Raw genomic sequence first — 72,089 nt, forward strand, 5'->3', positions numbered from 1 at the left:
CGGGAGCACAACGCGTGTACTTTCTGTCCACTGTTTTAGCAATAACAACCGGAGATACGATGCAGATTATGAGACTGAATAGGAGAAACATTTTGGAAAGTTTCGACTTTCAAGTCAGAAATAAAACTAGGGTTGATTTCTCGGGACTGTATTCACGAGGTTAACAGGAAAATGTAATCTGCAGAATCTGAGGAGCTAGAGTTATCACTGCAAATGTGAATTTTACCAGAACCGGAAAAGTTGTAGCGTTATATAATCTAGCAGGGTGGCAAGACAAAGCCCAGCTAGTATGAACCAGAAATCTGACGATTTATCTTAGATATTCTAATATTTATCTTACACATTCTGTATGTTAATACCTGAATTCACCCGAGCGTGCTAATCATCATCCGGATTCAGCAGAGGTTCATTAACAACAATGCCGATAACATTGCCCAAGCGAGTGATTAGTGGACTTCTTACGATTATTATATCAATATGGTACAGAATATTGTCTCAGATGCTACGCTACTTGTAATGAACCTCGGAAATTCCCATAATTTCCAGTCATTCTGTGCTTGAATGATTTTGTGTTTAACTTGAAGATAGGTTCACGTTGACGTGCTGTAGTGCGACACGTACCCTAGTAGTAGTGCGACAGAGGATTTTCAAGGCCGACACTGTCGCACTACAATGCGCTACCTAAACTGGGAAATAATTCAGGATATTTTGTCGTACTAGAGTACGCTACCTGGATCGTAGTGCGACACGTACTGTAGTGCGACAGAGGGTGTTTTTGTCGGGCTTCGCACTAGAATACGTGTCGCACTACAGTACGATTACCGTTTCAGACGGTGGTCTATGGATCGTAAGGATGTATAATGAGCGGCAGAGTTTAACGATAATGAGCAGCGGACTCAGTGAGATTCGGATATGATATATGAGGATGACGATCGGAGAACGAGGGAGTCTTAGGCCAGCACAGTCGATAGGGTTGTTCCAGTACTCAGGGGCCAGTAGGCAGGTTTCGACAGGCTACGCCATGTTTTGATAAGCTTGCTACTGCTAGACGTAGTAATCCAGTAAGTTCTTTTCCTTAATTTGATGTGAGCATTTATTTAGCTGTCTTGCTTCTAATTTAAGAGTTCAGACGTGAATTGACAATAAAGTTGTTTTCAAGTTTCTATACCAGTTTCCTATGTGGCTATAGTAATACGTCATTTCTACATAGGTTCAACCAGACACGAGTACATCTTGCAGTTTTGTTGATAAGATTCCTCCTAAACTAGATTACAATTCCAAAGACCATCATGCGTGTTCGTTCTGGAGGTAAATTCATTTTCTATTAGTCTCAGCATTTTAGATCTAAGAATAATAAAAAGGCAGTTGAACATCGTAGTTCCTTATTCTCAATTAATATCCATGATTGTACAAAATTACGTTGTCGTTTTCCAGGTCACATATCCACGAGGATTCCTACTAATACCATGTTGTTACTTGCTATTGTCAATACCATTACCAGCTTGAACGGTCCAAGAAATATTGATTCTTCTTCGTCAGCCGAGGTAATTAGTTCAGTTACAACGTTTGCATAAAGTAGTAGATCTATTCCATTTTAATTGATTAATTGTTGTATTATAGAGTAAGACTAAGATTTGACATTTCCTTTTATATTAATATTTACCCCTTGGTGCGGGTAAATTGTTTTCTCTCTAATTTAATGCCAAAAGTACAGTGGATGTTGGCTTAATATAAATGTAAAATATGAGTATATACTCACTGGACTTACTTTAATGAATGACTCCTCAAGACTCACAGCTAGGACGTAGTAGACACATGGTAATGAGGTGAAATAATTAACTGTAAATTTACTTTATCTTAATTTGAACAAAGCAAAACACATTATTAGATAATTTGAGGTAAGGTTACTTTCAAATCTCAGCACTTTTACAAATCCAACTTACTAAAAGCGCTCACCAGTATTTCTTCAATGTCACCGTGTTATTGAAATTATTCTAGTAGTATTAGGCTCACCTGAAACTCACTAATCGTACTCACTATTTGAATTGTGAGAAAGACATCGCCATAAAAACAAATAAATTCATTATTGTATTGGGTTTGTTATAATCAACATATTAAAGTGGAGTTGTGGCCAGCACAAACAAATGAACATTCATTTTACCAGCTTAACAGTTAAAATTCTAAGAATTTGTGCTTCGGACAATTTAAACTATTCACCTGAAATCCTCATGCAATTTACGTTTCACGGCGCTTTTAAAATCTTGTAAGAGTTAATTAAAGAGCGCAACTTCAACAGGAAAAATGTAAGATCCAAGAATTTCAAAACAAGCTTCAAATCGATTTCGAGGTAAAATCATCATTTTGCAAATCATAGGTTAACGGGTGATCATATCACTGATACCCGTTCAATAGCAAATCAGGACAATATCTTGAACGTAAAACATCAATTTCAAAACATAAAACATTACCAATTAATCTCAAAAACAATAATTATTCGTCCCACAACTACACTTCATCTAAAATTAAGAGATGACATTAACACTAAATTTCCAGCCTATCTAGCTTGTCATTGTCCTTTCTTGTTATACATTGTACATTATACATCTCTCAGAGCATGTTATACATTGTACATTATACATCTCTCAGAGCATGTTATACATTGTACATTATACATCTCTCAGAGCATGTTATACATTGTACATTATACATCTCTCAAAGCATGTTATACATTGTACATTATACATCTCTCAGAGCATGTTAAATACATTCAAGTTAAAGGTCTGATCTCTACCCAATTTCTATCCATCTGCGCTGTCTCGTCTGATATAACTAATTTGTATTCTGTGGCCGATCATCCATGTTTCAGTTTAGTTTAGAGTCAGCAGAACTCTAGTTTAGGTCTAGGTATTCCAGATCGAGTGAATCTTCTAGCAGTTTGACAGTTGTTTCTTCTGTGATCTCCTTGTCTATCGTATTAAATAGACCATACTTAGCTAAACCTGTAAAACGAATTTGTTTAACCAATCAAAAATTTAAAACATTTGAGTTGAGACCGATAAAAAACAGTATAATTTGTCAAGGATTATGATAATGATGATATCTTTAAAGAGAAATGGAAAAATGAAACAGTTGAAAAAATTGAAAGAATTACCGGAATAGAAGGGTTGAAGGTCCCAGAAACTAGCAATATTAGGGTATGTTATGTAGGGCGCATTCCTTGTTCTCCTCAGCCTTTCTTCTTCTAACTCCATGACCTGAGAAGTTTTAGTTGGTTTGATCATAAAATTGAATTTGTACAAAATAAGTTAGTACCCGCGAAAGTGATTGAATAGGAGATAACATTTGAATCGAAAGTTTATATCAATCCCCAAAATATAGAATCCATAGAAGGGTTGAAAGTTCCCAATATGGAATTGAAGGGATGTCCGGATGTAGGTGGGTGACCGGGGCTGCTAAAAGATAGTCACGTACCATTTCATACTCCTCGCTGATCTCCCTTGACAAGGAAGCGAAGGTCTGGTCCACGAGGTCAGGCTGTTGGTCCAGTGGTCTGTCGCAAACAAACGACCAATGGTGAACCTAGGGAGCAGAGATGTGAGAAATGGTATGGCAGGAATATAACATATCGTCTGGAATGATGTGCACAATTTTACAACGTGCTCTTTGTTAAAACTGTGTCGTACAGGACGAGTCCTACAGCCAGTACATATAATGTACAGTTTCTTTAATTATTTAGGTGTGATATAAACCTGGAAGTCAGGGATCATGTGCGCTGGTAGGATAAGAGCCTGGTCCAACAGTTTACTGACTGACAGATACATAGCCAGGATCTTGGGAGAGAAGTCTAGACTATCTTGAGACTTCTTCTTCTTGAGCGTATCCCTAAACTCAACCAGATTCCCGTATAATTCTGAAATAAGGTTACATTTATTGATGTCCCTTCGGGTGAAGTTTAAGGAGAGAAAAAGGAAGCATTTTTAAGGCAAAATAGTCCCACGAAAACACCAATACAACAAAACCAAAGGCTTGAGAAATAAGCTCCTTACCATTGAGCATGATGGGCCAGAGTGGAGTGTAAGTTCCAGGGGACATCCTCAAAATAACGACTCTGAAACCGAGGAATACTTCCCTGATGACCTGAGGTGCTTGTCCGAGCTTCAGTGCCTCTACAAAGCACTCCTGTATCTTGGAGATGTACTTAGCGAACTGATTATACTCACAACAGAACATAGTGAAGGATAGCCTCCTCAACAGTCTCGCTTTCTGTGTGTAAAACACTTCGTTAGAGCTGAACAGACCTCCAGTAGCTGTTGTAACCCGGACCAGGAGATCCTGGAACAGCAAGTTATCATGTGCTATCAGGTGCTCCGTTATCACCTTCCATTGACACAGGGCTGTGGGCTCCATAACAAAGAAATCTGGGTCCATCAGAGCTTCAAACAACTCCTTAGACCAAGCCTTCCTACAATACTGATAGTCAGTGATAGAGGAGAGAAGAGCCGCGCTGGCTTTAGAGTTGGGCATGTTGTGGTACGCGTGGTTACGGATGTAAACAGAAATCTTGGAGATAAGAGGAGAGAGGATGGCTATAGCTTTATCCTTCTCCTCTGATCCGTACACCAGATCTATTATCTGGGAGAGGCACTCGTTGAGAACGTAGATTGCTTGCAGAGTGTACACGTTGTTGCCCTCGTAATTCTCCTCGTCGGAAGAGCTATCCTCTGAGTCTTCTTTCTTTACGCTAACTAACTCGTTATACTCGGGCAGCACCTCAGATTTCCTGCTGAACCATGAGTTATGTGATAGAGACTTGCTAGCTATCTCAGTCGTCAGCTCAATCAGCTTGACAGTGACCTCCTGTAGCTCTCTCCTCGACTTGGTGTCGTCTAGTTGAGGACAGTTAGTCAGGTAGAGCTGAGGAATCCCACTGCTAGCAGAGTGACGGGGGGTTGGTTAGTGATAGTACAGGCTTCTCTGAGCAGATTCAGAAGATGAGGCCACGCTTTCTGCATCGTCTGTTTCTTAAGGTGTCTGAAGTACTCGAAGGTGAGGTGGACCAGTTCTGTTTCGAACGAGAACCCGAACTGTTCCCGTGAGTCTCTAGGATGAGAAGCAGCGGTGTTAAGGAGCTTCTGTGAGTTCTTCAAGACCACATCATACGTACACACAGTAATGTCCATGATAAGATCAATAAGAGCCAGCTGCTTCTTGCTGGGAGCAGATACAAGGTGTCCAGGTCTCCCAAATATCAGGTTCCTACGATTCAGATGCCACACTTCACAAAGAGAGCTGAGCATTGAGGCAGGGTATTTCTTGAAGAGAGGAGACACAAAGTTGAGGACCAGATTCCTGACATCCAGAGGTTTACCCCAGGGGTATAAGTTCTCTACCCTCTCCGAGTCCACCATCTTCCAGTTGATCCAGACATCCAGAAGAGTATCAAAACATTTGGGGATGAACTGGAGCATGTTGTGTTTAGCATCGTTAACAAACTCATACTCGGTATCACTAGCACTACTCGCTGCTTCGTTACCCATGGAGAACAGCATGAGGAACCCAGATCTATTGGTCTCAGAGCTGGAAGACTGGACAATAGGAGCGTGGACCAGGATGAAGTGAACGACTGAGGTAAGGGACTCCAGTAGCAGCACTATCTGGTTAACTGGAACACACCCCACCACCGGGTTGGGAGTCTTGATGTTGTGGTACTCTTTACTGAGCTGTCTGGTGTTGTGTAGGATCTGCTGGACTGTTACTTCTGATAGTTTCTTTATTAGAGGGGACTTGTAGTCGAAACAGGAGAAGATGGTGTCCAACCATTTCTTGTGGATGAAGGTAACTCGTCGGGTGGTGAGAGCTACTAGCACGCAGTGTGCGAAGAGAGGTTGTCCTACCATTGGTAGGTTCTGGATATACTTGGGGTTGTTGGAGGTCTCTACTTCCGAGTCCACCAGGTTCACTTTGGCAATGTGGGTATCCTGGCAGTTCATGTAGTAGTTCACGTACTTGTAGTCAAACTCGTACTTAGAAAGTGGGCTAGCTAACTTTGAGGAGTCACCCCAACCTATAACATTCTCCAACCTCAGAATATTTTGAACCAGGACCAGTAGTTCAGACTGGAACACTTTAGTCCACTCCAGAATCTCCAGGTCCTCCTGAACGATATAAGCAGCTTCAGTGTGAGCTACAATAGACCTCTGTAAAACGTACAATACAGACTCTTGGAGATGGCACCTATCAAACAAAGTCTCACAAGCCACCTTCCTCAGATCTCCGGGGAGAGAAACACACTTCTGAACTAGAGTGGAGAGGAACTCCACCGCCACAAGTCTAACCTCCCTGTTGCTCTCACACACACACTGGTTGATCCGCTTGTGATCGTATCTCGCCCTGCAGTACCACAAACACACTGTCACTAATAATTCCAGGTAACTCTTGGAGATCTTTCGGAGTCTCTCAGCTACGGAGAGACGAGAGTCTAGTTTGGGGTCTTTCTCAGAGAGGGTGGTCATGAAGAAGGGATCTGCGTAGAGTTCGTCTCTGATGGACATGCGGTGTTTGTGGAATAGCTCGTACACTTCTTGGGAAAGGTATTTGCTTGTTGCGTTGAACTTTGCGTTGTGACAACTCCTGCGGTTACGATATTTAACGTGAATTTTAAGTGCATTTTAACATAACTTCCTTATGAATGGGCCATATTCTTGAACTCCGATAAGATTATGAACCGACCATTATACACAAATACGCTGATTAAGAAACTTTAATATGATAATCAAGATATTGTCATAAATGAATCACCTGATAAAAGGGGTGGGGTCAGCCTGCATCATGGACAGGATGATCTGCCAGAGATATTTGCTCCTGTTAGTATCGTACTCCTGGGAGTAGAACAGTTCGTTCTGACAATCTGTCCTCTTCTTCTCCTCCTTAAGCTTCAAACTCTCATTGTCTCCCGTCATCTCACTCTCTGCTGTACTGTACTCCGCTTCACTGTCCTCGGAGAACACTGACAGTTTAGTGCGAGTGTTGAGCGAGTGTGCGTCCTCTGTCTCACCATGCGAGTGCAGTGACAGAGTGTCTTCAGGCTCCGGAGGAGTGTAGGTCTCGGGTAAGGCGAGCTTGCGCGCGCTGGATGGGTGGAGCAGTTGGATGAGGAGGGGGTCTAGGATCCTGTTGAGATCTCCGTAGTGGAAACATTGGGAGATCCAGGCTTTAGCAAGCAGTCTGGACTGATAGTCAGATCCTCCAAGGCACTCCAACAAGACTAATGTGGTCCTGCAAAATAGAGGGTTCAGAGATTGTACACGTGCAGAATTTGGAGGGTATGTTCAGAGCTTTAACTCTTCTCGTTTTTACATGATGAGCAGTATTAATTTTTTTTCTCCAGATCAAGATGTTTTGTATAATGTAATCTTATTTGAATTAGGGTTACCAATAACCAAACTCCAAAGTCCAAAGTCGTGTAATGCGATTCGTGAAATAATCCTCTGTAATTTGCTATTATTTGCTATCCCTTATTATTTGCTATTAGACCACCTCCACGTGTGCACTCTGCAGGTGCACAGGTTGCAGAGATAACTAATATCTTTCTTTCACCGCACTACCAGTGTAGCAGATAACAGCTTTCATACTCAGCTCACTTGAGTAAGTTACTCTTTAATGGAAGGAAAGGTATTTCTTAATACATCAATATTAGAGTCATTGCGTTATATTTGACCGTAGTAGCATTGACCAACACCAATAATGTCAGAGAAAGATGGTAGCGATCATTCAATTCCAGAGTGGCGTTGTTTGTGAAACTAAGTGGCATTGTTTGTGAAACTATATTAGCGAACGGAATGCATGAATGGAAATGAAAACACGTACAATCGTTTTCTTTCAGACACGACGTGACCCCTCTAATATCGGAGCGAACGAAACGGTCGGCTGACATCATTCTTCTTTGTGTACCATCACCGGATAAAACAATGTTAGTACATTAGAGGACACACACCAAAAATTACTCCTTTATCAACAAAACGGTTGATTGATGGACTGAAATGGTAGATAAAATCTAATGGAGCTAGCAGCCATTGTTCAAACCACGGTGACCATTGTACTCGACCCGTCTGGGGGAATGCAATGGTCACGTGACCGATGTAAAACTTGTCACGTGATCAGCCTAGCACGGTTTAAAAGTCCGGGAGAGACGGCCAGGAATCAGTTTACTGCATCATGATCTCTCAAACTGTTACCTTGATCCTGCTGATGGTGGTGCTGGAGATTAACAGCATGGTTGTTCAATACGACGGAACGGATTTAGGTGAGTTACTGTTGTGGAACTATTTGGCGGGTTAGATTAATTAGTTAGTTCTACCAGATACCTAGATCAAAATCTAAACTTTCAAAGTGTTCCACTTTAGTTTGGGGTTAATTTGTGTCCTTTTCCTCGAGTCTGGAGGACCTATGAACATTTTGATTTTAATGAAAACGTTAGGACTCAGACTCATAATCATAAGGCTAGAATTAGTATGCAATGAGCGTTAACTTCCCCTGGAAGGAAGTTGCAAGAAGTTAAATGAGGAACTGAGATATTACGTTGCAGACCCTCATGAAACCCTCATGACCCAACACATTATCTCCTCAGTTGATGGAAGCGAATTAGTAGCGGTGAAGAAGAGACAAGCCTTCAGACTGGGAAACAGGAACCAGGCCAGCAGACTTAGAGTATTTGGGAGCGGCAGTGGCACGACCCGGTCTGAGGACAGGGGACGACTTCTCTTTGGACCCGCTAAAAAGGTGATGAAGAAGGAACGCGTTTAGCAGGCCACTAAGCGGGAGAGGAGGGTGACCTTCTCGATGACAGGACATTTAAGGGGCAGTTTTTTTTGATGTGAAGAGTATCAGCCTGACGTTTTTTGTGTTTCAAGCCATGAATTTGCTGTTTGAATTTGCATCGTAAAATCGAATACTTGTTTTATTGCTACTTAGAACTTTGGAGTAAGACTTCATCGTCAACACTATTCAAAGTTAATAAACAAATGTCTCTCAAACCTGCTAAGGTCCTTGCCGGACACTTGAAGTTTGCTCCACTCTTTGCAGTTATCAGCTAGACTTGCTGATATGTGCCAGAACACTGTGAACCGTCTCAGTCCCTCTAATCGGTTAGACTGAAGGGAGAGTCTGTTATTAGTCTGTGAGTCTGTTATTAGTCTGTGAGAGAGTCTGTTATTACAGAACAACAGCTCTATGTCCAGTTATGATTCATTATTGATAAGATGAATAGTAACTATAGCTGATCGGCCAAATAAAGGCAACTGATCTCAGACGTTTTTTGATATTCAGTTATCTCAAAAGGAGGTTCTTAATTTCTTTAAGCTCAGGTTTTTTGGCAAACATAAACGTTAGTATAGGGAAAAAATAGGAATCTGTGAAAGATGTGCTTACCACGAGATTGCTAGATAACATAGCACCGATAACATCTTCAGTTATATCAGGAGATGGAGCTAAATGGTGTAACTTCCACAGCAACTTCACCACTCTGTGATGTAGATTTGCGTAGTTTGCCGACAAATATCCCCACAAACTCCGCACTATATCTGTAAAGTACAAGGTTTTGGACTGAATGAAACGGAGTTGAGTTTCTGATAACGTTGGCATGAGAACCACAGCTACACTTCCCTCCAGAGTCTTCCTTCCTGCTCCTTGCTCTTCCGCTGAAAAAAGTGTGTATGAAGGAGACGGTAAGTTGGCTACCAGCCAAGAGTGAACAGAATTAGTTTTAACACGTGACATTGCGCCGTGTAATGGATGAGCTGGCACGTGACAGATAAGTATCTTAAATAAGAGGGAATGGTATTTGGCAAAAGTGTTAAAATTAAAGAAGTCATGTAACGACTGTTAATTCACTATTATAATACTGTACTGAGAATCTGCAACGTGGCCACTTAACAGCTGCAGTAGATTACACGATTGAATAGCTATAAAGCGGAGTGATATAATACATGATGTAATAGACATTTTCAGGTGTTTGCTTCTCATAATTCATGACTCATGAGAGTACCAGAGTTTGGGCCTGGGGCCAAGTGGCAAGTCAAGTGTTTAATATTAGGTTTACAATTCGAGAGTATAGTCTAGTACTAATGAAATCGAAAAGTGCGCGTTTTGAAATTGAGGTCATGGTAAATGTTGCGCCAAATCATGTTGCATCTCACGTTTGTCCCCGCGCGTTACGTTTACGAGCAGTACGGCTATATTTGGCACACTCGACGGATGACTGGCAGTTTTAGGTCAAGTTTCACGCAACATTAAACCGGATCTAGTATGTGTCACAGATATTTTCAAACACTTTGCTGTAATGACTGAGTGATAAAGTTACAACTGAACCAACCTATCGAAAGGGTGAGCCCGATTAGAACTGTTAATGTCTTGATAGACGCGAGAACTATTTCCTCCCAGTTTGTTATTTTGCAACACTCTAAAAGAGACAAAAGCCACCCTGGTAACGCTATCTTTTCATCTGAAATCATACATGGGATTATTTCAGTACTTTAATCTTTAGTTCAGTACTTTGATCATTAGTTTTCTTACGAAACTCAGAGACGTAATTCAATTTTCTACTTCTGGAAGTGACATCACACTTTCACTAGGAATTAAAATGCAAACAGAATGAGACGATTATCACGCTACCTATCTTCCCATTTATAGTTGAGTCAGTGAGAAGAAGCGGTTGTTTAAGTGTCTCATTATCCATGTTACAAAAGATAGGGAAACAAGCAAAGTCTAGGAGAAGAGCACAGGCAGGAAGAAACATGGTCACTATCTCCTCTACATCTGCTGAGTCACATGATGAATTGTAGACTGATAGCACGCGCGTTCTCACCAGTTCGTGCAGGAATGCTTGGTAACTGGGGGGAGCACGTGATCAGTGTACTATTATATGAGTATGTCAAACATCTCCGGTATTTGCATGTGTTCAATGTTGATTGTGATGGAAAAATACATAGATAGATAATAAAATGCTGTAAATATGTTGATATTGACAGACTTAATTTTTAATTTGTTGTTCACGAAACTTAGAGGACTTGATTACACAAAACATTAACACATTTTCATCAACAGCAAATAAATTCCTTACATAGAGATAGCCTCAGAAACGTAATCCTGACTTGGCAGCAGCCCTGCTACAGATGCTAACTTTACTTCGTCCTCGCTTTCCACGTCAAACATCACACTCATCTCATCCATTTGCAGTTCTTTTTGGGATTCTGATGCTGATTTCTTCTTCTTCTTCTTATTATCCCCTCCTCCTGCACCACTTTCCTCTTTTACTTCTCCTTCTTCAGGTTTATCTGCTGTAGGAATGTAGGCGTTACATTATTTTATGTGTATATTTACTCGTTCTTAATGCAAATGATTTCTGAGCATAACTGACTAGGAATCTAATCACTAATTCTTGGAAACAAACAAATTTGGAACAATGTAACAGCCCTGAAATTCCAAGAATTACGACCTGCTCGATTCCGGAACTACATACTTATAATCTATAACTATGTAGTTCTAGAAGCAAGTAAAACATGCTGTCAAGTCAACCCCACATAGCGATAGATATAATATGCAATATGAATTCTGATCGAAAATCTTGAAATCAAAACACCGATTTGTTTTAACCATATTAAACTCTAAAATAGAACAAACTTCTCTATATAAAACTAATAGCATTAGAAAACACACTCACTGTCAGGATTAGCATATATATTGTCCGTGCTAACAGTAGTTGGTTGTGCGCGAGACAGCAGATTAGAACTGGTCTCTATAGCGTGCGCCAGGGTCGCGCCGTTTAGCATGGCGACATGCGCGTGCAGATACTTGCAAATACTCTGCAGCACTTGGGGGAGGAAGGTAGCCTGTACTGACGCACTGTACTCCTGAGATCGTGTGTAACTGTTATATTATTAGTATAAATATTGTTATTATTAGTATTATTGTTATTATATTGTTATTATATTGTTATTATTAGTATTATTATTATGTAGTTATATTGCACATCTCCAGCATTTGTACACTATGCACCAGTTTATATTGTTCATTTAACATCTGCTGTCTGCGTGTAGACTGCACAGTGTACAATCTCATGAGTTGTACATTCCACTTCCTAAAATATGTACAATGTATAAAATATTTCCCCAGAAATGTACAGTGCTATACATCAAGTCACGTGATATCTAAGTTTTACAAATCGTACAGAGTATAATATTATAATATATCTTCTCAAATATCTAGTGAGATAGTGTATTGAGTTTCAGGTCTCCCATCCAAAGCATCATACTTCTTAAATACTTACATCATGATGATAATTTACAGTAACATAATACTGTAATAACACATTAACCACTTCACTATAACCATGACAATTTAATTTAATAAAACATTACCCGATTTTGGTGTGTAACATTCATTTAATCTATTTATAGCCAACATGATAAGATTTAATTCTATCGAACCATATTATCTCTATTGATTTAAATAAGTATTGACTGATCACTGTAGAGCTGTAGTCGGCCCCAATGTAAATCCCACATGAAATGTAGGTATAGCTGTGCAGGCGGATTGTGTTACATGTATATAACTTTTAACTTATGTGTGCAGTGTTAGTGACATGATAACTGATCCAGTCTACCACCTGGTATACTGTTCTACTGACTGTGAAGCTGGGACTATTGACTAGTGACTAGTGACTGTGACTGTGACTAGTGACTGTGACTGTGACTAGTGACTAGTGACTAGTGACTAGTGACTAGTGACTAGTGATTAGTGACTAGTGACTAGTGACTAGTGATTAGTGACTAGTGAATAGTGACTAGTGAATAGTGACTAGTGACTAAGATCACAGTCAGTAACCGTGTGAGGGTGTGTCCGAGTGGGGGTCCACTAATTGGCAGGCAAGTTGACCAATACATAGATTAGTTTAATTACAATAACAAAGTGATTAGTAAAAATGCTCTATTTTCGATTTTTTTTTAAATGTTCTATTTTTGATTTGAATAAAGTTATATACGTAATAATAAACAATAACAAACTCACAAAAGAGACGATCTCGAGCAAGAAGTCGGTGAGAGATAGGATCTCCTCAAAGTCAGGATCTGTACTGGGAACAAAGAGTTTGCTGTTCTCCTCCTTGTTATCCTCCTTGTTATCCTCCTTGTTATCCTCCTTGTTATCCTCCTTGTTATCCTCCTTGTTATCATCCTTACTACTCTCACTATTTTTACTAGTCAGCTGATCAGACAGCCAGTCCCACAGTAGCCCCGGCTCAAATGTACCCAACAGATGGTTAGCTGCTTTTATCAACTCTAAGATATATATCATGATATTTAGTGCTGTAGTACAAAGTGAACAACGGTATATTGGTAATTTTGTGCCCCAAGTGTGCCCAAGTGTACCTAGCTAGATTACCAACTGACCCAAGACAACAACAACATACCTAGAGGTATCACTTATACTCGGGATAAAGTTAAGCACCAATAAATTCACCTTTACCACTGTTTATAATCATCACTAACTAAATTGTCTGATAATACGGTCAACTGATAACGTACCTTTAGCAGTGACGGTGGTTAGTAGTTTGAGTTGGTTGATGTTAGAGGCAGTAACACTGATACCCTGAGATACACAGTTCTTATACAGGGCCCTGGTAATGTCTACTAGCAGGTCCTCTACTATTGCACTTCCTGAAAAGTTAGTGAGATAAGACGGGGTTAGTGGGTGAAGGGGTGGGGAGCGGGAAATGGAACAAAGCAAGGAGCTCTTATCAACCTTAACCCGGGTTAATTAAAGGGAACTAATTCAATTAGAGTAAACTAGTTGTGATTTAGGTATGAAGAAGTTGAGGTATGTTAAGTATGTTAGGTATGAAGAAGTGGAGACTGACCAAAGTCCTGTCTGTCCATGAGACTGTTGATGATCCTGTAGGGCTGCATAACTATACTCTTATCCTCGCTGTTAACATACAGCATGTCTCTCAGACATGTCATCATGTACGGTCTGCCGTATTGACTGAAGAGAGGAGGAGAGTGTTAGTGATAAGAGGAGGACAGTGTTAGTGATAAGAGGAGGACAGTGTTAGTGATAAGAGGAGGACAGTGTTAGTGATAAGAGGGGGACAGTGTTAGTGATAAGAGGGGGACAGTGTTAGTGATAAGAGGAGGACAGTGTTAGTGATAAGAGGGGGACAGTGTTAGTGATAAGAGGGGGACAGTGTTAGTGATAAGAGGAGGACAGTGTTAGTGATAAGAGGAGGACAGTGTTAGTGATAAGAGGAGGACAGTGTTAGTGATTAGAGGAGGACAGTGTTAGAGATAAGAGGAGGACAGTGTTAGTGATAAGAGGAGAACAGTGTTAGTGATAAGAGGAGGACAGTGTTAGTGATAAGAGGAGGACAGTGTTAGTGATAAGAGGAGGACAGTGTTAGTGATAAGAGGAGGACAGTGTTAGAGATAAGAGGAGAACAGTGTTAGTGACAAGAGGAGGACAATGTTAGTGATAAGAGGAGGACAGTGTTAGTGATAAGAGGAGGACAGTGTTAGAGATAAGAGGAGGACAGTGTTAGTGATAAGAGGAGGACAGTGTTAGTGATAAGAGGAGGACAGTGTTAGTGATAAGAGGAGGACAGTGTTAGTGATAAGAGGAGAACAGTGTTAGTGATAAGAGGGGGACAGTGTTAGTGATAAGAGGAGAACAGTGTTAGTGATAAGAGGAGAACAGTGTTAGTGATAAGAGGAGGACAGTGTTAGTGATAACAGGAGGACAGTGTTAGTGATAAGAGGAGGACAGTGTTAGTGATAAGAGGAGGACAGTGTTAGTGATAAGAGGAGGACAGTGTTAGTGATAAGAGGAGGACAGTGTTAGTGATAAGAAGAGAACAGTGTTAGTGATAAGAGGAGAACAGTGTTAGTGATAAGAGGAGGACAGTGTTAGTGATAAGAGGAGGACAGTGTTAGTGATAAGAGGAGAACAGTGTTAGTGATAAGAGGAGGACAGTGTTAGTGATAAGAGGAGAACAGTGTTAGTGATAAGAGGAGAACAGTGTTAGTGATAAGAGGAGGACAGTGTTAGTGATAAGAGGAGGACAGTGTTAGTGATAAGAGGAGGACAGTGTCATTGATAAGAGGAGGACAGTGTTAGCGATAAGAGGAGAACAGTGTTAGTGATAACAGGAGGACAGTGTTAGTGATAAGAGGAGGACAGTGTTAGTGATAAGAGGAGGACAGTGTTAGTGATAAGAGGAGGACAGTGTTAGTTATAAGAGGAGGACAGTGTTAGAGATAAGAGGAGGACAGTGTTAGTGATAAGAGGAGAACAGTGTTAGTGATAAGAGGAGGACAGTGTTAGTGATAAGAGGACAGTGTTAGTTATAAGAGGAGGACAGTGTTAGAGATAAGAGGAGGACAGTGTTAGTGATAAGAGGAGGACAGTGTTAGTGATAAGAGGAGGACAGTGTTAGAGATAAGAGGAGGACAGTGTTAGTGATAAGAGGAGAACAGTGTTAGTGATAAGAGGAGGACAGTGTTATTGATAAGAGGAGGACAGTGTTAGTGATAAGAGGAGGACAGTGTTAGTGATAACAGGAGGACAGTGTTAGTGATAAGAGGAGGACAGTGTTAGTGATAAGAAGATGACAGTGTTAGTGATAAGAGGAGGACAGTGTTAGTGATAAGAGGAGAACAGTGTTAGTGATAAGAGGAGGACGGTGTTAGTGATAAGAGGAGGACAGTGTTAGTGATAACAGGAGGACAGTGTTAGTGATAAGAGGAGGACAGTGTTAGTGATAAGAGGAGGACAGTGTTAGTGATAAGAGGAGGACAGTGTTAGTGATAAGAGGAGGACAGTGTTAGTGATAAGAGGGGGACAGTGTTAGTGATAAGAGGGGGACAGTGTTAGTGATAAGAGGAGGACAGTGTTAGTGATAAGAGGAGGACAGTGTTAGTGATAAGAGGAGAACAGTGTTAGTGATAAGAGGGGGACAGTGTTAGTGATAAGAGGAGAACAGTGTTAGTGATAAGAGGAGGACAGTGTTAGTGATAAGAGGAGGACAGTGTTAGTGATAAGAGGGGGACAGTGTTAGTGATAAGAGGGGGACAGTGTTAGTGATAAGAGGAGGACAGTGTTAGTGATAAGAGGACAGTGTTAGTTATAAGAGGAGGACAGTGTTAGAGATAAGAGGAGGACAGTGTTAGTGATAAGAGGAGGACAGTGTTAGTGATAAGAGGAGGACAGTGTTAGAGATAAGAGGAGGACAGTGTTAGTGATAAGAGGAGAACAGTGTTAGTGATAAGAGGAGGACAGTGTTATTGATAAGAGGAGGACAGTGTTAGTGATAAGAGGAGGACAGTGTTAGTGATAACAGGAGGACAGTGTTAGTGATAAGAGGAGGACAGTGTTAGTGATAAGAAGATGACAGTGTTAGTGATAAGAGGAGGACAGTGTTAGTGATAAGAGGAGAACAGTGTTAGTGATAAGAGGAGGACGGTGTTAGTGATAAGAGGAGGACAGTGTTAGTGATAACAGGAGGACAGTGTTAGTGATAAGAGGAGGACAGTGTTAGTGATAAGAGGAGGACAGTGTTAGTGATAAGAGGAGGACAGTGTTAGTGATAAGAGGAGAACAGTGTTAGTGATAAGAGGAGGACGGTGTTAGTGATAAGAGGAGGACAGTGTTAGTGATAACAGGAGGACAGTGTTAGTGATAACAGGAGGACAGTGTTAGTGATAAGAGGAGGACAGTGTTAGTGATAAGAGGAGGACAGTGTTAGTGATAAGAGGAGGACAGTGTTAGTGATAAGAGGAGGACAGTGTTAGTGATAAGAGGAGGACAGTGTTAGTGATAAGAGGAGGACGGTGTTAGTGATAAGAGGAGGACGGTGTTAGTGATAAGAGGAGGACGGTGTTAGTGATAAGAGGAGGACAGTGTTAGTGATAACAGGAGGACAGTGTTAGTGATAAGAGGAGGACAGTGTTAGTGATAAGAGGAGGACAGTGTTAGTGATAAGAGGAGAACAGTGTTAGTGATAAGAGGAGGACGGTGTTAGTGATAAGAGGAGGACAGTGTTAGTGATAACAGGAGGACAGTGTTAGTGATAAGAGGAGGACAGTGTTAGTGATAAGAGGAGGACAGTGTTAGTGATAAGAGGAGGACAGTGTTAGTGATAAGAGGGGGACAGTGTTAGTGATAAGAGGGGGACAGTGTTAGTGATAAGAGGAGGACAGTGTTAGTGATAAGAGGAGGACAGTGTTAGTGATAAGAGGAGGACAGTGTTAGTGATAAGAGGGGGACAGTGTTAGTGATAAGAGGAGAACAGTGTTAGTGATAAGAGGAGGACAGTGTTAGTGATAAGAGGAGGACAGTGTTAGTGATAAGAGGGGGACAGTGTTAGTGATAAGAGGGGGACAGTGTTAGTGATAAGAGGAGGACAGTGTTAGTGATAAGAGGAGGACAGTGTTAGTGATAAGAGGAGAACAGTGTTAGTGATAAGAGGAGGACAGTGTTAGTGATAAGAGGAGGACAGTGTTAGTGATAAGAGGAGGACAGTGTTAGTGATAAGAGGAGGACAGTGTTAGTGATAAGAGGAGGACAGTGTTAGTGATAAGAGGAGGACAGTGTTAGTGATAAGAGGAGGACAGTGTTAGTGATAAGAGGAGGACAGTGTTAGTGATAAGAGGAGGACAGTGTTAGTGATAAGAGGAGGACAGTGTTAGTGATAAGAGGAGGACAGTGTTAGTGATAAGAGGAGGACGGTGTTAGTGATAAGAGGAGAACAGTGTTAGTGATAAGAGGAGGACAGTGTTAGTGATAAGAGGAGGACAGTGTTAGTGATAAGAGGAGGACAGTGTTAGTGATAAGAGGAGAACAGTGTTAGTGATAAGAGGAGGACAGTGTTAGTGATAAGAGGAGGACAGTGTTAGTGATAAGAGGGGGACAGTGTTAGTGATAAGAGGGGGACAGTGTTAGTGATAAGAGGAGGACAGTGTTAGTGATAAGAGGAGGACAGTGTTAGTGATAAGAGGAGAACAGTGTTAGTGATAAGAGGAGGACAGTGTTAGTGATAAAAGGAGGACAGTGTTAGTGATAAGAGGAGGACAGTGTTAGTGATAAGAGGAGGACAGTGTTAGTGATAAGAGGAGGACAGTGTTAGTGATAAGAGGAGGACAGTGTTAGTGATAAGAGGAGGACAGTGTTAGTGATAAGAGGAGGACGGTGTTAGTGATAAGAGGAGAACAGTGTTAGTGATAAGAGGAGGACAGTGTTAGTGATAAGAGGAGGACAGTGTTAGTGATAAGAGGAGGACAGTGTTAGTGATAACAGGAGGATAGTGTTAGTGATAAGAGGAGGACAGTGTTAGTGATAAGAGGGGGACAGTGTTAGTGATAAGAGGAGGACAGTGTTAGTGATAAGAGGAGGACAGTGTTAGTGATAAGAGGAGAACAGTGTTAGTGATAAGAGGAGGACAGTGTTAGTGATAAAAGGAGGACAGTGTTAGTGATAAGAGGAGGACAGTGTTAGTGATAAGAGGAGGACAGTGTTAGTGATAAGAGGAGGACAGTGTTAGTGATAAGAGGAGGACAGTGTTAGTGATAAGAGGAGGACAGTGTTAGTGATAAGAGGAGGACGGTGTTAGTGATAAGAGGAGAACAGTGTTAGTGATAAGAGGAGGACAGTGTTAGTGATAAGAGGAGGACAGTGTTAGTGATAAGAGGAGGACAGTGTTAGTGATAACAGGAGGATAGTGTTAGTGATAAGAGGAGGACAGTGTTAGTGATAAGAGGAGGACAGTGTTAGTGATAAGAGGAGGACAGTGTTAGTGATAAGAGGAGGACAGTGTTAGTGATAAGAGGAGGACAGTGTTAGTGATAAGAGGAGGACAGTGTTAGTGATAAGAGGAGGACAGTGTTAGAGATAAGAGGAGGACAGTGTTAGTGATAAGAGGGGGACAGTGTTAGTGATAAGAGGAGAACAGTGTTAGTGATAAGAGGAGGACAGTGTTAGTGATAAGAGGAGGACAGTGTTAGTGATAAGAAGATGACAGTGTTAGTGATAAGAGGAGGACAGTGTTAGTGATAAGAGAAGGACAGTGTTAGTGATAAGAGGAGGACAGTGTTAGTGATAAGAGGAGGACAGTGTTAGTGATAAGAGGAGGACAGTGTTAGAGATAAGAGGAGAACAGTGTTAGTGATAAGAGGAGGACAGTGTTAGTGATAAGAGGAGGACAGTGTTAGAGATAAGAGGAGAACAGTGTTAGTGACAAGAGGAGGACAATGTTAGTGATAAGAGGAGGACAGTGTTAGTGATAAGAGGAGGACAGTGTTAGAGATAAGAGGAGGACAGTGTTAGTGATAAGAGGAGGACAGTGTTAGTGATAAGAGGAGGACAGTGTTAGTGATAAGAGGAGGACGGTGTTAGTGATAAGAGGAGAACAGTGTTAGTGATAAGAGGGGGACAGTGTTAGTGATAAGAGGAGGACGGTGTTAGTGATAAGAGGAGGACAGTGTTAGTGATAAGAGGAGGACAGTGTTAGTGATAAGAGGAGGACAGTGTTAGAGATAAGAGGAGGACAGTGTTAGTGATAAGAGGAGGACAGTGTTAGTGATAAGAGGAGGACAGTGTTAGTGATAAGAGGAGAACAGTGTTAGTGATAAGAGGAGAACAGTGTTAGTGATAAGAGGAGGACAGTGTTAGTGATAACAGGAGGACAGTGTTAGTGATAAGAGGAGGACAGTGTTAGTGATAAGAGGAGGACAGTGTTAGTGATAAGAGGAGGACAGTGTTAGTGATAAGAGGAGAACAGTGTTAGTGATAAGAGGAGGACAGTGTTAGTGATAAGAGGAGGACAGTGTTAGTGATAAGAGGAGAACAATGTTAGTGATAAGAGGAGGACAGTGTTAGTGATAAGAGGAGAACAGTGTTAGTGATAACAGGAGGACAGTGTTAGTGATAAGAGGAGGACAGTGTTAGTGATAAGAGGAGGACAGTGTTAGTGATAAGAGGAGGACAGTGTTAGTGATAAGAGGAGAACAGTGTTAGTGATAAGAGGAGGAGAGTGTTAGTGATATGAGGAGGACAGTGTTAGTGATAAGAGGAGAACAGTGTTAGTGATAAGAGGAGAACAGTGTTAGTGATAAGAGGAGGACAGTGTTTGTGATAAGAGGAGGACAGTGTTAGTGATAAGAGGAGAACAGTGTTAGTGATAAGAGGAGGACAGTGTTAGTGATAAGAGGAGAACAGTGTTAGTGATAAGAGGAGAACAGTGTTAGTGATAAGAGGAGGACAGTGTTAGTGATAAGAGGAGGACAGTGTTAGTGATAAGAGGAGGACAGTGTCATTGATAAGAGGAGGACAGTGTTAGCGATAAGAGGAGAACAGTGTTAGTGATAACAGGAGGACAGTGTTAGTGATAAGAGGAGGACAGTGTTAGTGATAAGAGGAGGACAGTGTTAGTGATAAGAGGAGGACAGTGTTAGTTATAAGAGGAGGACAGTGTTAGTGATAACAGGAGGACAGTGTTAGTGATAAGAGGAGGACAGTGTTAGTGATAAGAAGATGACAGTGTTAGTGATAAGAGGAGGACAGTGTTAGTGATAAGAGGAGAACAGTGTTAGTGATAAGAGGAGGAAGGTGTTAGTGATAAGAGGAGGACAGTGTTAGTGATAACAGGAGGACAGTGTTAGTGATAAGAGGAGGACAGTGTTAGTGATAAGAGGAGGACAGTGTTAGTGATAAGAGGAGGACAGTGTTAGTGATAAGAGGAGGACAGTGTTAGTGATAAGAGGGGGACAGTGTTAGTGATAAGAGGGGGACAGTGTTAGTGATAAGAGGAGGACAGTGTTAGTGATAAGAGGAGGACAGTGTTAGTGATAAGAGGAGAACAGTGTTAGTGATAAGAGGGGGACAGTGTTAGTGATAAGAGGAGAACAGTGTTAGTGATAAGAGGAGGACAGTGTTAGTGATAAGAGGAGGACAGTGTTAGTGATAAGAGGGGGACAGTGTTAGTGATAAGAGGGGGACAGTGTTAGTGATAAGAGGAGGACAGTGTTAGTGATAAGAGGACAGTGTTAGTTATAAGAGGAGGACAGTGTTAGAGATAAGAGGAGGACAGTGTTAGTGATAAGAGGAGGACAGTGTTAGTGATAAGAGGAGGACAGTGTTAGAGATAAGAGGAGGACAGTGTTAGTGATAAGAGGAGAACAGTGTTAGTGATAAGAGGAGGACAGTGTTATTGATAAGAGGAGGACAGTGTTAGTGATAAGAGGAGGACAGTGTTAGTGATAACAGGAGGACAGTGTTAGTGATAAGAGGAGGACAGTGTTAGTGATAAGAAGATGACAGTGTTAGTGATAAGAGGAGGACAGTGTTAGTGATAAGAGGAGAACAGTGTTAGTGATAAGAGGAGGACGGTGTTAGTGATAAGAGGAGGACAGTGTTAGTGATAACAGGAGGACAGTGTTAGTGATAAGAGGAGGACAGTGTTAGTGATAAGAGGAGGACAGTGTTAGTGATAAGAGGAGGACAGTGTTAGTGATAAGAGGAGGACAGTGTTAGTGATAAGAGGGGGACAGTGTTAGTGATAAGAGGGGGACAGTGTTAGTGATAAGAGGAGGACAGTGTTAGTGATAAGAGGAGGACAGTGTTAGTGATAAGAGGAGGACAGTGTTAGTGATAAGAGGGGGACAGTGTTAGTGATAAGAGGAGAACAGTGTTAGTGATAAGAGGAGGACAGTGTTAGTGATAAGAGGAGGACAGTGTTAGTGATAAGAGGGGGACAGTGTTAGTGATAAGAGGGGGACAGTGTTAGTGATAAGAGGAGGACAGTGTTAGTGATAAGAGGAGGACAGTGTTAGTGATAAGAGGAGAACAGTGTTAGTGATAAGAGGAGGACAGTGTTAGTGATAAAAGGAGGACAGTGTTAGTGATAAGAGGAGGACAGTGTTAGTGATAAGAGGAGGACAGTGTTAGTGATAAGAGGAGGACAGTGTTAGTGATAAGAGGAGGACAGTGTTAGTGATAAGAGGAGGACAGTGTTAGTGATAAGAGGAGGACGGTGTTAGTGATAAGAGGAGAACAGTGTTAGTGATAAGAGGAGGACAGTGTTAGTGATAAGAGGAGGACAGTGTTAGTGATAAGAGGAGGACAGTGTTAGTGATAAGAGGAGGACAGTGTTAGTGATAAGAGGAGGACAGTGTTAGTGATAAGATGAGGACAGTGTTAGTGATAAGAGGAGGACAGTGTTAGAGATAAGAGGAGGACAGTGTTAGTGATAAGAGGGGGACAGTGTTAGTGATAAGAGGAGAACAGTGTTAGTGATAAGAGGAGGACAGTGTTAGTGATAAGAGGAGGACAGTGTTAGTGATAAGAAGATGACAGTGTTAGTGATAAGAGGAGGACAGTGTTAGTGATAAGAGAAGGACAGTGTTAGTGATAAGAGGAGGACAGTGTTAGTGATAAGAGGAGGACAGTGTTAGTGATAAGAGGAGGACAGTGTTAGAGATAAGAGGAGAACAGTGTTAGTGATAAGAGGAGGACAGTGTTAGTGATAAGAGGAGGACAGTGTTAGAGATAAGAGGAGAACAGTGTTAGTGACAAGAGGAGGACAATGTTAGTGATAAGAGGAGGACAGTGTTAGTGATAAGAGGAGGACAGTGTTAGAGATAAGAGGAGGACAGTGTTAGTGATAAGAGGAGGACAGTGTTAGTGATAAGAGGAGGACAGTGTTAGTGATAAGAGGAGGACAGTGTTAGTGATAAGAGGAGAACAGTGTTAGTGATAAGAGGGGGACAGTGTTAGTGATAAGAGGAGGACGGTGTTAGTGATAAGAGGAGGACAGTGTTAGTGATAAGAGGAGGACAGTGTTAGTGATAAGAGGAGGACAGTGTTAGAGATAAGAGGAGGACAGTGTTAGTGATAAGAGGAGGACAGTGTTAGTGATAAGAGGAGGACAGTGTTAGTGATAAGAGGAGAACAGTGTTAGTGATAAGAGGAGAACAGTGTTAGTGATAAGAGGAGGACAGTGTTAGTGATAACAGGAGGACAGTGTTAGTGATAAGAGGAGGACAGTGTTAGTGATAAGAGGAGGACAGTGTTAGTGATAAGAGGAGGACAGTGTTAGTGATAAGAGGAGAACAGTGTTAGTGATAAGAGGAGGACAGTGTTAGTGATAAGAGGAGGACAGTGTTAGTGATAAGAGGAGAACAATGTTAGTGATAAGAGGAGGACAGTGTTAGTGATAAGAGGAGAACAGTGTTAGTGATAACAGGAGGACAGTGTTAGTGATAAGAGGAGGACAGTGTTAGTGATAAGAGGAGGACAGTGTTAGTGATAAGAGGAGGACAGTGTTAGTGATAAGAGGAGAACAGTGTTAGTGATAAGAGGAGGAGAGTGTTAGTGATATGAGGAGGACAGTGTTAGTGATAAGAGGAGAACAGTGTTAGTGATAAGAGGAGAACAGTGTTAGTGATAAGAGGAGGACAGTGTTTGTGATAAGAGGAGGACAGTGTTAGTGATAAGAGGAGAACAGTGTTAGTGATAAGAGGAGGACAGTGTTAGTGATAAGAGGAGAACAGTGTTAGTGATAAGAGGAGAACAGTGTTAGTGATAAGAGGAGGACAGTGTTAGTGATAAGAGGAGGACAGTGTTAGTGATAAGAGGAGGACAGTGTCATTGATAAGAGGAGGACAGTGTTAGCGATAAGAGGAGAACAGTGTTAGTGATAACAGGAGGACAGTGTTAGTGATAAGAGGAGGACAGTGTTAGTGATAAGAGGAGGACAGTGTTAGTGATAAGAGGAGGACAGTGTTAGTTATAAGAGGAGGACAGTGTTAGAGATAAGAGGAGGACAGTGTTAGTGATAAGAGGAGAACAGTGTTAGTGATAAGAGGAGGACAGTGTTAGTGATAAGAGGAGGACAGTGTTAGTTATAAGAGGAGGACAGTGTTAGAGATAAGAGGAGGACAGTGTTAGTGATAAGAGGAGGACAGTGTTAGTGATAAGAGGAGGACAGTGTTAGAGATAAGAGGAGGACAGTGTTAGTGATAAGAGGAGAACAGTGTTAGTGATAAGAGGAGGACAGTGTTATTGATAAGAGGAGGACAGTGTTAGTGATAAGAGGAGGACAGTGTTAGTGATAAGAGGAGGACAGTGTTAGTGATAAGAGGAGGACAGTGTTAGTGATAAGAAGATGACAGTGTTAGTGATAAGAGGAGGACAGTGTTAGTGATAAGAGGAGAACAGTGTTAGTGATAAGAGGAGGACGGTGTTAGTGATAAGAGGAGGACAGTGTTAGTGATAACAGGAGGACAGTGTTAGTGATAAGAGGAGGACAGTGTTAGTGATAAGAGGAGGACAGTGTTAGTGATAAGAGGGGGACAGTGTTAGTGATAAGAGGAGAACAGTGTTAGTGATAAGAGGAGGACAGTGTTAGTGATAAGAGGAGGACAGTGTTAGTGATAAGAGGGGACAGTGTTAGTGATAAGAGGGGGACAGTGTTAGTGATAAGAGGAGGACAGTGTTAGTGATAAGAGGAGGACAGTGTTAGTGATAAGAGGAGAACAGTGTTAGTGATAAGAGGAGGACAGTGTTAGTGATAAAAGGAGGACAGTGTTAGTGATAAGAGGAGGACAGTGTTAGTGATAAGAGGAGGACAGTGTTAGTGATAAGAGGAGGACAGTGTTAGTGATAAGAGGAGGACAGTGTTAGTGATAAGAGGAGGACAGTGTTAGTGATAAGAGGAGGACGGTGTTAGTGATAAGAGGAGAACATTGTTAGTGATAAGAGGAGGACAGTGTTAGTGATAAGAGGAGGACAGTGTTAGTGATAAGAGGAGGACAGTGTTAGTGATAACAGGAGGATAGTGTTAGTGATAAGAGGAGGACAGTGTTAGTGATAAGAGGAGGACAGTGTTAGTGATAAGAGGAGGACAGTGTTAGTGATAAGAGGAGGACAGTGTTAGTGATAAGAGGAGGACAGTGTTAGTGATAAGAGGAGGACAGTGTTAGTGATAAGAGGAGGACAGTGTTAGAGATAAGAGGAGGACAGTGTTAGTGATAAGAGGGGGACAGTGTTAGTGATAAGAGGAGAACAGTATTAGTGATAAGAGGAGGACAGTGTTAGTGATAAGAGGAGGACAGTGTTAGTGATAAGAGGAGGACAGTGTTAGTGATAAGAGGAGGACAGTGTTAGTGATAAGAGGAGAACAGTGTTAGTGATAAGAGGAGGACAGTGTTATTGATAAGAAGATGACAGTGTTAGTGATAAGAGGAGGACAGTGTTAGTGATAAGAGGAGGACAGTATTAGTGATAAGAGGAGGACAGTGTTATTGATAAGAAGATGACAGTGTTAGTGATAAGAGGAGGACAGTGTTAGTGATAAGAGGAGGACAGTGTTAGTGATAAGAGGAGGACAGTGTTAGTGATAAGAGGAGGACAGTGTTAGTGATAAGAGGAGGACAGTGTTAGTGATAAGAGGAGGACAGTGTTAGTGATTAGAGGAGGACAGTGTTAGTGATAAGAGGAGGACAGTATTAGTGATAAGAGGAGGACAGTGTTAGTGATAAGAGGAGGACAGTGTTAGAGATAAGAGGAGGACAGTGTTAGTGATAAGAGGAGGACAGTGTTAGTGATAAGAGGAGGACAGTATTAGTGATAAGAGGAGGACAGTGTTATTGATAAGAAGATGACAGTGTTAGTGATAAGAGGAGGACAGTGTTAGTGATAAGAGGAAGACAGTGTTAGTGATAAGAGGAGAACAGTGTTATTGATAAGAAGATGACAGTGTTAGTGATAAGAGGAGGACAGTGTTAGTGATAAGAGGAGAACAGTGTTATTGATAAGAAGATGACAGTGTTAGTGATAAGAGGAGGACAGTGTTAGTGATAAGAGGAGGACAGTGTTAGTGATAAGAGGGGGATAGTGTTAGTGATAAGAGGAGGACAGTGTTAGTGATAAGAGGAGGACAGTGTTAGTGATAAGAGGAGGACAGTGTTAGTGATAAGAGGAGGACAGTGTTAGTGATAAGAGGAGGACAGTGTTAGTGATAAGAGGAGGACAGTGTTAGTGATAAGAGGAGGACGGTGTTAGTGATAAGAGGAGGACAGTGTTAGTGATAAGAGGAGGACAGTGTTAGTGATAAGAGGAGAACAGTGTTAGTGATAAGAGGAGGACAGTGTTAGTGATAAGAGGAGAACAGTGTTAGTGATAAGAGGAGGACAGTGTTTGTGATAAGAGGAGGACAGTGTTAGTGATAAGAGGAGGACAGTGTTAGTGATAAGAGGAGGACAGTGTTAGTGATAAGAGGAGGACAGTGTTAGTGATAAGAGGAGGACAGTGTTAGTGATAAGAGGAGGACAGTGTTAGTGATAAGAGGAGGACAGTACTATAAAACATTCTGAAAAACCTATAAAACCCCCAAAATACATACCTGTAAAACTTAGCCCTGACAGCTTCTAGCTGCTCAGCAGTAAAAGAAGAGTCCTGTCTTTTCAGCATCACCCCATCAGTATCCACCTCACCTACAAGAGGTGACATTACTGACTGGTCTGTGGAGACGGGGGTGATGGTGTCTTCTGTGTCGAATTCGAATATCTTCTCATAAACTCTGTCTTCTAACCCTTCTGAGCTTCCTTCTTCCCTGTAGAGAGATGGGTCAAGTTGTTAACTCTAGGTGTGACCTCACTATACACGATATCGTGTTATCTTGATTTCTTAACAACTTTAGTTCGTTCCATACTCTATTCTAACCCACCTGTCACTGGAGTCAGGGTGAGGAGCAGAGGGCCCACTATCCTGATCTGACTCAGGCAGGGGAGCAGAGGGTTTCACCACATAGACCCCGCCATTAGTCACCACCTCCTCCCCCACCTCACCATCTAATGTCTTTCTAGTGGGTTTAGGTGTTAGGTCGCACGTCGTTTGGAAACTGTCCTCTGAGACCTTGTCTGGGGGGATCCCCTTAACTCCGTCCACTTCTTCCATTATGTTGGTCAGTTCCAAGCTAGTCATAGAAATCCTGAAATTTTGGGACAATGTAATGTCTGAACTAAAAGGCTGTTTAAACAAAGTTAAAATCTGTGCCACCCCAGCCATAAATATTGCTCTTAAAACTGAATATCTCGCAATAAATCTCCTAAATTAACCAGCTAATCAGCTAATAACCTCTTAGTCTCATTAGCCTCCTCAGCGCCGTGGCCCTCGAGCCAGTTATACACACGTCTGTTGAGGGACATGTCGCGCCGCAGCAGAACACACAGCGCAGCGCGCAGTAACTTCAGGATATCACACCTGCTGAATTCTCGAGCTGGGGGAGGAGAGTTATTAATATAAAACCAGGTAACCAGGTAACCAGGTAACCAGGTAACCAGGTAACCAGGTTACCAGGTAACCATGTAACCAGGTAATCAGGTAACTTCAGGATATCAGACCTGCTGAATTCTCGAGCTGGGGGAGGAGAGTTATTATTATAAAATACAATTACTAACTAACAAATAGTTAGTCAATGCGTTCTCTGATTAACACGTAAAGAAGTTCGAATAGTAAGTTTAACAATAATAAGTTTTAAACTTATTGTAACAAATCTATTACATTTATTGAGTATTATGTATGGGATGTAAATGTTTAAAACAGGTGTATAACATAAAGAATTTGTTCCACTTTTAGATTAAAAGGTCTAATAAAGTAATTACTATTAAGGGGACAAGCGAAGACAGGTCTAATAAAGTAATTACTATTAAGGGGACAAGCGAAGACAGGTCTAATAAAGTAATTACTATTAAGGGGACAAGCGAAGAGCACGAAGTCGAGGAAGTTCCTCTGAGTGAGAGTGTTGGAGTCCTGGAGACCCAGACACAGTGCCTTTATTAGAGTCTCTCTGTTGTCCCCTAATATCGCCTGTCCAACCTGAACACAAGCAATAGTTTTATTAGGTTAACTTAATATATAATACAGTAAAACCCCGATTTACCGCAGAGTTTGGGGGAAGGATAAGTCCGCGGTATATTTAAAAGCGTTATAATATCAAGTGGATATTATATATTCAGTGAAATCTCCCGGGCTAGTCGGGGAAGGTATATTATCAGTTAGCAATTGCAGGAGAGGGATCATATAAATATAAATCACTTATATTTATATAATCACGTTTCGAACAGTGCAGACGAAAATTATTAAACAGGAAGATGGTTTCCCGACTGTGGTCTTGAACTAAATTATTAAATTATCAGAACATTTATGATTAGGAATTTTCAATTTTGATTAGAGGTTCATAGTTGATGTAAACCCAAAATCCCGTACGCGTATCTGATGTAATTCGATCGATAATATAATTATCATTGCTCATACTTGTTGAGGTTATATTCAGTATGAGGTTTTATATAGGTGACACGTCCTTAAGGCTGGGGGTTCACCCTGAATTTTTTGTGAAACTTGGTTTCGAGATAGCAGTTGACCAACAAACTAGGACCGGTGACCGAACTTTTGAGGGGGTCCCGGACCCCAACCGCCAAACGGTGCCCGCGGGGCAGCCACGCCCATATTTGGTCCAAATTAGGCCCAATTTAGCCAAATACCCTGAACATGCCCAAAACCCAGATTTTAGGTGCTCTACTTGTAGCTAGTGGTTCCCTGAACTCGTATATGAATTTTCATCAAGATTGGACAAAAAATGACTGAGTTATGAGCCAAAAACCATATGACCATATTTGGGCATACGCACCAAATTTGATCGATTTTGGCCCATAAATTGGTCAAATATCAATATTTTTGAATGAAACCAACTTTATATGGAAGATAAGCCTATACTACAGATTCTCTATGATTATCAGCTCAATATCTATCTAACTGTGGATTCTGTGTTCAATTAATCGCAAAAAATGAACAAAATCGCCCATATCTCAGTTCGCGATATTTGCGAAACTGATTTCGTTCAAAACAATAGAACTCAATAGGGTTTCAATATTTTTACATGAAATTTTCAGAATCAACGTAGAATCGCATTTCGACCTTAAGTTTTAATATGGAATTTTGAGTTAGGCCTTTAAAAAAATTTGGCGGCCAAATTCTGAAAAATGCCCGGCAAATTAGATAGATATTGAGCTGATAATCATAGAGAATCTGTAGTATAGGCTTATCTTCCATATAAAGTTGGTTTCATTCAAAAATATTGATATTTGACCAATTTATGGGCCAAAATCGATCAAATTTGGTGCGTATGCCCAAATATGGTCATATGGTTTTTGGCTCATAACTCAGTCATTTTTTGTCCAATCTTGATGAAAATTCATATACGAGTTCAGGGGAACACTAGCTACAAGTAGAGCACCTAAAATCTGGGTTTTGGGCATGTTCGGGGTATTTGGCTAAATTGGGCCTAATTTGGATCAAATATGGGCGTGGCTGCCCCGCAGGCACCGTTTGGCGGTTGGGGTCCGGGACCCCCTCAAAATTTTGGTCACCGGTCCTAGTTTGTTGGTCAACTGCTATCTCGAAACTAAGTTTCACAAAAAAAACAGGGTGAACCCCCCCCCTTAACCTTCTGTTATGAGAGAAGTCCTTGTTTGTATCTATACTTTTCGTTTCGTATTTTTTGCGTGACCTCTAGAATCTTGGTCGCCATTTTCGTTGACTAACTGGTATCCTTAAAAGCGATACTACCACTTGAAGTCGATATATATAACGGTCACTAGCCGGCAAGTGACCACTTACTGGCTACTATTGAATAGCCGGCTAGTGACCACTTTTTAGTTGTGACTTGGTTATGACCTGGTTATGACACCTGACTGTCCTGTCAGGTGTCATAACCATGTCCTGGTTGTGTCCTGGTTATGACACCTGACTGTCCTGTCAGGTGTCATAACCATGTCCTGGTTGTGTCCTGGTTATGACTTATGACGCCTGTCCTTTTTCTACAACCTTGCCAACATTTCAACTTCATTTGCGAGCTGAAATTGGTCAGAAAGAAGGGTCGGTTTTTGGTCAATTTTCAGTGCTTTTTTTTATGTCCCTGTCACCGGGGAGATTTCGTCAAGTTTAAAATATAATAATATAGATATGAATGTTCATTTTTATTTCAAATGTTAGAAATGTGAAAATGCATGCCAGTCGGAATTCGGATCATGATTCACTTTGTATTACATCGTAATACCATCCCTTAACATTCCTTGGCACGTTATGCAGCCTAGTAATGCAGCCTAGTAATGCAGCCTAGTAATGCAGCCTAGTAATGCAGCCTAGTAATGCAGCCTAGTAATGCAGCCTAGTAATGCAGCCTAGTAATGCAGCCTAGTAATATTATAGCCTATTACTAGCATGGTAAGATGGTGGTAATAAGTAATTACCCTTCCCTCCTTCCCTGATAACTTTAGAGCCCAGTAATTGAGTTATAACAGCAAGATACTGATAGTGATAATATAAACTGGTATAAATAAAGATCAAAGAGTTGATTGATTGGGGACTGGTTCGTAGTAGCAGCTAATGTTTACACAAATTATAAATATATATGGGTCTTTTGAAAAATTCCAAAATAACACTTAGTCGACGTTACGTCCCCCCCCCCCCCCCCCCCCCCCCCCCCCCCGTAAATGAGAGAAAATAATGTTCTAAAAATATTTTCAGGACTACCTCGCAATGGCTTTCGGACATGCATGCTTAGTATTTCATGGCGTAAAGTTGAAGAATATAGCATTAAACTATATTCTTTAACTCTTTGATCGAATTTACTCGTACAATATTGCTCTCCCCGTTTTTCAGTTTTTCTTTTACTTTTCTCCATAGATTGGTCTCGTACAAATTTTTTCCCGTACAGTCAAAATTGCAAACAAAATTGCTATTTCCGTACAGTCTTCCTAGTTCGTGGTACGCCATTTTATCTTTCTGATTTCCGTGAGACTAATTTTTGCATTACCTTCCACCCTGTGGAATTTCTTCTCAATATTATTTAATCATAATTCTCATTTAAGGAGGGTGATAATGATCGAGCAGCTGATCGTTATTGAAATATTTGCAAAACCAGATGTAGCTTATATTTAGTATAAATACTAAGGTATTACGAACCTGTAAATTACAAAGGTAAATTTACCTTCTTTAGATCTCTTTTACTAGTAATAGTAGTAGTACACTGTTATTACTTTACATATTTATATATATACATGTATATTCAATCTGACACAATATTACCAATACCACTTGACAGCTACAGGTACACGTCAATACATATTACGTTTTTTAAACCTTATTATGGATGGTGTCTTAATTGTATTTGTATCTTACTATATATATGGAGCGAGACGATTAAGGTTAAACGGATTCCTGCTAGACTTTTAATTCTCAATCAATTTTCATCCAAATTAAAGTCAGAATTCGGATATGCAAGCAGCAAGTTTATCATGGTTAATTTTACTTACTTAGATCAGAATTCAGAATGGTTGAGCATAAAACCAGACCGATGATTTTTGGCCTTTTTGAAATCTATTTATTTATCATATATAGCAGACAGTATCCATAGACTACACATTCGAAATGGGACATGCAGCGTGTGCCAGTAGTCAATATCAAACACTAATAAACCTGTCATATAATATTTCCGAGGAAGGTAACTTTCTACCAGTTCAGTTCAGAATTAAGTTCAAAATATCACTTCTGGTCTTCAAGCGTCTTAATAACACAGCCCCTCAGTACTTACAAGGCCAAGGACAATCTAAGAGAAGTACGAAGACGAAGTTCTAGACTAGATGATGACTTTTATTTGTTGAAAGTTCCTCCTGCTCCTCATTTCAGACGAGCAGATGCTGCATTTATGTTTTGTGGACAAAACATTTGGAATGAACTACCCTACTCAGTGAGATCATTATCATCGGTAGAATTTTAAAAATGTCCTAAGGACATTTTATTTCCACCTAGCTTTTGATAATATTCCTAATATTTGTCCATAAATTCTGAACTAATAAAGAAGTGCATAATCTTGATATTTCGGAGAAACAGAGCCTAATAATAATCATGATTATGAGTGTAGCCGTTATCCCATGCTACACAATGATTGATCATCGGCTACTTTTCGAAATTGAAACATTTAGTTTTTAATTTATCTCATGCTGTTCTTCCTTTGCCTTTATAAAAGTCGTCTCAGGTACTCAGTTCTGTACGTGACATCGACTAACCTATACTACCCACTTTGCGGTACTAACTGTTTTTTCGGATAATAATTAAGACACCCACCACCTTTTGCGGTACTAACTGTTGAGAAATCACGGTACTAACTGTGTCGTGGTATATAAAATAAGATACCCACCCAAAATTGCTGTAAACAGCTCATTAAACATGACTTTTTAGTTTTAAAAGGATCAGATATTGAATGTAAACAATAAAACAGTTGAGATATCTATGCTTAATTAAAAACAGATTGTACAACGTACAATAATCTTCTGTCTACTCCCGTCTACTCTTTAGCTGTACGAACTTGTTAGTGCCATGTACTTACTGTTTTTCTGGGAAAAGAGCAGCAGACCTACCACTTAGTACCAAAATACAAACTGTGTCTTGGAAGAAAATATGACCCCCGGCCCACCCCCCCCACGGCCCCACAGAGTGCTTGATTATTGATTTACGCCATCAAGCTTTTCCATATCAATAATCATTAATCAAGTACGACGACTTCTATTCGTTCGTTTTCATCAGACAGTATGGACTATGGAGTGACCATGAAATTACATTTCGTTTTGGAATTTTTAAACTACTTTTCTTTACGCTTCATAGTTCATACTACTGTGATCATAGTATGAGCCGAAAATCGAAATACTGTCTCTACCGTCTCTCTGTCGGGTCGCATAAACAATAAACATAGGGTTGCATAGAAATGTACACGATTTTCAAAACCAATATGGAATTAACTGAGCGGCGCTCGGCCTGTATGTTGTCACCCCGCCTTATCTGAGACTACATGCTTATATAAACAGTAAAGAGAATTTAATAAAATATGCCATCACGAATTGAGAAATTTAGCGGCCATCCACAGAAGAAAAGCGGCCGCAATTCTTCTACTTCTCTAATTATAAAGTAGTGACATAAAGTAAAACGTGCACTTTTTCGAACTTAAACGCACTAAAAAATTGGACGCACTTCACGCACTTTTTCCGACAAATTAACGCACAATTCTTGATTAGTTTATCAGCTTACCCTCTTCAGTGTAATGGAGAATGAAAATGTGTCAGGATCCAAAGTTTTCAACAGGATAAAACTGGAGGAAGACAGTAAATCAGCAGAGCTGATAAAGATAGAGATCAAAACAGAAGAAGATGAACTTTCTATTTTATTGGAGACTTTTGATTGTCCTACATTTGAGTTGCAGCTTCCTTCCATGGAATCGTTCATCAAGCAATTTAAACGTGATCACTGTACTTCAAATGTGAAAGAGATTCTAACCATTCCTGAGAGTGAGTCAGAGGCTTATTTTAATGTGGATACTGAATGTGGCAAATCATCTTCAAGAGAAGAAGTTGCTGATGAGTCATTGAAATACCCTCAATATTCGTATAATACAACACTTTGCTTAGTTCCTCATCAGCGGATTCACAACGATGAAAAACCATACAAGTGCTCTAAATGTTCGTATAGAGGAAGGCGAAAATCGAACTTATATGCCCATTTCAGGATTCATTCTGGAGAAAGACCATACAAATGTTCTCAATGTCCATTCTCTACTGGCAAAAAATCAAACTTAGTTTCCCATCGGCGAACTCATTCCGGAGAAAAACCGTACAAGTGCTCTGAATGTCCATACACCTCAGGACAAAATTATAGCCTAATTCTTCATCAGCGGATTCATTCTGACGAAAAACCTTATAAATGCTCTCAATGTCCGTACAGAGCAAGACAAAAATCAAACTTAAACTCTCATCAGCAAACTCATACTGATGAAAAACCGTACAAATGTTCAAAATGTTCGTACAGTGCAAAGAGAAAATCTTCCATAATTTACTATCAGCGGACTCATTCTCAAGCGGACTCATTCTAAAGTTCTTAAATTATAACGAGCCAAAAATTGCACTTAATTTACCACAATATTCAAAAAGAGATGGGTCTGGTTGAAGTAGCAACAGAAGGCTCATGTTGGAGAACATTTACTCATGCAATTACCATCAAAGAATTTATAAATGAGGGACCACATGCAAAACTGGTATATCTGTTTTTGATAGTTTTGAGATAAATGCATTTTTGCTGATTTAAAGATTCTATATCATGTGTAAAAAACACTTCTAAAAAATGGTATATCTGTCTATATACCATTTTTAAAACTAGAATTGTACCAAAACTGGTATATCTCACGATATACCATTTTTTCTATACTATAAACAATAAAATAATTTAACTGAGAATGGTATATCTGAAGATATACCATTTGGGCTGGCTAAAGTCTATAAAATGTGTATAGATATACCGGTTTTATTGAAGATAAGTTTCTTGAAGGTGGTCTATCTGCAGATATACCATTTTGTTTTCATGATTGTTAAGAGCTAAAATGGTATATTGTAACATATACCAGTTTTGGAAAAATTAAATTTCACTTTTTTTCAAAAATTTCTTCAAAATTGTTCAAAAAAAAATTCCAAAGATGCACCTTTTCACCCTGAAGACTATGAGCTACCTGCGCAAAATTGGTATATGTTCAGATATACCAGTTTTGCATGTGGTCCCTCAAATAGATTCTGACTCTGTTATCGTGGAAAAAGCTGTGAACAGGTGTGCGCTAATCGATCACTTGCCTTAGAAAGCGCATGTGGGTAATTATTGATGTTAGCATTTTGTGGTCATGTGACTGTAGTTTATAGTATCTTACATGTGTATGGTTTTTAATCATTAGATTATATATTATAATAACGATAATATAATTGTCATTGAATGCTCTTCATCAATAGGTGTCGTTGTCTGTTTGACTTAGGTAAAAACCTATGTATATGCTTCAAAAACATTTTATTAGCTACAGTAATGAGTAATGTCTTGCGTATCATTTTCTCAATGTATCCTCGATCTTAGCAACAACTCAATACAATGCTATCTTGTCGTGCAGAATCATAATTTTTCACCAGTATTTTGTAACTTACTTATTCAGTCTTATAACTATCTTAGTTATAAATAATCTCATAGTTAAACTTTCAGGACCAGGTCTACAATGAATGAAGAATGTGTATATGAGCCGGTGGCAGTTATTAAAGACGAAATAAAGCAGGAAGAAAACGTCATATCATCAGAATTCATAAAAATAGAAGTCAAAACAGAAGAAGATGGACTCCTTGTTACATCGGACAGTTTTGATATTCCTACATATTATGAGCTGAACTTTCCTTCCGAGAAATCGTTCATCGAGCAATTTCAACATGATCAATCTACTTCAACTGTACAGGAAATTCTTCCTTCTTCACAAATTCAAAACATCCCTGATTCGGAACCCTATAAAAATGTGGAAAGTGAATGCGAGGAATCCTCAAGAAGAGAAGTCACCGGTGAGCTTCCGAAATATCCTGAGTGTCCTTTTGGTCAAGAAAACAACAATTCACCGGTTCCAGGATCAAACATTCTGTACGATCAACCTTACAGTTCCACTGTAAAACTGTACAAATGCTGCTTTTGTTCCTTCAGTACAGGCCAAAAATCCCAATTAGATCCCCATCAGTGGACACATCTGGGAGCGAAACGCCCGGATTTAAAGACTGTTCATCCCATAAGAAAAAGTTACCAATGCTCTCAATGTACTTACAGTGCGCCCCGAAAATCACAGTTAACTTCCCATCAGTGGACTCATATTGATGAAAAACCGCACAAATGCAATCGATGTTATTACAGCACGAGTCAAAAATCGCAGTTAACTTCCCATCGGTTGGCTCATGTTGATGAAAAACCGTACAAATGCTCTGAATGTTCTTACAGTGCTCGCCGAAAATCACAGTTAATTTCCCATCAGTGGAATCATACTGATGAAAGACCTTTCAAATGCCCTGAATGTTCTTACAGTACAAGCACAAAAAAACGTTTAACCACCCATCAGTGGACTCATTCTGACGAAAAACCATACAAATGTTCCGAATGTTTTTACAGTGCAAGCCAAAAATCTAGCTTAGTCGCCCATAAGTTGTCTCATTCCAGCAACAAAAACCCGTACAAATGCTCTGAGTGTTCTTTCTCTTCGTGCCGAAAATCAACCTTAGTTCGTCATCAGCAGATTCATTCCGACAAAAACGACAAATATTGTGAACTTTCTTACGATGCAAGCCAAAGATAACTCTTAATTTTCCATCATTAGACTCATTCCGGTTAAAAATCATTCAAGTGTTCAAAATTTTCATCCAGTAAAAAACAGAGATAATTTTTATTCAAGCAGCAAGAGAAGGCTAGTGTCGGTGAACACCAGACACCTTGATGATATGGAGACCATTAAAACATTCAACTGGTTCTTCATTTGGCGATTCCCGCTGTGTTTGACACTCAAACTGTGATGAACAAAATTTTTTTTCTGCTTTCGAGGGACATTTTTAGATATTATGTACATTAACATTATTCACTATTCAAGGAGTTTCCATTGATTTTACTTATTACACTTTTTGATTATAATATCACACCTTTATTATAGTATTATTAACAAAATTGTTTAATGTAAACTATTATACTATCATTTCTAATAGGGGATTGGTTCACCCAAACAGAAAATAAGCAAGAGGCGCAAATGTTTACCCCGGCCCCTTCCTTCTAAGGGTACCACTATAATCTCCAAGTAAAAGAAAATACGCCCCCTCCCCTGGCTCAAGTATGCAAATTCGTATTATACGAAGATACGAGTTTAGGAGACCACTTGCTACAATTAGAGCTGGGTTTTGTTGACGTGATTTGGCATAATTCGGCCAAAAAGGGACCAGATATGGGCAAGAACATACGTCCTTACGTCCCCCACCAGGCTCAACCCCCCCACCCCCCCTGCTCAAGCAAATTAGTAAAGCAACTGACCCTCTTCCGTTTGGTAATCTGACTGAGAACGTAGAAACTACCCTGGTACCGGACATTAGGATCAGAGATAAGAGCTCTCCACAAGCATCCGTAGAATAGTGTTCTGTCGGTCACCTGTTTTACCTTACCCAGCAGTGTTGTGACGCTGAAACAACAACTTACTAATCAGGTAATCAATTCTTAATATTTGGTTCTACAAGGCACAGGTACAATTAGCGATGTTGTCAACAATCATAATAATATTATAATAATTTATAATATACTCATATCAATCATAGCAAAACTGCCAGATAAAAAGTAGTAATTTAAGTAACGTACGCCTCAAAGTGTTCACTGCCCTCTTCAAGTCCAGATAACAGAGAGAGTATAAAACCGTGCAGACAAGGCTCCAGATTAGTACCCAGCGGAATGTAGAATGTATCAAATATGTCTGCGGACATTTTTATAATATGTTGTCATGGCAGCATGGCATCAATATGTTGTCATGGCAATCAAAATATAGCTAACCTATCAATGAGTCAAGTAGCTAGCTAGAAAGAAAATGCTTTTGTCAAAGTATAAAGAAATGAAGAGCAATGTCTCGACGGTCCGTGTTAGTAGTTAATTTACCGCTGTAAAAGCAATAACGCATGTACATCGTACATCGTAATACTCAAACTTATTGCAAGCTCAAAGTAAGATTTTGAAAATACTCTAAAATAAACAACTAGAACTTTTACAACTTTTAGGGCAAAGTACTCAAAGGACACGTCATGTAAAAGAAGACAATCACAGTAATTAATACCACAACATACCGAACAGCTTTGGTCTGACACTCATAGCCGAGTGTCCGAGCAGGGGGAATAGTCCCATACTGTAAATAGAGAGATCACGTGACAGACGCTCCATTCCTATCCTCTTGAAGATGATCACGTACACCTCCAGTGTCTTCAGGTGGACACCTGGGAGATATTATGTGTTACTGGGACTTTGTAGTGGTTTAATGTACATGTATTAAGGGGACCTGGAAAAATCGTCAAAAAATGAGGTCCAAGATTTTCAAAATCGAATTTAAAATCTTCTGAGGCCTATCTCAAAATTCGGCTCCATACTTCTCTTCTAAATGATCCCTAAAACATATCCTGAAAGTTTCAGGGTGATTGCTAAAAAAATGTAGGAGAAGATAGATTTCTAGACTCGATTTTCAGGACGCGCGATTGAAAATCGCTCACGCAATACAATTACACATGAGCGCTGACCTTTGACCAGCGATAATTTCGGCTAGGAACAATATTTTTCCATTGGACCAAAAGCAGCTGATAGATATCACCCCCCTCTATTAGAAACAACTATAAAATCAATTTCGAGAGAATTTTGATGAAGACCCCCCCCCGGCCCCCTTAATAACGAATTTATTTGTTTATGATTATGTATATACTTTGGGAGTCCTGGCGTGTAGCTAGCAGGAGTTGCACTCTGTGGGCACGGCAAGAAGGCTTCCCACTTACTGTGGGTGGCCAGAAACTGTTGACTGTAACCGAGAGAGAAATAAGATGGTCGAGTAGGAGCTTAAAATTTGTTTTGGTGGTTAATGGATCTAAGGACAGGGGGATCATACACTTAGTACCGTACGTGACGTTGGGGTGGTCGACGTCAGGTACATAGCTTAGTACCTGATCCCCCCGCTAAGGAGCAATGGATAAGCACACCTCGCTAATTATTCAATCAAATTTTGAAAATATGAACCTCCCAGTGTACGTGATCACAATTTATCTTAACCCACTAAACCTATCATGTGACTCTACTGAGATTTGCAGTTCAAATTGTTGGCACGTTTCAATAAGATAAGTATCACTGTCTTACATTAGATCATACAATATTAGGTTACATTCCTTAATTTGTTGTTATCAAACTTTTATCTTCTTTTAAACTGGTTGAAAATGAGAAAATATTTCCAGATCTTTCCAGTGTACCCTGGTTATTTAGAGAATCTTAATTAAAATAGACAACTGCAAAACCAGCTGATTATTAACATTAATCTTACAAACAATTCACATCCGACACTTCTTAGAAGTGTCTAAACGTTACTTTGATAATAATTCCAGTACTTTCCTCAGACTTGGTAATCAAATCAGAGGGAGGTTTCTACTTTTGACTTGTATGCGCTGTTACAGTTACAGTTACTGTTATAATATCACAAGTTGGCACTTACTGTACAATACCCTTTAAATACCTCTTTAAATGATAAAGGCAGAGGTACTGGTAGCCACCTTTACAGCTTTTGCACAAAATCAAGCTATCTAATGCATTGTCATGAAATAATAATTAAAATCAGTATCGAAGAAGAATAACAGCAACACTAGAAACTAACTTCTTACCCTTCTTAGTAACACTTACCTAGTCGTTGTCGCTAAAGTACCAATTAATTACGCAATTAAATATTAAGTTCCCACAAACCCGAGGGAAGAGCGTGGTGGAGACATTGTGAGAGACGTTTAGCTACGAGAAGCTTCTTTGGGATGAGGTTGTACTTTGCATTGTTCTGCAGAATCTAGGGGGAGTGGTTTTAGTGGATAGAAAACATTATATAATTTTATTAATATAAAGTGTGGTGCGTGTAATCTAGATATTCCGTACTAATTACATTGGATCTACATTCAACCAAGAAAGAATCCATTTTTGGAAATCAAGTTTAAATCGAAAAGATCCTTCCCCACATCCAGAAACACGCCATCTTGCCAGGCATTCTGGGAGGACATTTTTTTTGGGAGGAAAAACCGGGAGGAAAAAGAGGAAATTTTTGAGAAGTTACTCCTAAATTTCGAAATATTTTTTTGGAATAAAGACAAATTAATCGAGGAAATTTTTGAAGAAAATCTTTCGATTGTATAAAAATCAAAGAGGAACATCCTGTCAGTTTTGGAACACAGTGAAATATTCTGATTGGAGAATGCAGATTGCTGTTGTGAAGTTACCAAATTTACGTGAGTACTTGATTCTTTTCAATCCCAGTTTATTGCTGTCCTACAAATTTCTTTAATGCCAAATGTCGTCTAAAACACCCTATTTCGCAAAAATTTTCCGGGGGGCTGCGCCCCCCTGGACCCCGCTGGATCCCTGCTCGTGAATTGGTCCAGTGTTAAAAATTTGCGAGCGAAACGAGCGGGCCACAGAAAAAAAGGCAAACTTGCGAGCGAAGCGTGCGGGCCACGGAATTTAGAAAAAATCACATCTGGGAGGAAATATAAAACTTTCTGGATGTGGGGATCTTTCGGAAGAAACAGAACTAACATTTTAAAAACAATTTGATTTCTTGTAGGATATTGCTTATGAACGAAGATCAAGAGATCAATGCTTGTAAAAATGTAAAGATTAAAAAGAAAATAAGTTTATCAACTGTAAAGTGTAAAAGATAGCAAAAGTCTAGCTGAACAGTCGAAGAAGGCTTAATAGGGTGGATCCAGATTAAATTTATCAAAAATATTAACATTTTCAACAAATCAAACCAGGAGTCCCCCTCAATAATCACACGAAACAATACGGTAATACAAGACGTAAACACGGTATATTTACAAGCTTGTATTTTTTGAGACTGGCCAATCCATCATGGATAACCTAAAATGTATTTGTTGGGAACATGGGGCAGGGATAATTCCCTCTTCAAAGTGAAGAAAGTGCTAATAATAACAGAAAATATGATGAATAATAAGTATTGTATGTTTAACACCGTGCAACCTAATATTATGTAGATCCATGAAAATAAATCATGATAAAATTACCATAAAAATCATGAACGATTCCCACAACGCCACAAAACTAAAAGTTAAAAAACAAAAACACCTACCCGCTTAAGTTTGTTGAGATAAGAACAGAGATCGGCCCATTCTCTTGGACTTTCAAACTGTTTGAGGACTTTCTCAACTTGGACTGCGTATGATTTATATTTAGCGTCTAGCTCGACATCTTCATCCATTAATACATGTTACAATTGCACCGCCCTCCCTTTTAGGGTAACAGTGTTACTGTGGTTACAGGCTAGATTGTTACTATGGTTACAGTGTTACAATGGTTACAGTGTAACGACAGTTACATGCGCGAGTGTGACTTTAGCTAAATGAAAATGTATGTTAATAGATACTTGCACAGTTAAACACAATATATTAACGTGCTTCATTGCCAGTAGTAGCAGTAAGTAATACAGCCACATAACAAACTGTTCAGTTCAACGAAATCTATTTCAAAACTTTTTCATCAAAATATCCTCCCGTGAATTTAGTAGCCATTGGCAACAGTAACAAGAAATGCGGCCGCTTTTTTTTGTGCATGGCCGCTCAATTTCCCGATCCGTGATGGCGTATTTTATCATTTTCTATACAACCTGGGGACCCCAGTTTTTACTGTTTATAAGTATGCAGATATGGCGAAGTGACAGGCCGAGCGCCACCAAGTTAATATAATTCCATATTGAATTTGAAAATCGTGTATATTTTTAAAAACCATATGCTTATTGTTTATGCAACCTGACACCCGACACGGATGTGTGCAAAATAGTATAAGTAACTCAAAATAATAATAGTATGCTATCAATTAGTGCCTAGTGGGATATGTACATGGTGAAATTAACAATGTACTTGGTCAGTTCAGCGCCGCGCGCCAACAATTAGCTAATTTGGATTATTCCGCAAAATAACTTTGCGCAGGTAGTCACGTGGGCGATTACAGTGTGTGTAGGCAGGTACGGTCGCTCGCACGCTCGCAGGTACGGTCGCAAAGCTACCATATACAAAAAAAAACCTCGTTCGCTAACCCTTGTCCTTGACTCTTTTGTGCCTTCGGCACTTTGAGTCATGGATCGGGAAAAAATAATAACATAAATATAATGTAACTACAATATAATATATTCAATCAAAAATTAGCCAAAAACAACAAATCACTATCAAACAAGCAACAACACCCAGCAACATCTCCTACCCTCCCACAATCTCTGAACACAATAGTAGAATATCAATCCTCTTGATACTTAAAGTAGCATTCCTGAGTGAACCGCCGCACGAGTAAATGACAAAAGTATTGAATAACACAGTGGAGGTGCGTGTAGTCGTGTATCATTAATCATTATATCTCTATTATATATATTTATATATATTGCTGCTCCACACTCAACTTCATGGTTACTACAACTAGTCTCATTGCGATATAGAGGCTATAAAGTATAAACCTTTGTAATTAGTGATATAACCCCATTAGCATTAAAGATTAAAACTTGTGAAATGTAAAACTTTTCTTACAAATGGAGGAAATGAAAATGCTAAAACCAATATGAACAGCACTATAAAACTACATTAAAAACAGATATTTCATCATCAATAAATCATTAATTAAATACTACAACTTTCTTCATCTAAACAAAGATTTACGAAGCATCTAAAAACGACTATAAAAGACTAACAATAAAAATAGCCAGGAGATCCTCTTACAGTCTACGTTACAGGCCCCCTAATTCCAGCATAACAGCTGTACAATCGTAGTTCTATGTGTTGTTGACAATACACTGTGTTGTATAGATCGCGGGGGCATGTATATTCTATACGTTCTCGTAATGCCACACTTGATGTTCATTTCAGGAGATAATATAATAATAATCGTTATTACAAGACATAGAATACACATGACAGTGGTATTTATAATTATTATCAATACTTATTATATTATTATACATTATAATATTATGCTGGTATTTTAAAGTTCTAATTATGTGCATGTATGCAAGGCAAGTTGTACAAAAACCAATTAAAATCTTAAAGAGTTGAAGTGATTCAAAGAGTGAAATATCCATTAAAAATAGGGCCTAAAAGTGAAACTAACATATTCAGCCCTTTGTTTAGAAAATAAGGCCCCTAATTAGGAAAATAAGGCCCCTAATTAGGAGCTGAAAATAAGACCCCTAATTAGGAGCTAAAATAAGGCCCCTAATTAGGAAAATAAGGCCCCTAATTAGGGGCTAAAAATAAGGCACCTAATTAGGAGCTGAAAATAAGGCCCCTAATTATTCATGCCGCCAGCGTTCAATAGCGGCTGCAAATTCCTATAGGCCACGTACGTTCTGTAAGTATTTGTAACATAAAGTGCGATGATTACAATGACAATGATGTCATCAATGACTCCCGCCACACCAAACACTGACTCTGGCAACAGGTCCAGTGGCGCTATAACATAGATAAGAGCTAACGCAAAGTAAGCGTAAATACGGAATCTCATCAAGAAATCTAACCCACTGTCTGACCACATTCTGCGAATAAGCGTGGGGATATCGTAGATATAGTCCATCCAGGGGCGCGGCGCGCCACTGAACCTCCTGTTGTAGGACCCTATCTTGTCAAGTAGCTGGGGTCTCTCCTGGTTAACGGTGGTTAACTCCGTCTCGTTAAAGTGAAGGAAGATGAGAGTTATAGTCTGTCTGCACATGGGACAAGGCATGGGACTCAGCAGCCACTCGCTGTGGTCCCAACAAGCCAACATACACGCCCCGCAGAACACGTGGCCACAGTTAGTTTGCACGGGGTAGGAGGTGGTGTCCAGGCAGATGGGGCAGGAGTCGGAGTGGGGGCCTTCTGTGGGGTGGAGTTGGGGGTGCTGGGTGGTGGAGGGGTCACCATGGTGATCTACTTTGGAGGAGGTGATGTAGTAGACTATGGTTAGGGTGAAGAGGATTAGGGCTGTCACCATGGTGACGAATACCACCTCGTCACCCACCCCCTCCACATAGGTAGCTTGGTCTGTGGTATCCATTACGCGTACATTTTAACACTACCTGTAAGGGAAGTCAGTCCTGTCAGCATTACATTAATTAAGATTATTTTCAAAATTATTGATAATTTTCCAATTTGTGGGCTGAATGAATTGGTTCATAAGTAATGAGTATCTTCAATATGTACAATGTGAGATTAATAAAACAAACAAACATGATTATAATAAGTTCAACAAAATTATAAATCATGATTTACTAACGACATAAAATAATATAAATATGATCACTGACTTTAAAACTCATGGAGGACACCAATGATCCGACCCAAGGATAAAGAACCTCTAATTAAACTTAAAATAGCTTTTGATAGTATACATTCTGATAGCATTTACTTATAATATAAAGGTCTAAAACATAATAAATTAAAGAAAAGGAAACCAGAACCTTCTATAATACGATTCACCATAATAGTTCACAGCATATAAACACATTAATAAAACACTATCACTAATTGTAAAAACTGCTAAAATTCTAAAAGCCTACAACATTAAAAGATCCCAAATTAAAATTGAAACTTTCTAAAGTACTACAACTACTTGATATTAATCATCCTAACACTAGGAATATAAGCAGGTACCCTCCTCTGATACTCCTCATACTCAGGGTACTTCTTACTGGAGATCTGCTCCGTGATATCCACACTACCAGTGAACAGTCCTGTCAAGTTAGCTGCTCCAATGAAAGTCCAGTTGAATCCCAGTCTAGAGAGAGAGAAAAGAGCGAATATCCACCAGAGGAGAACCTCACACACGTAGTTAGGGTGTCTGCAGTACTTGAAGAGCCCAGACCTCAGGAACCCTGCTTTGTAGTCCCCCTTTAACTCCACTCCTTCTCCTTTCTGCTTGTACTTCTCCTTCTGGAACACCTGTTGCTGGGCATCAGACATCGTCTCCAACACCACCAGCCCCATGTAGAGTAGCCCAATCAGTGCGTCAGACACGGAACACGTGGTGTCACGTGTGAGCAACACTGCCTGGGGCACCACAAGGAGGAAGAGCAGGATGTTCTGGTAGATAACCACAAAGAACAAGTTGAAGATCTGGAGAGTGAGGTACCTCCCATGAAACACCTCCTTTACATACTCCCACCTGTAGTCCTCCCCGTACAGTGTGTATCCGTCCTTCTTTATAAACTGGTAAGTGAGGCGTCCACCCCACAGCGAGGTTATCAGTGTCATCAGCATCATCCCAGAGGAGGAGGCCACGCCCTTCTCTTTTATACAGTAGTATGTGATGATAGCAGAGTAGAGAGGTGGTAGGAGGGACCAGAGTCTATCTACCTGGGAAGACATTACTAAGTGTTATATATATTAGAGTATTTGGGATAGAGGGATGGATTTAGATTTCATAATGAACTTTGCATGATAGATTCGAACTTTTTGGACAGCATGAAATTGGGCGATGTAACAAAAGATTAATTATACAGAAACTAAAGGTACAGACCTGTGATAAGTTGTCAGTGAGAAGGGACATGACCCAACAGAATACACTGGAAACTAGTAACACCCACATCAGCGTATCACATAAAGAAGGAGAAGGTACTGTCACAGGGAGAATGAACTGTACTGGGTGAGACACCCAAAACAGCAGCGAGTCCGAGATTTCGGAGAGGAAATCCGTTACTGACGCCATGTTGTCTGAATAATGCAAATGGTAGGCAATATTAGTTACCTATGTTTACGATGGTCATATTCATGGTTACTTGTTAGTCTAGTTCAATACTATTTACGACTTTATATTAATTTCATTTGTTTAATATGAGTGTAATTGCTTAGAGAATTATGTGTAAATGATACAAATGTTGGCATTTCTAATTTTTTCAAACTAAATTAGTTAAATTAATTAAATTGGTCAAAACCTATGTGATAATAATTTAATAAGCTAAATCTGTACAATTATTAGAAAAAAGCAAGTATCCTGTACTCGTTCGGTTAAAACTTCAGAAAGTTATCATTTGATAAAAGACATGAACTCAAGATATAAATAGACAGAAACATTTGTTACAAATTTTTAACAGAGTTTTGGGTTACATTCTTCTGATAGATTTAGCCACAAGAATCGTAAAAATATTTCCGTTGAAAACTTACAAATTTTATATCACAATGTGATACAATAATATTTAATACCATGTGTCATAACAATATGTAAATAATTTTCTATATTAATTAATATTATAGTAATATAGCTTTTTAATATTTTCTTTACAATGAATGTTTTTCTGAATTACTAAAGTAACTGATCAGGTTAAGTTGTTAGTAATATAATCTTCTCTAAAACCGTAGCAGTATTAAATATATGAAAAAGTCAAGTAATAGATCAATAAGTTATTTTAATGATCAAATAATACATTAAACCTTTGTTTAAATTTTAAGATTATATCACACGATAACATAGCAAAAAGTTCATTTTAAAAATCATTGTACGAATGTTAGTATTAAAACAAAATGAAACAATATAGAACCAATTCTCAACTTAAAAACACTCTACGCCCTACTAATTTGTAAAAATCATGAAATATGTAAAAATAAAAATTTTATTCATGCTTCAATTACCAATTACAGATATCTTGATTCGAGATCATTATAATATAATTATAATATTACTTAATTATAAATAATAGATGTTGGCTCAGAATTGACAATATCAGTACGAACGTGTGAGCCTTTCATAAGATAAAGGACAAGGTTTAGTAATATTATTCATTGTGAACCCTAATATCGATAATAACCGATAATAATAATATCGATACATATCAAATAATGCCAACACAGTTAATTCTGAGCCACACTGAAAAATTACCTTCGCATTTAGCATTAAAATAGTCATGATTTCATTCGATACTGGGCAAATTATCAGTTTTCAATCAAATAATCTTTGAAAAGCGGAACGATAAATTATATTATACAATATACATATAATAATGTTTTTGCTTTCTGCTAGTTAAAAATAGAGCACATAGACAGGTTTAAATAAAGTATTGTCCCACATAATGATCTGTTCACAGTAGCCCTGCTTATCTGGTTTAACTCTGCTGTACTGGTTGGGAAGTAGAATGAGTTTGAATATCAGCATACACTGCCGATTATACTTGAGACTGAATTCAGGGTACTCACTGAAGTAACATCCGTCGCCATGGGCACGTCCGTGTACTGCTGCGCGCTGCCAATCCAGATTAACCTGCACGATGCTCTGCACGTTTTGGGGTGATGTGGCGTGGTATGCGTAGATTTCCTTGCCGCCACTACTTGCCATCTTGTGTTTCTGAGCTTCGTACTTTTTCCATATCCCGTGAGAAACTACAATTTCCAAATGTGAGATCTTTTTTTTATGACATTTATTATACTTGAGAGTCTGTCTTTTAAGACAGTCTCCATTGTACAAACTAGTCGCCTTCATAACCACGTCACTCCACGGATCTGAAGCGTTTCTGAAGTCGAATGTTTTGACATCTATCTGCCAAACACCGTCGTTCAGCTGAGCCAGTACGTCAGGGACATCAGAGTAAGGGTTAGACTTACGCACAGCAGCTATCTTAGTTGCCTTCAAGGTAACCACGTATTTCAGCATTATCTGGTTCTTGTAGGATACAACAAAAGGTATCGGCTCTTCAGCTATGTCCACTTTGTCACTGATGTCAATGTTTTGTCCTAGAAGAGCATCGCAGACAACAAATGTGAGGTTCCCCTCTGCTTCTGTTTTAGCGTGTTTGTAAAGCGAGAACAGCCTTTCTTCAATATTCTCCTTGAGGATCTTGTAGATCTTCTCCTCGTTTAGTAAATGGAAAGGGATCAAGTGAAAGGACTTGTAGAGTTCCACAGTCTTGGATGTGACGGTTAGGTTCGCTGCTTTCTCGTAAAAGTGAACTCTGTTTGCAGGGCATTGAACCTTGTACATCTCAGTGATCTCTACTGTTGAATTTGAAAACAAATTAAAGAATATCTTGGCTTTGTCAGTCAGCCTGTCATATTCGGGATCACTCTGGTCTAAAGGTGTCAAGTTGAATAAAACTGATGTTTCTTTTGATTCCTTCCGAGCCTTAGCTAACTTCTCGTAGGCAACATTCCTGGCAGTCAATACAGCCTCAGGTAACCTCTCTTCTTCTATAATTGCCTCATCAGCAGCCACGGAAGTTTCACCATCACCATCAAGGAAGGACTGGTTGTTATGATCATCCGTATCATCTTGGAACGCATCCTCCACACCCTGCGATGTACTGGGATCTTGAGAATTCAAGAGATAATTTAAACTACCATCCTTCGACTGTATGGTCTGGTCAAACATTCCCGCGGTAGAGAGCAATAACATAGGCGGGACATTATGAGGAATGTCCGGAATGTTGGGGGAGGGAGTTATGTCAGACACCAGAGAAGAGCTTGCAGAGTTCAGTATAGGGAGGTAGTGAGAGGTAGTGCTGTCCGGTTCTGCTACTTTAGAACCACCAGAATCGCCTGATACCTGCGATGAAGGGTTGTTGTTATTCCAATATTATATGTTGAACGGGATATATCCAACAGATAAGGTAGAGATGTTGGGTCTAGGCAAATTTTGAGCTGAGGTTACTGTACTGGTTCTGGCTGTAAAAGGGGTTAGATGGGAAAGTCGGGAATAAAGATCAGGTGGGTAAACGTCAGGACCTTTACTTTAAATCGACCGTATCCATACTTTTTCTAGTCTCATTCAACTCAACCAAATTATATTCTTACATTCCATGATGATAAAGACAGAATCTGTTCAAAATATTTATAATTAATAATTCATGAATGGTGTAAAAGTTATATTAGTAGACTAACCCGGTTTTTCTTGTGTTTGTTGCGAGGGAGTGCGTTGTCAGTAGGGTTCCTCTTTAGGGTGTTGCTCGCTGAGCCACTAGCAGTCGAGGGAAAATGCGTTGCACCACGATAGTAAATCTCAAAATCTAGAAGATACTTCTTGTAGAAATGTTTTACGGACTTCAACGATAGTTTGTCAGCTTCCAGATTCAGTGCTTTCTTTATTATCTCTTTCCATATAAGGTTTTCTTCTCGTTCCTGCCAGAGTAATCATGTTATAACAGGAATCCACATTTTGAAGAAGTATTGATGTTCCCAGAAATTATTCTTCAGTGATTATTTATGCATGTTCTACAATCCACATACCTAGTACCTACATACGGAAATGGTGAACAATATTATTTCAAATCAACAAGCCAACTTACTGTGGATTGACTGCTGACATCATGGTATCCACCCTGTTCAACTACCTTCGTGTACATCTGATACAAATCAAAGTTGACATTATTAACAAAGTCCACCACAGGAACCTCGCTACAGGGATACCCTTGCGCTGCACAAAACCTCTGGTAAGTTTCTAGGAAGGCAGCCTGATCTGGTAGGCTGCTTAGCTGGTACTGCAATGAAAAAGGCTGGTACTGTATATCACTTTGGATATAATATTTAGAGCGTGGAATGGCTGGCGTCGAGGGAGTAGCTTGTAGTCCAGACCTCATGGAAGAAGCAGAGGAAGGAGCACCCCCATTGGGTACAATAAGGGGTGGACCCCCATTTGGTATATTAGTAGTAGCACTTGGAGTCGAGGATATAGGGCTTGAGGGGGGTAGAGGGTTGTTACTGGTGTTGTTGGGCCCATACTGTACACTTGCTGCTTTCTATAGTGGTTATGTGTTATTCCACAGTCAACTCTGTTTAAAATATTCCTGGACTAAACGTATGAAGTGAAATGCTTATTTTAACAGAACGTTCAATGTTGCCCCCCCCCCCCCACAGATATTACTCACATGTACATTGGTGATGTGTTTTCGGGTAGGACATCCATGATCTTGGTTCAAACTTATTCTTGCCCTAACTATTAGTTTGTGCTTGCACTCATAAGCATATAGGTACTTGACGTATTGTTCCCTCAAGAAGTTTATAAATTTCAAGTCATCTTTAAGATTTAGTGCTTCAGCTATCTCACCCCATAATCTTTTCTGGTTGACCTAGGAGAGCAGAACTATCATGAAATTATAAGAAAACAGTACAAAAAAAACAGCAGAGAACAGCATGATGTAACCATTGATAGTGATCATATTTTAAAGCAGCAGTTTCGAACACAAGTTGGTTTTGTTAATTTCATGTCTGGAGGCATCATTATTATTATACATTTCCTTTTAATCTATTATGTATTTTGTAGGTCAGCTGTTGTGTTATTAAAGTATTGATGTCAACAGAAACTACTCAAATATTTTTGACATAAGATCACAAGCTGCCCACGGTCCTTACCACTTGCATCCCATTCCTGCTGCAAACTTCTTGGTACAATTTGTAGAAATCTAGAGGAATTTATTGGTCATGTCAGCCATGGGTATTCTCCAGACGGGCGTCCCTTTATTATCCATGAAGCGTTTGTAGGAGTCAAGGAATCTCTTGCGTGCCAGTTCGTTTCCAAGTTTGTATTGCTGATAGTAATAATAGTACGGGTATTTGCCTCACAGAATGGCCAAAAAAAAGGAAGGTCTCTCAAAGTCACAAAACACACTTTATTCCAGTTTTTATCTCATATCATAAGAAGCTAAGTTGACACTCATATTTTTCTTCCCGGGGGTTCATTTAATCTCATAACCATTTTTTCTTTGAGAAAAATTGGCCGGAAAATCTTCCTCCAAAAAAACATGCCTCACAGAATGGCCAAATCTGAATTTCTATAATTTTGTTGATGGAGATACTTTTTAAATTTCTATCACCACACGTTCTTAGAAAACCTATTAAGGAATGGGGGTAATAACCTAAAACTCACGAAAAAACTGAGCTGTGAAAAATTATTTCACAAAAAAGAAAAAATTCCTGACAAAATGACAAAAAAAAAGAAAACGAGAAAATTTTATTTTTCTAAAACCTTTGGCTCTTGTTTCAGGCGTGCTGCTGGTATTAATATGCCTTGTTAACACCCCCATATAGGTGAAATTTCTTAGAACTGAATAAAAAGGGCATAATTTCCTACACCAAAAATGGCCATTTTGTGTGGCGTTGTTCATATTCCCTGATTTCATGATTTATAACCTTCATTCGGCTGTAAAAACACTCCATCTGGGGTGTTATTGTATGATAAATAGCTTGTGAATACTTTAGACTTATGGTTTCATTGAATAAAAGGAGTTTTAAATTTTGGCCATTTTGTGAGGCATATTTTGGCCATTTTGTGAGGCGTTTGGCCATTTTAACATTTTGTTTCTTCCTAAATTGAACAATGTTCGTTTTGTTTGATGAATACTATTCTTTAAACATCTTCTGTCATACTGGTGCCAGAAGTTCTCACCAAAATGCAAACTTAGTTCAAAAATTTGAAAACAAATTTTGTGAGGCATATTTTGGCCATTTTGTGAGGCGTGTAACCATTTTAGCATTTTTTTCTTCCTATATTGAACAATGTTCGTTTTGTTTGATGAATACTATTCTTTGAACATCTTCTGTCATACTGGTGCCAGAAGTTCTCACCAAAATGTAAACTTAGTTCAAAAATTTGTAAAACAAATTTTTCAGTGCTCAAAATTTCTACATAAACAGTCATATTTATGCCAGAAAATGTGGTAGTACAGACAGATCCGTCTGAAAAAATCGATCTGCTGACACTCAAAGCTTTCAGAGGATTTTTGACGTTTTTGAGTCCCATTAGGTGCCCTTTATGGCTGACCAACTTTTCCAAACTTTTCCACTTGTCTTAAGGCCACTTTTTACCACTTTACCACTTTTTACCACCTTTCTTGTTTGTCGAATATCTTTAGTTGTGAACATCGTAAAAGGTTGCGAATCAATCAAGTGTGTTCATATTATCAGGAAGAAAAACTTTTGTTCAAACAATTTTTACGTCAGATAATAAGTTAATTGGATAATTATCAATTAACTAATTAGCAAAATTCTAAAATTTTTTTATTGGCTCAAAATGATCGGAATAGCTTAAAACACGCAGAAAAGTAGTTTTTAGAAAAAATTTAAAAATTTTTCACTTACATTTTTTTTTCGAGACTTTGAAAAAGTTTCGAAAATTCAAAATATTTTTTCCGCCAAAAGTGATCAAATCGCATGAAACACGGAGAAAAATGCCTTTCAAAAAAACTTAGTGAATTTTTCGTTTCAAGAATACTTAAATCGCCAATATTTGTAGTTGGAGTTCAGTAAATCTCGGCAGATTTTAGTAATCAGGAATTACTAAGTGAAGAGGTCTGAAACTGAAAAACGTTAACCATACGATCGCGAGGCGATATAAGAGTTTCATAAACTAATTTTCACAGAAACTGCACCAATGGCACAGTCAAGATCGAAACGATAGCCTGCTCTACTGTCATTTTATTGATTTCAATGATGAATCAGTGGGGTTAAGATAATCACATTTGTAATAAATAAAACATCTCTGTACCGTCAATTGTGCTAATCTAAACCAGCCTACTATACCTGTATTACCAGACCTCTTTTTTTCCTCGACAATCAAACCAAGTCGTTCATATCGCATTTGGTGGGTGATGTAAGTAGTAATACATATCGAGCTGTATTCAATCACAATACGACACAATGCAATACGTGTATATTATATTATGGCCCTTAATGAGGTATATGAAACGTTCTATACCGTTAACCGTACACTTCTCGTTTCTCCCGTGAGAGGCCCAGTATGGAGAGTTTTTACAGTTTATCACGAAAACGTCTACTTGGCCTCATGGCCAAAAAACGTCTACTTGGCCTCATGGCTCTTTGACAGCTCAAAGAAAGCAAGAAAATACCAGAAAGCTTAAAATTTCGACTCGCTCTTTTCAATGCTCTTTGATCTGTCCCACATTAATCCTGAGCTGATCATCATGGCCCGAATATCCTACGGGAAGAACCTGTATTTTTACCTCACGACGTCCGGATTTCAAATCAACACCCTCAATAACATTAGCAATCCTTCCTGATATGATCAGAATCTGTCTCTATTAGCAATGAGGTTAGATATCTCCCAACAGAACTTTTTGTACACCTCTACGAAAATTTGGAATGACCTCAGCCCCTATGTATTCGAAATATGTGATGCTAATGTAGATGGGTTGATAATCCCGGGTTCTTCCAAGAATTCAGACTTATCAGCTTCGTCAGGTGTTATTAAATCTAACCTTAAAAAGCACTTGCTATCCCTCCAAAATCGAAATGACCCTAATACATGGTAACTAATCTATATTATATCTCAAACTCTACATCCGGTACGGCTATGCACACATGATATCTCTCTCTGCCATGAAACATGGCTAACCTTTTAAACTGTGATTCAAAACCTAAAGCTAAACTAAAACTCAACTGGGCTCTCCTTTGTCACCAAACTAAACCAATAAGTAATTTAAGATTATTATATTTTTCTATATTTGTATACTGTAATTAGTATATTGACGTAGTGGATGGTTGAGGGGGTTTCAAGCACAGGTCACTCTCAAATCCTAAAGATAAGCAGTGGCCTTCGGCACTTGAAACCTCTTCAAACCTCCCCTGATTTATTTATTATTGATATTGTTTGATTGTGCCGTAAAAATAAATATTTGTTTTATTAAATATTTGTTTTATTAATTTCCAAAATATCCTGACTCTCGTGGAACATTTTACTGAATTAATTATTACTGGTTCTTTACTACCCCTTGCCCGTCACTCGTATCTACATCTTACCCTTGCCAGTATGTTACCCTTGCTGATTTTACTTTTAGCCGACCCTGACATATGGGGGTGATTTGAGGTATCCAGCATAGCAAATGAAGCAATATGCAGAACAATACAAAACAAGTCACAGTAGATGTTGGAAGGTGTATTTACACTTGCTTCCTGGACCTGGCTGTTCCTTATAAGGAACAGCCAGGTCCAGGAAACTATAGTTTCCTTGATCTGTTCTTGCCTTCTTCGAACTGTAAATGAGCCATGTAATGACTATGAGGCCAAGTATACGTTTTCGTGATAAACTTTAAAACGTCTCTATACCGGTTTCTCACGGTATAAAGCGTTACATAAACCTCATTAAGAGCCATATAATATACACGTATTGTGTCGTATTCTGATTGAATACAGCTCGATTATCGATATGTATTAGTTTCAATACTTTCAACACTAATATATATCAAATAATTTGAATGACAGGATAGATTACTGAGGGCACTGTGTTAAGGTGATTTAAGTGGGTCCCAATCTCCACCGACCATTCTTCTTTGTGTCATAAATACTTGCTTCATCATCTCCTTTTAATAAAAATCACGGTGTCTTTATTGACTAAGCGCATTACTACTTACATCACCCACCAAATTCGATTTGAACAACTTGGTTTAATTGTCGAGGAAAAAAAAAGGTCTGGTAATACAGGTATAGTAGGCTGGTTTAGATTAGCACAATTGACGGTACAGAGATGTTTTATTTATTACAAATGTGATTATCTTAACCCCACTGATTCATCATTGAAATCAATAAAATGACAGTAGAGCAGGCTATCGTTTCGATCTTGACTGTGCCATTGGTGCAGTTTCTGTGAAAATTAGTTTATGAAACTCTTATATCGCCTCGCGATCGTATGGTTAACGTTTTTCAGTTTCAGACCTCTTCACTTAGTAATTCCTGATTACTAAAATCTGCCGAGATTTACTGAACTCCAACTACAAATATTGGCGATTTAAGTATTCTTGAAACGAAAAATTCACTAAGTTTTTTTGAAAGGCATTTTTCTCCGTGTTTCATGCGATTTGATCACTTTTGGCGGAAAAAATATTTTGAATTTTCGAAACTTTTTCAAAGTCTCGAAAAAAAAATGTAAGTGAAAAATTTTTAAATTTTTTCTAAAAACTACTTTTCTGCGTGTTTTAAGCTATTCCGATCATTTTGAGCCAATAAAAAAATTTTAGAATTTTGCTAATTAGTTAATTGATAATTATCCAATTAACTTATTATCTGACGTAAAAATTGTTTGAACAAAAGTTTTTCTTCCTGATAATATGAACACACTTGATTGATTCGCAACCTTTTACGATGTTCACAACTAAAGATATTCGACAAACAAGAAAGGTGGTAAAAAGTGGTAAAGTGGTAAAAAGTGGCCTTAAGACAAGTGGAAAAGTTTGGAAAAGTTGGTCAGCCATAAAGGGCACCTAATGGGACTCAAAAACGTTAAAAATCCTCTGAAAGCTTTGAGTGTCAGCAGATCGATTTTTTCAGACGGATCTGTCTGTACTATGGTCCTAGTTAATGATTTCACCACAGGAAGTGTTGCCAGAAGACTTTTGTTTCATATGGTATCCACAAAACCTACCAGTCTTTTATAAAGAAATGCGGCCGCTTTTCTTTTGTGGATGGCCGCTCAATTTCCCGATCCGTGATGGCGTATTTATCATATTCCATACAACCTGGGGACGGCCCAGTCTTTACTGTTTATATAAACATGCAAATATGGCGAAGTGACATGCCGACTGCCGAGCGCCGCCCAGTTAATATAATTCTATATTGAATTTGAAAATCGTGTATACTTCTATGTAACCATATGTTTATTGTTTATGCAACCTGACACGGATCTGTGCAAAATAGTAATACTAACTCAAAATAATAATAATATGCTATCAATTAGTGCCTAGTGGGATACGTACATGATGAAATGAATAATGTACTTGGTTGGTTCAGCGCCGCGCGCCAACAATTATATAATTCAGATTATCACGCAAAATAACTTTGCGCAAGTAGTCACGTGGGCGATAACAGTGCTCGCAGGCACGTACGCACGCACGCACGCACGCTCGGTCGCAAAGCTACCATATACAAAAAAAACCTCGATCGCTAACCCTTGTCCTTGACTCTTTTGTGCCTTCGGCACGAGTCATGGATCGGGAAAAAATTAGTTACAAAAACATTTACAAATTTGGCCATTCTGTGAGGCTAGCCATTCTGTGAGGCATTTACCCGTACAGACAGATCCGTCTGAAAAAATCGATCTGCCGACACACAAAGCTTACAAAGGATTTTTGACGTTTTTGAGTCCTAATAGATGTCCTTTATGGCTGACCAACTTTTCCAAACTTTTCCACGTGTCTTAAGGCCACTTTTTGCCACTTTACCACTTTTTACCACCTTTCTTGTTTGTCGAATATCTTTAGTTGTGAACATCGTAAAAGGTTGCGGATCAATCGAGTGTGTTTATATTACCATGAAGAAAAACTTTTGTTCTAGCAATTTTTACGTCAGATAATCATTTAATTGGATAATTATCAATTAGCTAATTAGCAAAATTCTAAAAATTTTTTATTGGCTCAAAATGATCGGAATAGCTTAAAACACGCAGAAAAGTAGTTTTTAGAAAAACTTTGAAAATTTTTCACTTACATTTTTTTTCGAGACTTGGAAAAATTTCGAAAATTCAAAAAAAAATTTTTCCGCCAAAAGTGATCAAATCGCATGAAACGCGGAGAAAAATGCTTTTCAAAAAAACTTAGTGAATTTTTCGTTTCAAGAGTACTTCAATCACCAATATTTGTAGTTGGAGTTCAGTAAATCGCGGCAGATTTTAGTAATCAGGAATTACTAAGTGGAAAGGTATGAAACTGAAAAACGTTAACCATACGATATAAGAGTTTCATAACTAATTACAATACAGCCTTATCGATTTTCACAGAAACTGCACCAATGGCACAGTCAAGATCTAAAGACGAAACGATAGCCTGCTGTACTATCATTTTATTGACTTCAATGATGAATCAGTGGGGTTAAGATAATCACATTTGTAATGAATAAAACCTCTCTGTACCGTCAATTGTGCTAATTTAAACCGGCCTACCTGGATTACCAGACCTCTTCTTTTCCTCAACAATCAAGCCAAGTTGTTCATATCGCATTTGATACGTGTATATTATATGGCTCTTAATGAGGTTTATGAAACGCTTAATACCGTGAGAAACCCGGTATAGACTATAGAGACGTTTTACAGTTTATCACGAAAACGTATACTTGGCCTCATGGCTCATTTACAGTTCGAAGAAGGCAAGATCAGACCAGGGAAACTAAGGAACAGCCATATCCAGGAAACCTCATTAAGAGCCATATAATATGGTTTATGAAACGCTTAATACCGTGAGAAACCCGGTATAGACTATAGAGACGTTTTACAGTTTATCACGAAAACGTATACTTGGCCTCATGGCTCATTTACAGTTCGAAGAAGGCAAGAACAGACCAGGGAAACTAAGGAACAGCCAGATCTAGGAAGCAAGTGTAAATACACCTTCCAACATCTACTGTGACTTGTTTTGTATTGTACTGCATATCGCTTCATTTGCTATGCGGTATAAAATCACCCCCATATGTCAGGGTCGGCTAAAAGTAAAATCAACAAGGGTAACATACGGGCAAGGATAAGATTTAGATACGAGCGTCGGGCAAGGGGTAGTAAAGAACCGGTAATAATTCATTCAGTAAAATGTTCCACGAGAGTCAGGATATTTTGGAAATTGCTAATAGAGACAGATTCTGATCATATCAGGAAGGATTGCTAATGTTATTGAGGGTGTTGATTTGAAATCCGGACGTCGTGAGGTAAAAATACAGGTTCTTCCCGTAGGATATTCGGGCCATGATGATCAGCTCTTTTTTTGAATTTTCGAAATTTTTCCAAGTCTCGAAAAAAAATGTAAGTGAAAAATTTTCAAAGTTTTTCTAAAAACTACTTTTCTGCGTGTTTTAAGCTATTCCGATCATTTTGAGCCAATAAAAAATTTTTAGAATTTTGCTAATTAGCTAATTGATAATTATCCAATTAAATGATTATCTGACGTAAAAATTGCTAGAACAAAAGTTTTTCTTCATGGTAATATAAACACACTCGATTGATCCGCAACCTTTTACGATGTTCACAACTAAAGATATTCGACAAACAAGAAAGGTGGTAAAAAGTGGTAAAGTGGCAAAAAGTGGCCTTAAGACACGTGGAAAAGTTTGGAAAAGTTGGTCAGCCATAAAGGACATCTATTAGGACTCAAAAACGTCAAAAATCCTTTGTAAGCTTTGTGTGTCGGCAGATCGATTTTTTCAGACGGATCTGTCTGCTGGCAGTGATGGCACTCTTGACAGCACCAACCGAATTGAAGTTATTGTTTGGTTTAAGCGGGATCAGTTGATGAGACTGACTGGCCTGCTGAGAAGTAGCAGCCCTGTTATATAGGCGAGGATGTAGAATAGGATTTATTTGTCCACTTGCTAATGGCGATTGGTCTTTTTCCTTCCTGAAGCGATAAATTTTCAAAATTATGAAATTTTAAATTACCACGGTCCTGCTCACCAAAAGCAAATCCATGCATTCCATCTCATCAAGAAAATTTTCTCTTTTGTATGGCTTTGATCATACAATTAAATGATTCAGAATTAAACTACACATTATACAGTAAATCCCCGATTTACCGCGCCCCGATTTACTGTGGCCGTTTCCCCCAAATAGGGCTTAAGTCAAGTAACAGTTAACATGCATAATGTAAACAAACAAAACCCCGAATTAACAAGGATGTTTCCTTTCCCCCAAACTCTGCGGTAAATCAGGGGTTTACTGTATACAGTTTATTTCAAAGCGCAATTCTTAAATGTTTAACTGTGAAAGCGAACACCCGACTTACTTGATGTTTGCAAGGACTGTGGTCTCCTCCTGCATCAAACCTTGAACGTCAGTATTAGCAGTATTTACATCTATCAACTGGTTTGCAGCTGACTCAGTATTTCCATTGTTATTTATGAGCACCTGTAAGTTGTGTGTTAGGAATGAGTGCAAAACTATACAAACTATACAATTTGGAGACTTGGGAAATGGAAATGTAATATGGTCTATAAAAAGAGGTTAGCCCATCCACCTTCACTACCAACACATAGCAAGAACCATATTAAGGTTGAGGCCGTTTAAAATTCAAAACTTACAGAATCTATAATGGATCGTGGCTGACTGGGAAACATAGCACACAAGGAGTCAACTTTACTGTTCCACTCTCCATCTCCTGTATCCATAACCTGGAACAACATTATGATGTTTTTAAGATCAACAATTGCATCTTTCTTGGAATCACAAACTAATAATTTTATAATCAGATTAATATTAATATAATATTAGTAGGCCATATTTTGGTAAATAAGTTGCAGCATAAAGTCAGATCATTTAAACAAAGTCATATCTATTAAGTGACAATGTATATCAAGAGGTTTGCTGATTTTAAATGGGCTTTAAAATCGCCAGAACTGTTGAATCAATTTGTTGATTCTTCGATTCAATGATTCAAATAAATACCAGCTTTATAAGTGGAGTAAAATATGGTAATAGAGATTTGATAGTAGAGATTTGTAAGATCTTGAAGGTTTGCTTAATTATTAAATGTTTTATATTACACAAATATTTCCGGAGATTGTAATATAGGCGAGATTCAAAAGCAATGTTACAGTAAAACCCCCGATTTACCATAACGAATTTGCGAATTTGTATATAATTCATTTATTGCTTGTTCAATTTGATCACGATTTTTTCCCAAACTGTACCGTAAATTGGGGTTTTACTGTACTTGAAACTTTTTAGTCAGAAATATCATGTTCAATTCTCCTCGTGATGACTCATTACATCAAGAGAAAACAACAAATGTTTCAAGAAAACAACAAATTTTTATTTAAATCAATTATAGCAACAATTTGAAAAACTTTAAAGTTCTTCTATTACCATGCAATATACTACGGGTATGGTGACTTGGGCTATTGAGTTGTTAAGCAGATTAAGATTAGTAAACATGCACTTGCATTGCATTTATACAAACTAGAAATTAGGCTTCACGGTAAAATGGAGAAGCAGGCTGATCTTGGAGAGAGCAGACCGTAAAGTTTACGCACCCACCAGGGCTACCTTCCTACCACAGTTGTTCTTTTTGGTTTATCAGCTTGTGTTGTTATATTTATGGACCCCAAGTCACCACACTAATAAGAAGTATCATGTAAAAAAATAAATTAAGTTAATGTCATCAAGTAGATGGTAAGTTGTGAAGGCCAGCCATCAAGTGACCCCCAGCCACTGACAGCACGTCACAAGGGTCACGTGACAGATCACATGTCATGTAACCACGTGACAAGCTCGTTAATTAAATGTCAAGGTCACGTGACAAGATAATTGACCAATGAGGAGCCAGAACGTCATGACGAATCAATCAATAATCCCGACTAAAGGATCTAAAGTCTGATTAAACGGTTGCCAAGCAGGTTCCTGTTACTTGATCACTGGTCACGTGTTTAGCCTAAGCATCATGTGACATGAATGTTATTTGAACCTCGAGATCACGTGACAGGAGTCACTTGATTACCCGTCAGAACGTCATGATGAATAAATTAATAATCCCGACTAAAGGATCTAAAGTCTGATTAAACGGTGTGTCAAACAGTTCTGTCACTTGATTACCCGCCATGTGTTTAACTTTAGCATCATGTGACACCGTCACGTGTTTAACTTTAGCATCATGTGACATGAATGTTATTTGAACCTCGAGGTCACGTGACAGGAGTCGCTTGATTATCCGTCAGAACGTCATGATGAATAAATCAATAATTCTGTCTAAAGGATCTAAAGTCTGATTAAACGGTTGCCAAGCAGGCTCCTGTCACTTGATTACCGGTCAAATGATTCTTAACGAATTACCCCGGTCCAGTCACCACTCCAAATAAGCAGAGAGTGTCATAACGAAATGTGGTGTAGGGTTACCATCACTCCCCCCCCCCCCCACTCCTCCTGGGAATTGTAAGTCTTATCATCAATTTTCTGACATTTAAGCAATAGCTACAGCTATCTGAACCACATTTTCACCCTTTAAGATATAACAACTGTTAGGTAGCCTAGTGGTTAGAGCAACCGCCTTCTGCACAAAAGGTTCAGGGCGAATCGAATCCCATTGTCACCCTGCAGTCTAGGGAGTAGCAAAGGCTCCATACCATTGACTATTATTAACTACTAAATTTGCGTGTTATAAATTTGGTGAATTTCAAGAGACGAATAAAACTACCGTTTAATTGATAATTTTTTTTGTTATCACCATAATCATAAATTGAAATCATCAAGAGTAAGATTGGGTACATAAATCAATCTATAACAGTTGTATGTTAATGGGGTTCTAGTACTGGTAGTTAGTTCCACCAACTATTTATTCAGATAAAGTTTGAGAATCTTATCGACAATATTTGTGTTTTCGTTCATTAGTTTGTTTACATCAGATAGACTTGTAGTGGTGATAACTGCATCCAATAGAGATCGTTCTTCCAAACTTAAAATATCTGTTAGGTCTTTTCCGCTGTCAATGAAACGCTGCTTCAAGACAACAAACAATTCGGTTTTCATCATGTATGAGAATAAAATGTCAAAACATTTATCTTGCTCTTTACACAATTTACTTTGTAACAGGACGTCTAGAGATTTAAGTAAACTCGATATCTTTTTACTGTTTGGTTGTTTGATTGGTACTCCTTTCCGCTTGCCTACGTGTTGCCAGTCAGTATCAGATTCTAATTCTTTAGCACTATATTCTTTGTTAGACTCATCATCGCTACTTGTTACACCACTAAATTCATCATCACCACTACCTGGTACATCAGAGTTAGAACCACCTTGCTGAGATTCTTCAGATACTATTGTATCAGCATCTGAATATACAGAATCCGGACCCTCCATTTTGACATCAGTCGCATCTGAGTTAGCTTTTGACAGTGGCTGCAGAATTGCAGAACTTTCATCTGACTCTCGGTTCTCCCGATGATACCTACTAATGTGTGAGGACAGACTATATTTATTGGCAAAAGACTTGTCACAGAATGAGCAGGTTACAGAATTCATAACTGCAGTACAAACGTTTTATAATGCTATGCAACAACCATTATATAGCAATAATCGCATAAAATCGCAAATAATCGCAAAATAATCGCATATAATCGCATATAATAGCATATAATAGCATATAATAGCATATATATATAATAGCATAAAATTGCAAATAATCGCATATAATTGAAAAATAATTGCATAAAATAGCATATAATAGCATATAATAGCATATAATCGCATATAATAGCATATAATAGCATATAATCACATTTAATCACATATATAATCACGTATATTATCTCTTAAAATCACATTTTATTATTTATACTCGCAAATAATTGCATATAATTGCAAATAATCGCATATAGTAGCAGGGTGAATATGATCCAACTTATGCATTCAACCTATTAAAGATCTTTTCAAAGATTTATTTTCATGCTGATTGCCAAGCATCATCCTGGAGATGGAACTGTAACTCTTGAGTCTACCAAAGACTGCACCCAACATGTAGGAATACTTCCTAGTGGGGACATTAAAGGACCACACCAGACAGGACAAGGAGATCATGGTAAATTCTACGTCAACTAGTCAGACGGAGATCATCTTCGAGATCTATCACTTTCTGGATTATCATTCATAACCAGTAGTCAGCACACCATTAATTTTTGCTTTCAAATGATAACTGCTAATACTCTTGTCGATTTTATTGCACAGAAACCAGCATTTGACCGGGACCGGGACCGGGATAGCTCAAAATTGCCAATCCCGGTACCGGGATACCCGGTACCGGGAATCCCGGTCGATTACTGGTGCATGCAACTGACCAGGTTTAGGTATCAGGTGATTTTTCCTGCAATTTGGTAGTTGTGAAACATCACCTTGGATTTCTGTTGTCACAAAACGTACCTTTTTAGATCTTTTCTCAAAGCATATAATAGCATGTAATCGCATATAATCGCATATAATCGCATATAATCGCATATAATAGCATATAATAGGATATAATAGCATATAATAGCATATAATAGCATATAATAGCATATAATCGCATATAATCGCATGCAATAGCATTCAATCACATATATAATCCATTGGGTGGGCGACAGTTGACCCCCCCGACAATTAACCCCCGACAATTGACATCTCGACAATTGACCAGCTGACAATATAATTTAATACAGCATCACTTCATACCATACTCCTCACGGTGCTCTTGATCTAGGAAGAATGCACCTTTGTTGTGGTGTGCCACACTCCACATGAATAGATTCCCGGAAAATTCAGATGCTCTCCCCATAGCTAGTGGCACAGACGGGAATCGAACCCGGGACCCTGTGAATGCGAGGCATTTCACAAGCAGGCAGACTAACGTCTAACGAACTGTGCCACATAGCCATTTATAACTATAATGTATTATTTTAAACTGACAAGCTTGTAAATGAAATGTCAAGGTTACGTGACAAGTTAATTGACCAATAAGAAGCAAGTACGTCATAATAGCATCCGTCACGTGATATTCGTAACGATCTTGTTAAACATGTTTCACTTTTGTTGTGATGTGCCACACTCCACATGGACAAATGTCACGATACTCTTGATCTAGGAAGGAGGTACTTTTGTTGTGATGTGCCACACTCCACATGAACAAATCCGCTAAATACTGAATAAATGCCGAATACTGAATGAATATTGAATGAATACTGAATGAATACTGAATAAATACTGAATGAATATTGAATAAATACTGAATGAACACTGAATGGATACTGAATGAATACTGAATGAATACTGAATGAATACTGAATGAATACTGAATGAACTCTGGATGAACACTGAATGAATACTGAATGAATACTGAATGAATACTGAATGAATACTGAATGAATACTGAATGAATACTGAATGAATACTGAAAATAATCGCAAATAATAGCATATAATATCATATAATAGCATATAATAGCATATAATAGCATATAATAGCATATAATCGCATATAATAGCATATAATTGCATATAATTGCACATAATAGCATATAATAATAACATATAATCGCATTCGGTAGACTCAAGAATTACAGTTCAATCGCCAGCATATAATCGCATATAATAGCATATAATATCATATAATCGCATATAATAGCATTATATAATATCATATAATCGCATATGATAGCTTATAATAGCATATAATAGCATATATAATCGCATTCGGTAGACTCAAGAGTTATAGTTCCATCTCCAACATATATTAATATAATCGCATATAATAGCATATAATATCTTATAATCGCATTTAAATGAATCGAATACCAATGGTTGTTACGTTTAAATAGATAAAATTAAATGTTTTAAAAGAGCGATCCATCTGGAGAAGTAGGCTAGGCGGGATTTGAACCCGCATTGTCCTGCATAGGAAAGTTGCCGTTAACTCACTAACCTGAGGCTCCAGATGGACCGCTGTTAAAATGAAAATATGAACATGTTAAACAAGATCGTTACGAATATCACGTGACGGATGCTATTATGACGTACCTGCTTCTTATTGGTCAATTAACTTGTCACGTAACCTTGACATTTCATTTACAAGCTTGTCAGTTTAAAATAATACATTATAGTTATAAATGGCTATGTGGCACAGTTCGTTAGACGTTAGTCTGCCTGCTTGTGAAATGCCTCGCATTCACAGGGTCCCGGGTTCGATTCCCGTCTGTGCCACTAGCTATGGGGAGAGCATCTGAATTTTCCGGGAATCTATTCATGTGGAGTGTGGCACACCACAACAAAGGTGCATTCTTCCTAGATCAAGAGCACCGTGAGGAGTATGGTATGAAGTGATGCTGTATTAAATTATATTGTCAGCTGGTCAATTGTCGAGATGTCAATTGTCGGGGGTTAATTGTCGGGGGGGTCAACTGTCGCCCACCCAATGGATTATATATGTGATTGAATGCTATTGCATGCGATTATATGCGATTATATGCTATTATATGCTATTATATGCTATTATATGCTATTATATCCTATTATATGCTATTATATGCGATTATATGCGATTATATGCGATTATATGCGATTACATGCTATTATATGCTTTGAGAAAAGATCTAAAAAGGTACGTTTTGTGACAACAGAAATCCAAGGTGATGTTTCACAACTACCAAATTGCAGGAAAAATCACCTGATACCTAAACCTGGTCAGTTGCATGCACCAGTAATCGACCGGGATTCCCGGTACCGGGTATCCCGGTACCGGGATTGGCAATTTTGAGCTATCCCGGTCCCGGTCCCGGTCAAATGCTGGTTTCTGTGCAATAAAATCGACAAGAGTATTAGCAGTTATCATTTGAAAGCAAAAATTAATGGTGTGCTGACTACTGGTTATGAATGATAATCCAGAAAGTGATAGATCTCGAAGATGATCTCCGTCTGACTAGTTGACGTAGAATTTACCATGATCTCCTTGTCCTGTCTGGTGTGGTCCTTTAATGTCCCCACTAGGAAGTATTCCTACATGTTGGGTGCAGTCTTTGGTAGACTCAAGAGTTACAGTTCCATCTCCAGGATGATGCTTGGCAATCAGCATGAAAATAAATCTTTGAAAAGATCTTTAATAGGTTGAATGCATAAGTTGGATCATATTCACCCTGCTACTATATGCGATTATTTGCAATTATATGCAATTATTTGCGAGTATAAATAATAAAATGTGATTTTAAGAGATAATATACGTGATTATATATGTGATTAAATGTGATTATATGCTATTATATGCTATTATATGCGATTATATGCTATTATATGCTATTATATGCTATTTTATGCAATTATTTTTCAATTATATGCGATTATTTGCAATTTTATGCTATTATATATATATGCTATTATATGCTATTATATGCTATTATATGCGATTATATGCGATTATTTTGCGATTATTTGCGATTTTATGCGATTATTGCTATATAATGGTTGTTGCATAGCATTATAAAACGTTTGTACTGCAGTTATGAATTCTGTAACCTGCTCATTCTGTGACAAGTCTTTTGCCAATAAATATAGTCTGTCCTCACACATTAGTAGGTATCATCGGGAGAACCGAGAGTCAGATGAAAGTTCTGCAATTCTGCAGCCACTGTCAAAAGCTAACTCAGATGCGACTGATGTCAAAATGGAGGGTCCGGATTCTGTATATTCAGATGCTGATACAATAGTATCTGAAGAATCTCAGCAAGGTGGTTCTAACTCTGATGTACCAGGTAGTGGTGATGATGAATTTAGTGGTGTAACAAGTAGCGATGATGAGTCTAACAAAGAATATAGTGCTAAAGAATTAGAATCTGATACTGACTGGCAACACGTAGGCAAGCGGAAAGGAGTACCAATCAAACAACCAAACAGTAAAAAGATATCGAGTTTACTTAAATCTCTAGACGTCCTGTTACAAAGTAAATTGTGTAAAGAGCAAGATAAATGTTTTGACATTTTATTCTCATACATGATGAAAACCGAATTGTTTGTTGTCTTGAAGCAGCGTTTCATTGACAGCGGAAAAGACCTAACAGATATTTTAAGTTTGGAAGAACGATCTCTATTGGATGCAGTTATCACCACTACAAGTCTATCTGATGTAAACAAACTAATGAACGAAAACACAAATATTGTCGATAAGATTCTCAAACTTTATCTGAATAAATAGTTGGTGGAACTAACTACCAGTACTAGAACCCCATTAACATACAACTGTTATAGATTGATTTATGTACCCAATCTTACTCTTGATGATTTCAATTTATGATTATGGTGATAACAAAAAAAATTATCAATTAAACGGTAGTTTTATTCGTCTCTTGAAATTCACCAAATTTATAACACGCAAATTTAGTAGTTAATAATAGTCAATGGTATGGAGCCTTTGCTACTCCCTAGACTGCAGGGTGACAATGGGATTCGATTCGCCCTGAACCTTTTGTGCAGAAGGCGGTTGCTCTAACCACTAGGCTACCTAACAGTTGTTATATCTTAAAGGGTGAAAATGTGGTTCAGATAGCTGTAGCTATTGCTTAAATGTCAGAAAATTGATGATAAGACTTACAATTCCCAGGAGGAGTGGGGGGGGGGGGGGAGTGATGGTAACCCTACACCACATTTCGTTATGACACTCTCTGCTTATTTGGAGTGGTGACTGGACCGGGGTAATTCGTTAAGAATCATTTGACCGGTAATCAAGTGACAGGAGCCTGCTTGGCAACCGTTTAATCAGACTTTAGATCCTTTAGACAGAATTATTGATTTATTCATCATGACGTTCTGACGGATAATCAAGCGACTCCTGTCACGTGACCTCGAGGTTCAAATAACATTCATGTCACATGATGCTAAAGTTAAACACGTGACGGTGTCACATGATGCTAAAGTTAAACACATGGCGGGTAATCAAGTGACAGAACTGTTTGACACACCGTTTAATCAGACTTTAGATCCTTTAGTCGGGATTATTAATTTATTCATCATGACGTTCTGACGGGTAATCAAGTGACTCCTGTCACGTGATCTCGAGGTTCAAATAACATTCATGTCACATGATGCTTAGGCTAAACACGTGACCAGTGATCAAGTAACAGGAACCTGCTTGGCAACCGTTTAATCAGACTTTAGATCCTTTAGTCGGGATTATTGATTGATTCGTCATGACGTTCTGGCTCCTCATTGGTCAATTATCTTGTCACGTGACCTTGACATTTAATTAACGAGCTTGTCACGTGGTTACATGACATGTGATCTGTCACGTGACCCTTGTGACGTGCTGTCAGTGGCTGGGGGTCACTTGATGGCTGGCCTTCACAACTTACCATCTACTTCATCATATCAGTTTAAAACAATAAAAGTTAAGTTGAGGATTGAATTTCCTAGTTAATTTAATGGTTCAAACGGTTGGGAATGTAATAATGTTGGTATTTGTATCTGCTGCAGCAATAATATAGATATGTCATTTGTCTAGAAAATCTTCGCCACTTCAATAGAATGTCGGAAATTTGGTGAGTGAGTGATGAACTGGTTTATTCTGTGACTGAGTGAGGGGCGATGTGAAAGTTGTGGTAAGTCCAGGTATTATTATTGTTGATGGATTGGGATCCTAGGATGATAGTTTTACAGCGTAATTTAACCAAAGATACAGAAGTAGTGAGGATTTCCCCATTCTCATTTAGAATCCGTTTATGTATGCTATTCCATAATTTGGAGGTTATGTAAAGAAACGTGTTGTTTTTTTGGGAGGATTATGACATTGCTTGTATCACGTTTTGATGAGTCTATATAATAGTACAATACAATACAACGAGTATGGAGTGCGAAATTTCATAATTCGAAATATCTCAGATAGACTGGTATTTGTACAAGTTTTGAACAGTAAGTAATTTTTTTTCAAACTGCATCATAGTTATGTTAGGATCAGGATAACTTTCAAACAGGACAAATGAAACTACGGTAAGTAACTTATATTAAGACCGTCGTTCAACTCTGCGCGTCTCTTATATTTATAAACCTAAAACATTGTAAAATAAAATCCATATTTTACCGTACGAGCTAGATAATGAATAGAAATAATAACATAACTGATTTTTAAAATTTTCTTGAATAAACCTTTCGCCATTATAATTATTTACATTTCAATAGTGATTTTATTTATTTATTTGCGTCTCATGGTCGCGGTCCTGGCAGGAAATATGAGAGGGAGAAGTTAATGTTGTAGAGTAGGTAGGTGAGATAGTGGGAGCAGGTGTAGCAACAGATTCACCAGGTGAGAAGGTGAGTAGAGCTGCACGGCGAGACTTGTGAGATGCTGGTTGGTAACTGGAGAAAGAACTGGGAAGTAATCTGGAACTGGAAAGAAAGGGTTCAGCAAAGTTCGGGGGCTTTACAAATGTTAGAGGCTTCACGAAAGGTACAGGCTTAACAAAAATGGGGCCTCCAACGCTACTGCTTTAGAATTAATTCGAAGCCTGACCACTTTTGTGAAAAAAAATGTGATTTCTGATACGGTTTTTCGCCTGTATGAGTCATTTGATGGTTAACTAAGTTTGATTTTCGGCTTGAACTGTAGGAATATTCAGAGCATTTATACGGTTTTTCACCGGTATGAGTCCACTGATGTTGAACCAGGTCTGATTTTCGGCTTGCACTGTAAAAACATTCAGAGCATTTATACGGTTTTTCGCCAGTATGGGTCCGCTGATGGCATACCAGGCTTGATTTTCGGCTTGTACTGTAGGAACATTCAGAGCATTTATACAGTTTTTCCCCGGTATGGGTCCGCTGATGGCATACCAGGTCTGATTTTCGGCTTGCACTGTAGGAACATTCAAAGCATTTGTACGGTTTTTCACTGGTATGTACCCATGGAACTAATGCTAATTCTGATTTTTACAAACGCGTTTTTGATAATTTCATTCACACAGCCATGTCACATTTGTATACGCGTACTGCGTGACGCGCTCGTTTCGGCGGTCGGCGGTCGCGCGCTACTGCATACTGCAAGCGAAAGGGCTCTGGTTAGAGCAAATGATTTCATGTACCATCATGTTTTGATTTGATTTTGACCATAGTTAATGGTCTGGCCCGGCGCGCGCTATTTCGTAGCATTTGCCGTAGGGCAAGTGATATTTTGAGAAGAAAGTGGCGCGCGCTTCTTCGGAGAAATTTAGACGAGTAACATGACATCCGTCAAATTTGATTCAATTATTTAATTTATCGTGTTAAAAACATTAAAGCTGGGTCCCAATTTAGTTGTTCACTGCAATTTACCGATAAGGTAGAAACTTAAAAAGCTGGTACTTATACTTTCTTATTAAATTAATGTTTTTCAAATATACTTTAATATATAATTATATATAATATATATATAATAGCTTTCAATCCTTTAAAGGATTGAAAGTTATTTGTTTTAATTTATTCTGACATGGTGACTCATGGTATGTGGTAAGAAACCGATAATACTGTTTATACGCTTTTAATGAAAGTGTCACCCTAATAACAGTTTGAAGGGTGAAGGGGTTCCAATATTGTGAAAGTTTAATTATGAGTGTGTGTCACACAGTGTGTGGTGGCTCACTTATAGCGTCTATTGGAGCTACTCTGGATTCAAGTTCAGTTGTCTAAATTGGCAAAAGGATTTCGTTGGAATTGTACACCAGAGGAGAAAACCTTGTGGACAACCCCACTCTCATGGAGAGTGACTACCATATGTCCTGTTCATGGAGTGATTTTCTTTTTGAGTTACTTGATTTACTCTGACTGCCATGCTGGATTCCTCCGTATACACTATATAGTGTAGAGCAAACAGTGTCAAGGAGGCTGGCATGAAGATTATAAATACCCTCCCTCTGAATCATGGAAATTGATTATTTGATGTTTTTTTAAAGGAGAAAACAACAATTAAAGAAAACAACAATTCATTTAGTATCAGTTTAAGTTTGATGTTGTTAGCCTTGCAAAGCACGACAACTGTGCAACCTGACCCTCTATAATTACCTGTCATACCGATTCATGTAATTAAGCAGTCCTCTAAAATAGTTACTCCTTTACTCACTGTACTGTATAACGAATGTATGAAAGATGGCATATTTCCAGATGACCTTAAAGTTGGAAGGATTAGTCCCATTTACAAGAAAGATAACCAGGAACTCCTTGAAAACTATAGACCTGTATCAACACTAGCTGTGTTTGGTAAAATATTTGAAAAGATTATATTCAATAGATTATACAGCTTCTTTCATTCACAGAACTCCTTATATGAAAACCAGTACGGATTCCGTAAAAATTACTCGACCAGTTATGCCCTAAATTACTCAGTGAACCACGTAGAATCTTGCCTCAAGAAAAAACAACACGTTCTTGGAATATTTATTGATCTTAGTAAAGCCTTTGATACAATATCACATGAAAAGTTACTGCATAAGTTAGAAAATTATGGAATCCGTGGAAATGCAAATAACCTTATAGCAAGTTACCTGTCGAACAGATACCAGTATGTCTCGGTATTAGGTGAAGAATCCGAGAAACTTCCAGTAGTCTATGGAGTGCCGCAGGGGAGCTGTCTTGGTCCCTTACTTTTTATTATTTATATTAATGACATCCGTAACTCATCAATTATAGGAAAGTTTATACTATTTGCCGACGACACTAACATATTTATAGAAGACACATGTGTCAAAAGACTATACGAAAAAGGAAATGAAGTTCTATCATTTGTGTACAAGTATATGAAACTAAACTTATTACATATTAACATTAAGAAATGTTGTTTTATTCATTTTAAACCCTCACGGGCCAAAGAGGAAGTAGAAAATGACGAGAACATACTAACTTTAAATAATGTAGTTATTAAAAGAGTTCAAGAAGCTACATTTCTAGGCGTTATTATTGACGACCAACTTAACTGGAAATCACATACGCAGTCACTTAACTCAAAACTTAAATGCGAAGTAGGAAAGCTGTGCAGAATACGACACATTGTCCCAAAGCAGTATTATAAGGATTTATATCATACTCTATTTGAATCACATTTAGGATTTGGAATATCTGTGTGGGGTGGTATTAGCAATAACCGACTTGAACCTATCTTTAAAACACAGAAAAAGTGTATAAGAATTCTGTTTGGGGATAGAGAAGCTTACCTAGAGAAGTTTAAAACGTGTGCCCGAACACGACCTGTTGATAAGCAAAGACTGGGGGTGGACTTTTACCAAAAAGAACACTCCAAGCCCTTGTTCAAAACCCACAGGTTGTTGACGGTCCACAATCTGTACAAGTACACTTGTCTCTTAGAACTATTCAAAATTAATAAGTTAGAGGAACCATTATCACTGTACTCATCATTTAACAGGTCACCACGACGAGAGGATTATTTCATTACATCACAACCATCCTCACAATTCATCTACCAATCATCCTACATGTGGAACAGCTGTCGACAAACATCAAGTAAGATTAGTTTTAATACTCCGACAAACGGGTTTAAGAATATATTGAAAATTGCCTTACGAGAATTGCAATTCAAGCATGATACACTTGATTGGTGTGAGCTTAATTTTGCCACAAATGAGCTCAAGTTCTGATTTATGTGAGTTACTAAAATGACCATATATCTTTTCTCATACATATAACCACTGCACTCCAACCAAAAACATTACTTACACCATACTACACAAATGATATATATATATATATACACAAACACACTAGTACCGAGCAATCGCACTGTAAAACATGCTCACGATACACTCAAAATTGGAAATATTCAACGGCTTGTATATGAAACTTACACTTACACTCAGTGTACACCCAGTGTTAACTAGTATTACACACTGGTAAACTCTACGTAACGCGCGAAAATAATAATTTTATGGCGTTTTCATTGTCACATCTCACGTCGACGGGATTAAACGCGCGCGCGCGTAACATCTTATCTTACTGCTA

The 72,089-nt window shown here is 38.7% G+C and overlaps 5 protein-coding genes across 8 annotated transcripts in view; all 5 read right to left on the bottom strand.

Moving 5' to 3' along the window:
* The window catches only part of LOC134812801 (laminin subunit alpha-1-like), a 1,998-nt gene extending 1,723 nt beyond the window's left edge, over positions 1 to 275 (bottom strand). The window contains exon 1 of the mRNA XM_063820369.1: positions 1 to 275. This exon is cut by the window's left edge and continues 108 nt beyond it. Within this exon, the coding sequence (XP_063676439.1) occupies positions 1 to 91 (91 nt within the window). The 5' untranslated portion in view covers positions 92 to 275.
* A 2,395-nt stretch (positions 276 to 2,670) lies between these two features.
* On the bottom strand, positions 2,671 to 41,094 carry LOC134813502 (protein dopey-1-like). Of its 4 annotated transcripts, none has more exons than XM_063821307.1 (25): positions 40,823 to 41,012; positions 40,552 to 40,593; positions 39,436 to 39,529; positions 37,794 to 37,940; positions 37,318 to 37,429; positions 37,000 to 37,144; positions 27,786 to 27,915; positions 27,175 to 27,316; positions 26,765 to 27,028; positions 26,441 to 26,650; positions 13,910 to 14,034; positions 13,578 to 13,709; positions 13,063 to 13,331; positions 11,717 to 11,906; positions 11,117 to 11,330; positions 10,669 to 10,886; positions 10,370 to 10,498; positions 9,427 to 9,695; positions 9,034 to 9,149; positions 6,799 to 7,275; positions 4,047 to 6,630; positions 3,750 to 3,910; positions 3,472 to 3,579; positions 3,152 to 3,254; positions 2,671 to 2,999 (listed from the first exon to the last, which is right to left on the bottom strand). In XM_063821307.1, exons 1-21 carry the CDS (start codon positions 40,949 to 40,951, stop codon positions 4,905 to 4,907), a joined length of 5,280 nt encoding a protein of 1,759 aa, XP_063677377.1. In that variant the 5' UTR covers positions 40,952 to 41,012; the 3' UTR covers positions 2,671 to 2,999; positions 3,152 to 3,254; positions 3,472 to 3,579; positions 3,750 to 3,910; positions 4,047 to 4,904. The 4 variants fall into 4 exon arrangements, with proteins under 4 accessions (XP_063677377.1, XP_063677376.1, XP_063677379.1 ...); XM_063821306.1 differs by having other exon boundaries at positions 11,117 to 11,333; XM_063821309.1 differs by lacking the exon at positions 40,552 to 40,593 and having other exon boundaries at positions 40,823 to 41,094.
* LOC134813123 (protein dopey-1-like) lies at positions 2,890 to 4,524 on the bottom strand. Its single transcript, XM_063820810.1, has 5 exons — positions 4,047 to 4,524; positions 3,750 to 3,910; positions 3,472 to 3,579; positions 3,152 to 3,254; positions 2,890 to 2,999 (listed from the first exon to the last, which is right to left on the bottom strand). Exons 1-5 carry the CDS (start codon positions 4,522 to 4,524, stop codon positions 2,890 to 2,892), a joined length of 960 nt encoding a protein of 319 aa, XP_063676880.1.
* A 759-nt stretch (positions 41,095 to 41,853) lies between the features above and the next one.
* LOC134812812 (E3 ubiquitin-protein ligase RNF170-like) lies at positions 41,854 to 43,785 on the bottom strand. Its single transcript, XM_063820382.1, has one exon. The coding sequence runs from the start codon at positions 43,765 to 43,767 to the stop codon at positions 43,021 to 43,023; it is 747 nt and encodes a 248-aa protein (XP_063676452.1). The 5' UTR covers positions 43,768 to 43,785; the 3' UTR covers positions 41,854 to 43,020.
* Positions 43,786 to 43,940: 155 nt separating this feature from the next.
* LOC134812747 (uncharacterized) lies at positions 43,941 to 58,786 on the bottom strand. The gene is made up of 10 exons (XM_063820311.1): positions 58,695 to 58,786; positions 58,400 to 58,521; positions 57,867 to 58,015; positions 50,043 to 50,218; positions 49,559 to 49,759; positions 48,980 to 49,429; positions 48,576 to 48,812; positions 46,899 to 48,240; positions 45,229 to 45,422; positions 43,941 to 45,065 (listed from the first exon to the last, which is right to left on the bottom strand). Exons 4-10 carry the CDS (start codon positions 50,049 to 50,051, stop codon positions 44,319 to 44,321), a joined length of 3,180 nt encoding a protein of 1,059 aa, XP_063676381.1. The 5' UTR covers positions 50,052 to 50,218; positions 57,867 to 58,015; positions 58,400 to 58,521; positions 58,695 to 58,786; the 3' UTR covers positions 43,941 to 44,318.
* Between the last annotated feature and the right edge of the window lie 13,303 nt (positions 58,787 to 72,089).

This window comes from Bolinopsis microptera, chromosome 3 (genome assembly GCF_026151205.1).
Source record: "Bolinopsis microptera isolate Bmic1 chromosome 3, MBARI_Bmic_1.0, whole genome shotgun sequence".
Lineage (NCBI taxonomy): Eukaryota > Metazoa > Ctenophora > Tentaculata > Lobata > Bolinopsidae > Bolinopsis > Bolinopsis microptera.

Bases quoted from the DNA above. Each gene is read 5' to 3' on its own strand.
- LOC134813123 (XM_063820810.1), bottom strand. From the start codon at position 4,524: ATGCCCAACTCTAAAGCCAGCGCGGCTCTTCTCTCCTCTATCACTGAC. The intron at 3,580-3,749 runs GTTTATATCACA...TCTGCTCCCTAG, and splicing joins ACATGATCCCTGACTTCCAG to GTTCACCATTGGTCGTTTGT. The intron at 3,000-3,151 runs GTAATTCTTTCA...TTCGTTTTACAG, and splicing joins CCTTCAACCCTTCTATTCCG to GTTTAGCTAAGTATGGTCTA.
- LOC134813502 (XM_063821306.1), bottom strand. From the start codon at position 40,951: ATGGATGAAGATGTCGAGCTAGACGCTAAATATAAATCATACGCAGTC. The intron at 27,916-36,999 runs GTCAGTTGCTTT...GCTTGTGTTCAG, and splicing joins AGATTACCAAACGGAAGAGG to GTTGGACAGGCGATATTAGG. The intron at 11,334-11,716 runs GTGAGTGTGTTT...ACATTCCTACAG, and splicing joins TATATATGCTAATCCTGACA to CAGATAAACCTGAAGAAGGA.
- LOC134812812 (XM_063820382.1), bottom strand. From the start codon at position 43,767: ATGGATACCACAGACCAAGCTACCTATGTGGAGGGGGTGGGTGACGAG.
- LOC134812747 (XM_063820311.1), bottom strand. The intron at 49,430-49,558 runs GTGAGTAATATC...TAACCACTATAG, and splicing joins AACACATCACCAATGTACAT to AAAGCAGCAAGTGTACAGTA. The intron at 45,423-46,898 runs GTGAGTACCCTG...TGCATTATTCAG, and splicing joins TGGCGACGGATGTTACTTCA to ACAACATGGCGTCAGTAACG.